This window comes from Quercus lobata, chromosome 4 (assembly GCF_001633185.2).
Source record: "Quercus lobata isolate SW786 chromosome 4, ValleyOak3.0 Primary Assembly, whole genome shotgun sequence".
Classification (NCBI taxonomy): domain Eukaryota; kingdom Viridiplantae; phylum Streptophyta; class Magnoliopsida; order Fagales; family Fagaceae; genus Quercus; species Quercus lobata.
Window position 1 is genome coordinate 9100686 of NC_044907.1, and position 72089 is coordinate 9172774.

At 34.2% G+C, this 72089-nt stretch overlaps 3 protein-coding genes, 1 long non-coding RNA gene and 1 pseudogene across 43 annotated transcripts; 1 reads left to right on the forward strand and 4 right to left on the reverse strand.

Moving 5' to 3' along the window:
- LOC115984534 overlaps nt 1-6577 on the reverse strand; it is a 7749-nt pseudogene extending 1172 nt beyond the window's left edge.
- Nucleotides 6578-15024: 8447 nt separating this feature from the next.
- On the reverse strand, nt 15025-42849 carry LOC115986473 (putative disease resistance protein RGA4). 40 transcript variants are annotated; one of them, XM_031109512.1, is made up of 12 exons: nt 39127-42849; nt 38942-39031; nt 38694-38779; nt 38397-38508; nt 37377-37464; nt 36755-37079; nt 26990-27100; nt 25830-25917; nt 25602-25687; nt 24836-25008; nt 24230-24505; nt 23573-24140 (listed from the first exon to the last, which is right to left on the reverse strand). In XM_031109512.1, exons 1-2 carry the CDS (start codon nt 42782-42784, stop codon nt 38973-38975), a joined length of 3717 nt encoding a protein of 1238 aa, XP_030965372.1. In that variant the 5' UTR covers nt 42785-42849; the 3' UTR covers nt 23573-24140; nt 24230-24505; nt 24836-25008; nt 25602-25687; nt 25830-25917; nt 26990-27100; nt 36755-37079; nt 37377-37464; nt 38397-38508; nt 38694-38779; nt 38942-38972. The 40 variants fall into 40 exon arrangements, with proteins under 40 accessions (XP_030965398.1, XP_030965372.1, XP_030965375.1 ...); XM_031109515.1 differs by having other exon boundaries at nt 24230-25008; nt 38694-38771; nt 38966-39031; XM_031109507.1 differs by having other exon boundaries at nt 24230-25008; nt 38694-38771.
- On the forward strand, nt 16138-17816 carry LOC115986476. The gene is made up of 3 exons (XR_004090752.1): nt 16138-16484; nt 17104-17165; nt 17425-17816. It is a non-coding gene; the product is annotated as an uncharacterized LOC115986476 (long non-coding RNA).
- A 20263-nt stretch (nt 42850-63112) lies between the features above and the next one.
- On the reverse strand, nt 63113-66007 carry LOC115984536. The gene is made up of 6 exons (XM_031107576.1): nt 64348-66007; nt 64024-64157; nt 63822-63931; nt 63459-63738; nt 63305-63369; nt 63113-63188 (listed from the first exon to the last, which is right to left on the reverse strand). Exons 1-6 carry the CDS (start codon nt 66005-66007, stop codon nt 63113-63115), a joined length of 2325 nt encoding a protein of 774 aa, XP_030963436.1.
- Nucleotides 66008-66037: 30 nt separating this feature from the next.
- On the reverse strand, nt 66038-67523 carry LOC115984538. The gene is made up of 2 exons (XM_031107577.1): nt 67331-67523; nt 66038-67233 (listed from the first exon to the last, which is right to left on the reverse strand). The coding sequence occupies exons 1-2, from the start codon at nt 67521-67523 to the stop codon at nt 66038-66040; spliced, it is 1389 nt and encodes a 462-aa protein (XP_030963437.1).
- Between the last annotated feature and the right edge of the window lie 4566 nt (nt 67524-72089).

The window sequence follows — 72089 nt, forward strand, 5'->3', positions numbered from 1 at the left end:
TTAGTGACAAAAGCGAACTTGGATATCTCACACCCATGTAGCCTTATAATTCCAAATGTTTAAGATTAAGGGTTGTTCCAAAGCTTCCCAACATCCACTTCATCGACATCTCCTTTTATCCACTCTAATGCTAAGCCTTCAAGGTGTTGCTTATCTTTCAAACTTGTAGCCTTACATTCTAATTCAGTATCTTTATCATGTCTCAGACTTTTAATCCTAAGATTTTCTCTCAGATGGTTTAATCCATGAAGTTCCACGCCTAGAGTCCGTACTCAACACATACTTAGCTAGTGACTGGAGATTAGTCAATTGCCCAAGTCCTAGTGGCATATGAGTCAAACTCCAGCACCCATCAATGTTAAGATGCCTATGATTGACTAATTTAGTAAAAATTTTCAGCAATTCTATTAGTCCTCTACAACAAGAGAGATTTAATGTCTCCAAATTGTGCAACCTTGTAATGAAATTAGGAAGCATTTTTATGTAATTGTTCCCTGAAGATCAAGATATCTTAAAAGCTTCAACTTTCCAATAGAGTGTGGCACACTGCTAATGCCAGTGCCATTCAAATCTAACAGGTGCAAGAACTTAAAACTTGAAACAAATGTATCACAAGTTGATCGGTTCCATACTTGTGATTGGTTCCATACCACTTGACATGGATGCCAAGCTTGACTTGGCAAAAGAAATGTTCTCATCCTATTTGCTTTAAACAAGAAGGTTGGAATTTTCAATGATGAGCCTAAATTAAAACCAAATGAGACGTGATGAGTTTTTTCACCAATTTTTTCCCCATCTATATATATCTAAAAGCTGAAGTGTAGCAATTATTGTTGCTACATTTCTGTTGAGCCACATCATCGGCCACGTCACTAATTTTTTTTTTTTGGTTTACAAACTCTATTAGTTTTCCATTACAAAATTAATTTTTTCGTGGCCAATATGATGCACTACACTCCACCATAAACTCTATTGTCTATATTCAAAGTTCCTTTCAACATTAAATTTTAGTTTTAATGTGAATAGCATGGGATACGAGGTGGTCTTTTGCACTACCACCGTAAGTTAACTAAATTTTATTTAAAAAGAAAAAAAGAAAAGGAAATTCTACTATGAAACATATCATTTCTTCTTAAAAGAGAAAATGACTATTATCACTATCCATCTATTAATATTTTTTTTTTTTTCATTTTCAAAGAGTTAGTCAGACTTTAATTTTGGTTTTCCATTTATTTGTAATTTTTAAAACTTTTATAAAACATTTATTTGTATGTTATAACAGTTGATTCCGTTGTGTATATGAAAAGACAGTGATCATTTCGTCTCCTCCAATCATTTCCTTAGTTATTTAATATTATACCAAAACTTTTTCTTTGCTATATGGAGTATAAAACAAACAATACCATTCTGCTGTGGTGACATTGCAAGTGATGCCTTCAACTGCGAGAGAGCACAATGTTTAGTGGCTTCAAAGGTGACAATGCCAACCTAGAGAAGGATGCCCCAAGTGCTAAAGAGAGCATTGCAATAGTAGGATGCCAACGTCAAGGGAGATGAGATTTCTTTTTATATTAACATATTCATTCATTACGTAGATTTCATGCTTGATGAGAGCTATATATTGAGTAGGATCTCCATTTCCACTGGCAATGGTTTCCACCAAAAGGTAATATCTCTAATTTGTATAATACCTCTATTATATTTTTGTTAGTAGTAATCAAATTGGGACCATGTTTGACATGAGCAGTAATTTATGTCTTTTTTTCCCCTTTTATTCTATATTCTATATTTTATTTGTTACCATAAGTTGAACAAACTCTATTAGTTTTCCATTGCAAAATTAATTTTTGTGGCCAATATGATGCACTACACTCCACCATAAACTCTATTGTCTATATTCAAAGTTCCTTTCAACATTAAATTTTAGTTTTAATGTCAATAGCATGGGATACAAGATGGTCTTTTGCACTACCACCATAAGTTAACTAAATTTTATTTAAAAAGAAAAAAAGAAAAGGAAATTCTACTATGAAACGTATCATTTCTTCTTAAAAGAGAAAATGATTATTATCACTATCCATCTATTAATATTTTTTTTTTCATTTTCAAAGAGTCAGTCAGACTTTAATTTTGGTTTTCCATTTATTCGTAATTTTTAAAACTTTTATAAAACATTTATTTGTATGTTATAACAGTTGACTCCGTTGTATATATGAAAAGACAGTGATCATTTCGTCTCCTCCAATCATTTCCTTAGTCATTTAATATTATACCAAAACGTTTTCTTTGCTATATGGAGTATAAAACAAACAATACCATTCTGGTGTGGTGACATTGTAGGTGATGCCTTCAATTGCGAAAGAGCACAATGTTTAGTGGCTTCAAAGGTGACAATGCCAACCTAGAGAAGGATGCCCCAAGTGCTGAAGAGAGCCTTGCAATAGTAGGATGCCAACGTCAAGGGAGATGAGATTTCTTTTTATATTAACATATTCATTCATTACGTAGATTTCATGCTTGATGAGAGCTATATATTGAGTAGGATCTCCATTTCGATTGGCAATGGTTTCCACCAAAAGGTAATATCTCTAATTTGTATAATACCTCTATTATATTTTGTTAGTAGTAATCAAATTGGGACCATGTTTGACATGAGCAGTAATTTATGTCTTTTTTCCCCCTTTTATTCTATATTTTATTTGTTACCATAAGTTCAACAGTTTTTTTTGTTTCTTTGTTTCTTTTTTGAATTTTGTATTGCAATAAGTAATTAGAAATATAAGTTAAACAAAAAAAATTATTTTTCAGCATATGTTTTTTCATATTTTAGGGCACTTTTTAATATGACAAATCCAAATAATAAAACAAAGTAAAACTCAATTGTCTTCCTTCTTTCTTTACAATTTCTTTTGTAATGCTTGATGCTTCTAAATTTTTCAAGTTGGATTTGATATGCCATATATGATGTGCATGATATGTTAATTGGCTTGAAATAATCCAAGATACACACTACCTGGCTATAGCTAATAATTCGCATATTCGATGGTTTGATGTTCAATCAAACTACCCTCAGTGAGTATGTCACTTCCACAAGTAGTCTTACTTTTACTTATAAAAGAAAAAACAAAATAGTTTAGTCTTACATTTTTTTTATAGTGTTTTACATTTATCTTTCCAAATGCTAATGTGGACACTTATCTCTAATAACATGGTTGGTGATGAGCTATGATTAACATACCAATAATGTGATGGCAATGGGGCTTCAATGTGATTGAAGTTGGATGTATGTAGGTTCTAAGAATGGCATAGTAAAGATTTGGGATTTGAGGTAAATATATATTTTTTTCCCGACATATATAAGGTAGATTTGTTATTATTTAATTATTATATTATGCCGTTATTATTTAATATTATTTAGAGTTACTCTTATATATATATATATATATATATATAAAAGCTGAAGCATGACATTTGTTATTGCTACACTCTTATTGAGCCACCTCATCCGTCACATTATTATTCTTTTTCTTATTATTTTTTACCTTTAATTTTTTTGACAATATTAAATATATAAATATATTGGTTTTACAAATTCATCTTAGGTGGTTTTAACTTTACATATTCATCTACTTTAATTATGATGTTATAACTAAATAATAAATCAATAAAAAATCAAAAAAAAAATTCTATACATATTCATCTTGAGCGGTTTTAACTTTACATATAATTTTGCATTTACATGTTCATTTATTTTAATTTAGATGTTTATAACTGAAAAATAAAATCAATGAAGAATAAAAAAACAAAACAAAACAAAACAAAACAAAAAATCTATAAAATGGTATTCACAAGTCTTGCTTAATATTTGATGGTAGAAAAGATATAACCTGACAACTACCCCATAGGAGGAATCCAAATCAAGCGTGTTATAGATCTCCTGCTAGAGGTTTATACTCAATGGTGTTTGTTATTGACCTAATTTGGAGAAAAATCATATTATAATATGTCCTATTTTATGTTGTTTTTAGGTTTTAGTTTATTTGGAAAATGATAATCAGGACAATATGATGAAAAATAGTTTGTGCAGTTGAAGAAGATGGGTTTTGTGTAGTTTCCTTTCACTATTTGTAAATATTTTGTTTAACAAATTAGTAGCAAATTGTGTCTTTTTTATAGGATGTTCCTAAATATTTGAGTAACTATTTTAAGCGTTTACGAATATCTGATATTACTCTTCATCTTCCATATCTCATTAGTATATTTTTGAAGATTTTTAAGAAAACATATTCAAATATTGGATTAGATTATGACAATATTTACACAATACTTCTTCTTCTTCTTTTCAAAAATTTTCCTTAATTTTTTCCCATTTGGAATTGTACTCTTGGTTTATTGATTTATTTTTATTTTATTTTTTATGTTATTTTTATATTATTAAGGTAAAAGAGTTAAAAAATCATCATGTATAAAGCTACAACTAGCACTTTTGCTTAGAATCAACCATCTATTTCTATTGCGTAACTTATTAAAAAAATTTAATTTGATTGTGCATTGGATATTGAGAAGGAGTTTGATATGTTTCACATTTGATATGTTTTACATATTGAGAAGGAGTTTGATTATGATGTGATTTTTATTTTTCTCTTTCTTTTTATTTTAAACTATAGTTTTGTTGAGTTTTATTAATTTTTTTAGATATATTTTTTGGTGTATAGGGTAGAGAAAATTGGGTTTGAGAAAGTTTGTTTAAAACTAAAAGAATAATTTCTAAATTTTATATACTTTTTAATGATACACAAAATGTTATAAATAAGTTTTATTAAAAATTGAATATTTTCACTAACTTACCTTTTGAATTCTTGAGAAAAATTATATTGCTTTCATTTGATACAACAATATTTATATATATATATTACTTGTGTGATTTTTCCTATAGTATAGTTATAAAATACATTATTCTTTATTAAATTAGTCCTAATTGTAAAAATTAACTAAATAATAGCACCCTAAAAAAACTATCTCGCGCAACGCGCGGGACCGCGACTAGTTTATATCAAAAGTGATGTTCTCTATTCCAACTACTAATATTGCCAAATCATGCATGAGATTATGTATTTTGAATTTAGGTACATCATCCCACCAATTTTCTTCAACTTCTTGAAAGAATGATCTCCAAAGTAATTCCATAAAATACTCATGACCAACATCTTCTAAACATTGATTTTGACTTGACAGTTTAACGAAACCTTGTGCCCTCCATAGCTTAATCAACATCTCCTTTTCAATCTGGTAATCCTTTTGAAATAAACTACAATAAGCAAAGCATTGTTTCAAATGTGATGGGATATTGATCATAACTCAACTTAAGTGTTGGTAGGATACTTGTTTCCTTTTTATTTACATTTGAAAAATCCTTATTCTTGAAGGACAACCATTCTTGTTTTGAGTTTTTGAAGTACAATAGGCTTCCTATAGTCTTTATGGCGAGTGGAATTCCTTTGCACTTTCTAACAATTTCCATTCCAGTTTCCTTAATTCTTAAATTTTCTGGTTCTTGTCCTTTTTCAAATGCCTTTTGCTTAAATAAAGACCACGACTCCTCTTCATTTAAACCCCTTAAAAAGTATGTTTCAATAGTTTATGAAATCTTTGCAACCTTCTCCTCACGTGTAGTCACCAATATTCTACTACCTCTTTCACCACTTAGTAGAAGTCTTTTTAAACTATCCCATTTTTGTGAATCATCATTCCACACATCGTCTAATACAAGTAAATATCTCTTTCCATCAATTTCTTTTTGAAGATCATTTATCAATGTGTTCATTTCAAGGTTTTCTGGTTTCTTTCCTTTTGCAGATTCTAGGATTTTCTCAACAATTATTTTTACATCAAAATCATTAGAGACGAACAACCACAATTTTTTATCAAAATGTTTTTGCATTTTTTCTTCATTGAATACCAATTGAGCTAATGTGGTCTTCCCTAGACCTCCGATTCCAACTATCGGAAGAATTGACGCATACTCTTCAATATTGAAATCTAATAAATAGTCCACGATCACCTTCTTATCGTTCTCTTTCCCAATAACATCTTCAACACGTACAAAATAATGAGTCTCCCTTACCCTATTGACTTGTGTCTCCCTAGGACGTTCCTCTAAGTGGAACCTCCTATCAGCTGCAATGACATCTAACCTCTCCCTAATTGCCTTAATCTTATGACCCATTTTAAAACCATATGCAAGCTGATTTGATTTGGAAAAGGAGATGCGTACCTCTTTTGGCATCTTGTTCTGGGTCATTACTTCTTGTCGTAAAACATCAGTGGAAAAGCCATCCAGCAAGTCATCCGCTTCATATAGTACATCTTTCATCTTTCCCAACCAATTCTTGATGGTATGATTCTGCCACTGTTGCTCCTCTGCATCCAGAAGCACAGCTTCAATTGTTGAAACCGTGTTCCCAAGCTTTTCAAGCTCAGCTTTGACACCCCATAGCAATCCAATCTCTTTGAGTGCTAGGTTTTCCAATTGCCCAATGATTCCCTCAGCAACTTTGATGAGAGCTCCTTCCGCCATTGCACACTAGCAGGTGAATGAATGCTAAATGGTCACTCTTTAGACAAGTAAAGATAGATAACTAGATGAGAAAGATCGTTTGCGGGGAAGACAGCTTACGAAGAACGATCAATACATACAAGACCCTGTTTAGATTGCTTGGATGTTATGTTGCGATAAAGATAAAATAATATATTTTGGTGTAAGCCCATTTGGCCATGTATGACTTTTTGTAATAATCACAAGCATCTCATGGGTGGTCGGTACTTGCTCTTATCAAATTCAATCCATCATGTACCAGTTCAGATTATTTTGATGTTAAGACTCTGTAAATAGTTTATCATCTGCGAGTTCATACCTGGTGACTTTGACTAGGTACACTGCTCACATATTCTATGACAAATTGTATGTGCTGCTCTACTTAAACAATATGCTACTTGCAGACCTCAAACAATATGCTACATTATAGGCATTGGTTGATCGTTTGCATTTCACAAAAACAATTAGAGCTAAGTATTGTCTTGATTTCAAGGTGACCATTATGACCGGTGGCTCGATAACAGTGCACCTAATCTTCATGCCCCCTAAATTAGTGAAGTATATATGTTCAGCAAAACAATTTGCCAATCCAATGATTTGGAAATATTACATACTGTACAGGTCCCCAAAATTTTTTCAATTCAATTTTGCAAGTGACCTCTTCCTATTAAAATATTCTTTATAATGAAAAGACTAGGTTATGATATAGGCAACTTGTTTAAGTACTACTATTCCTATATACGACCTCCACCAGTAGTATAAAGTATAAACTCGTTCAAAGTTCTGCAGGATCTCTATTGTCAAGGTTCTGCAGTTGGCAGTGAGTTCTGATCGGATAAAGAATTAGATTTGCTTTGTTTCAATGATCCTTTCTCCAATATTTAAAGAACTAAAATTAGCAGGCAAAAAAATAGAAAAAGAGATAGAGCTGCTCGACTGTTCTTATCGGTGGGTGAAAGAATAAATAAATAATACATTTCTGATGGCAGATGCAAATAATTTACATAATTATATCAAGGGCCTTAAAAAAAAATGTGAAAGTCAATAAGAAAGAAGGGGAGGAAAAAAGAATCAATTAGAGGACATGATTAGGAAAGAAAATGCTTCAACATTCAGCACCAGAATTTTACTTTGGAATTGATGATAAATTGTGTTTTATGGGAAAAACTTTGGTCCAGTTCATTTAGGTGTTATAGCTAATTAAGTTTGATTGTGCGTTTGTGTTTCATTGATAAATTAATGATATTCTTTCAAAAGTTCAAGCTATTCGAAAATGGTGAATTTAATTACTTTATTATAATTTCAAATCTCTCCTCACTTTTGACTTAACCATTATTTCAACACTCTCCCTTAATGTGGTACCCAAGAAGTAAGATTTTCAACATTTTAAATTCTCCTAAAATTTTAAATAATTAGAAAATAATAAATTTAAGCACTTAACTTATCAGTTGATTGGCATACTTATTTAACTGATTTTTAACCAAATTTTTTCCAGAAAAAGATGTAAACATATCAAATGCAACAATTTACCATTTGAAACTGATTTCAACTTTTGAGAACAAATATTGTAACATGCACCAACTTGAACTTGAATTTGAGCCCGAAGACGACTTTTTTTTTTTTTTTTTTTATTCCCTGTCTTTTGAAATGAAAGGTGCTTCCAGAGAATAAAATATTTGAGACATAGTTTTGGTTGGCATTGCTTCCTCGAAGTATTACTTGGTTCAGGAACTTCTTCTAGGAGATTTCTACAATTTCTTAACAAGATTAATTTTTAATTAGAACATATGTTTACCTAGAAAAATAGGAATTTCATTCCAATAGAATTCTTTTTGTCTATGATGGTCAGAAAGCAATTTTAATCCAACACATTAGGTTTCCAACCATACTTTCTTGATCGAGGGAGTTGAATTTATCTATCACAGAAACTCTAGGAGTTATTCTTTGAATAAGTTTCCGTTGCATATGTTGTAAGTTATTGATCAAACATGCTCTTTTTGTCATTACTTTATTAATTTATAAAAATTATAAAAATTGTGATTTTTGTATTAAAAAAAAAAAAAAAAAACTAATTAAGAGGCCCCTCGGTCATCAATAAATTCAACTAGAAATTGATAGTTGATACCATACTATGCTGAACACCATATCTATTTTTGTCATTTAAGTTTTTAGAATAACATCAATAAATCAAGTTTAGATTAAAAAAAAAAAAGACAAAACTTAGGTATAGTACCTTAAGTGTTGTTCCTTAGATTACTGTTTTAAAATTCAGTCATGTAGCTATTTAACAAAAAAAAAATACACTTTTATCCCATGAAAAAAAAATCCACATGGTAGAATCTTAAAAGGGGAACCTAAGAAACAACACCTGAATACTGTACTTAAGTTTTGCTAAAAAAAAAAAAAAAATACTCCAATTGGATTCATTATTTTATTTATTTTTAGCAAGAATTGGATCCATAATTGGTCATGTTTGGAAAATGAAATAACTATTTAGTCCAGAAATGCTCAATAATTTTTTCTTGAAAATGACAAAATGCATATTTTGTTCATTTAGGGGGAAAAAGACAAAAAGTTCATCACCAAACAGAAACACTAGGAGATTCTAAGACTAGGAGTATAAACTGATCTACTTTATACTTTACCAGTTACAACTTATTGTATGTGTGAATTTTATCTATTTTAAACTTTTATTATTTCACAATAAAAGAAAAAATTATAAGTGGCAAGATGAAGCATAAAATGGAACATTAAAAGCAAGACAAAATGTTTATTACTTTTGGTAACTATTACACAATTAATAAAACCTAAAATGCAGCACTAATTTTTAGTACATAATTCCATAAATGGTTTATTGATTTCAAGATGCATTTGGAAACATTTACAACCCGTATTATAGTCAATGTCAATTAATCCTACAGTGATTGCTCCTTCACTCCACTTAGTCATGATATATGCAACTTGTTATACATATATATATATATATATATATATCTAGGTCTTGGGCTCTGTTCAACGGCCCAATTCAAGAAATGGGCTGAATCTATTGAGGCATTATGCATATTTTGACAAATAAAATACTGAAATTGATCTGCATTCGGTGTTTCTACTTAGCATCATTTTCAAGTGCAACTGTGTCGTGAAGGCCCATTTATAAAATCTAGCTAATTACTCAAGCTGCCATAAGGCCCATGATAATACTAAAACCACTCCAGATAGCCATTCATCCTAGGGCCTCAGAACTTAAAGCCCATAATTGCAAAGGGCAAAAGCTACAATTGAATGCTCATGGTCAAGTTTACAATTGAACGTGCTTAAAAATGGAAAACCAACCAGAGAAAAAGAAAAATCAGGATTGCAGTTAGTAATATTATATTGTAGTCATAATAATGTTTTTTGCTAGCTTTTGGATCAAAATCAGGTGGAATAACCATCAAGTTGTTTAAGATATTAATATGTGAAATTTTTTTAACTTCTAACATCTTATTCTAATGGCTCAAGATGTGATTAAAGAGAGTATGTTATGACTATACTTTTAACATTATTTTTTCAAACATCTATCATCTATGAAAGACATCAATCATATTGGCATTCTTGATCATGCTCAAATTATAAGCAATCAGAACAATAGTTTGTGTACATTCACGTCCAATGCCTCTTGTGCTATTCTCTCAAAACCAGCATCAAATGCACTTTCAGCTGCATTTAAAAGTTAAAATCCATTGGTGTTTAGAAATTTCTCTTGTCATGGAAGTTGTTTGATTCTGTCCACAAGACAAATAAGTCTTGTGCCTCACCACCCATGGAGTCCACTCAGCTGCAAATTTCAAATTTCCAAAATATATTAACAACTTAGATGATTATCAAGATGAAAGGATCATCTAAAGTACGGTCATGGACCAGAAGTTAGAATCTTAAGCAATGTATCAGTAAAAGACCAGCATAGGCAAGTTCAGGTGCAGCTATTATTTCTTCAATTCTTGCACCACCTTTCCATATGCAATATTATATTTGATGGAGGATGAAAAGAACAAGGGTTCTTGGCTGACAAGACCAAATTTTCCAAACTCCATTTAATCTGAAAATTTTTGAGATTAATATTATTCATAAGAACTTTGCCCACCTGAAGATCATTGTATCACTTTGAAGAACTGATAACTGCTGACTTCCCACGCTTTTTCTTTGTCCAACAAAAGCTCAAGTTTTGCCATCTGGAATATAGAAATAGAATCAATTAAATATATTTGTTCATTTAATAAAGTTAAATGATTGAAATAAACATAATTAACTTCTGTATCTAAATTTATGTGGTCTAATATCTTTCCTATTGCGTCATAAGCATTGATGTTTGATCCAGCAGAAAATGAATTTGTGTAGGAAGCCGCAAGGCCTAGAGACCAAAACTAAACCATCCATGTGGTAAGAAAAAAAGAAAAAAAAAAAAAAAAGGTATAATAATTGCACATATACATTCATATGTTGTGGTTGCACACATCTTCATTAAGGAACTTAAGCTACTAAAGTATCTAATACTTTGCTATTGCTGCATATATAACTTTGGAACCAAATCTGTTTGGAGAAAAGGCATAATCAGATACAATAAAAATCAGGAATACTTGAAACAAAAAATAATAATGAAGTTGTTCGATTATAATTGACAAATTTATAGAGGACTGAGTTTAAAATGATATGAATGAACATGTGGAAGTATTAGGAATTTTAGATCCTTATGGTCTTAGTTGCTATGTCTAGGATTTGAGCAGTCACATGGATTCATGTAATGTATAAACCTTGCCCATTAATGCCTAGCATTTTACTGATAAGTGAGAGAAAGAGATGTACAAAATGTTTTGTTGACTAAAATAAAATGAACTCATCATTACAACTAAGTATTCACTGTAGTTTATTGTTCCACTGATAAAGAATTTAAGACTTTTTAATTTCAAATTTTTTTCTTATTTTTTTCCTCCTACATTTTTTCTGTAACCAAATGGAACTTAAATTTAAATAATCAATCACTAAAATTGTTAATGCTAACTTGAAATGTCAAAATTATGTGTTAATCCAATCTAAATGATTACCCAAATACCTCATTAGGGGACACCTCTTCCAACTTTGCCTTTTTTCTTAGTATTCTCAAAGAGGCTCAAAAGTCAAGCCAAATACATCACCTCCTTAGAACATTGAAAAGAAAGAATAGCACTGACATTTTTTTTTTTTACAGAACAAACAAGATTGCTATATATCCTTTTATGAAGGATCTAGGTTAATGATTGACATACATACCTAAAGAAATCAAAGTGGCAGTAAATTCTGAATCTGGTTCTCATTAATTCAGTTCCACTGTCAAATAAAAGGGTGTAGGTTTATGCCACATCTTTCTTGTTTGACTCTACCATCTTAGCAACAACTTGAGTTAGTAAAAAATACTCAATCTCTTTAAAGAAGTGAGGTTATCATAATCAAGCATATTGCAGAATCCCCCCTGATTTCCCCAACCATCTCCTGAATTGCTACTTGTCTATACATTTCCCTCTGATAATCAAAGAAACAAGCGAATAAACTTGAAAACAGCTCAAAACTTTCCAATAAACACACTGAATTTATATCCATGAACACAACCACTCGTAGTAAGAACCCAACTAGACCACAGAAATGTCCATATAGATCAATACGATCTAAATTTGATAGTTATAATTTCCTAACATGGTAAAGCAAGATTTGTATTGAATACTTAGGAGAATGAGGTTGGAATTATAGTGCAGGAATCTTGTGGTCTATTACAAATAAAACTTACTTATTCTTTTATTTAATATGTGATGATGCAACCTTTTGTAGAATAAAAAAAAAAAAAGTAAAATAAGATATGAAACATGCAGGTAACAGTGCTAATATTTTGAAAAACACCACAAGAATTAACAAGAGATATTTGCCACCACCATTGTCATTAACTGCTTTACAAACTAATATGGAACTTGTTTCAGATTGGATAAGCCAACAAAAGATAAACAAAAATCCGAGATAGGCAATAAGTATAGATTACCCCCAATAAGAGAAAGATCATTTTGTAATCCAAATAATAAGTAGTCAGGTATTAATTCAGCCAGCATACTTTCCATATCATGCGTGAAGAAACCAAATTCAGGATGAATAATTATCCTATGAAAGTAAAGAAATGTAATTTCAATGTATTGCAGAGTTTCAAGGTAACAAATTGAGAAATTCAGCATATGAAATCAGACAAGTCTAAAATACTCAAAACGTCAGAAACGCTTATAAAGAATAATAAAAAGAAAGCATAAAATTGAGATTTCATTCTTGTGTTTTATCCTTGATAAATAACACTAGAATATATGTGTTTATGAAGGATCTCGGTTAATGATTGACATATGTACTAAATGAAGTCAAAGATGCAACAAATTCTGAAACTTGTTCTCACAAATACAGTTCCACTATCAAATATAAGAGAACATACTTATGCCAACTTTTTCCTGTTTGCCTCTGCCATTGTAGCCATAAGTGGGATAGCCACTGACACTCATTCTTTTTAAGAAGGAAGGCTATCATATGCAAGCACGTTGTAGAATCCCCCTTGATTTACTATTCTAAGCTGCGTTTTGATGCAAACTATTCTATCAAATAAGAGTTACTGACAGTAAATTTCATATACTTAAATATGCATAATCATTAATTAAACCATTAAGTTATTAAAAATGAAATAAGATGAAAAGAAAAACCCTTCAAGTCTCTATCTCTACCTCTTTTTCTCTCATTGGATTCGCTAGCTATTGCAAAACAAAAATCATGGATGGTAATGGAAGACAAAGCGACCAAAGGGATTTTGGAGCCCCAGACAACATTTAAATTGAAGATTTTATATATTTAATTTTTTTAAATTCTTGTAATTTGTTTAGATTTAAAAATTTTTAGTTTTTGTTGTTGAATTTCTTATTCATTTGTGAGTTGTTCATCTAAATTTTTTTGTAACTTTTTCTAAAAAATTTCTTTTTCGTTTGTGAGATTTCACCTAATTTATATATATAAATATAAATATATATATATATATATATATATATATTTATCATATTGTGTTCAATGCTAGCAACAAATTACCTAGAGAATCCTTTTGATACTTGATTAATTTTCACAAAACTTAATTTTTGTTGTTGTTAACAACTAGTGTGAGAAATGTTAGGGACTCAACTAAATGTCACAACATTCTTAAATTAGCATAGCGAGATTTATGGTGGCCCATGAATGAGTTGACATTTAATTTAGGAATATTGTAAAATTATTGTGAAATTTTGTTGTGTTCACATCATTACTTTTTTTTTAATCTATTAGCTAATATTTTAGGCTTAAATTATACTCATATTGGTATAGAAATTTTCCTATTGATTCAAATTTGGGGGCCTTAGGGAGGTTGGGTGACTACCTAATTGGCCTAGTGGTAGGACCAACCCCAATGGAAGAAACATAATTCATATTGGAAATATTAGGGACAAAGTTATGTTAGGTGTGTTACAAGCTTTACTATATTGAACTTATTAATTGATATGCCAAAAATTATATAAAAAAAAAAAAAATCAAACATTTATTTATTGGGTGGTTGATGAAGCCTATTAATTATATTCATTATTATATCAATTTGTAAGTTCTATTTATTTAATTTAATTTTTTTAGAAACATTTTCATCCTATGACATCCACTGATAAAATAAAATTACTCATTCCTTTAGCATTCTCCATTAGGAGTTAGGACAACTATGTGCAAATTACCTATTTAGGTTGATCTAACCATATGTTTTCGGTGTTTCCCAGCTAGCATCATTTTCAAGATGTAGTGAAGTGCAATTGGGATGTGAAGGCCCATTTATAAAAAGCCTAGTTCATTACTTGAGCTGCCATAAGGCCCATGACAATACCAATACCGCACCATGTAACTATTTGTCCTAACTCTTAAGGCCTCTGAACATAGAGCCCATAATATATAAAGTCCATCCATTAATATTGTAAAAGGCAAAAGCTACACACTTTTGCTGAAAGTATTGTAGATAAAACTAAAATGTATCTGAAATAATACAATGAAACCCATGATTAGTATCAAAAAGTGCAATGAGACCTATGCATAGTACCAAAAATAAATTGAAAAAAAAAAAAAAAAAAAAAAAAAAAAAAAACTGGCTTTTTAAGCCAATGTCAAATACATACTAAGATTCTCTCTCTCTCTCTCTCTGTGAAGTAGTGAAGTGCAATATCATTGGCAATAGATGATATTTTGGAAGGCCAAGTTATCAACCAGTTAAGGCAAAGATTGTTAGAGAAGTTGCAATTGTAATTGAAGACGATCAAAGCCTAAAGCTTACAAATAAAAATGAGTTATCAAGGTCCATTGTCAATACTAGCTGATATGAACATGAAACTATGATTTAAATCCAACGCAATCTACCATATAAGAATTGATTAAAAAAATTAAGATGAAAGTGTTCTACATTCTGCTTTCAACGCAAACTGAAGATAAGACATAAACATTAGCAATTCAATATGAAACAACTCAAACCTGCACTAGAGGTAAAAAAAGAAAAGAAAAAAGGGCCCTGTTTAATATTAGGAGGAGCTGCTTACACTGTTTCTTATTATAGGTAGGTGAAAGAATAAAACAAATAGGTTTTGGGCTCTGTTTTAGATGAATTTGAGAAATAGGTTGAATAAAACGGCCCAATTTCCTCTTTTTTGGTTTTTTGTTTTTGTTTTTTCTTAAAAGATAATAATTTGTTAATTATGTCAAGAGATGAGAGATTTAAATCCTAAATATTTCAGATGAAAACACTAAAAAGTATCAATTAAACTAAGATCAAGAAACTCCAAATTAATGATAGATCAAATAATTCGAATTAACATTAAAATTTCCTTCTTAAATTTTATTTTTATTTTTGTTTATAATATTAAGAAACTCTAAATCAACTAAAGATCAAGCAAGGAGAATTAGCTTCTTTAATTTAACATGTGTTTTTTGGGGATTTAATTTAATATGTGCCTTTTTAGGGATTTAATGGTTCAAAGAAAAAGTTGATTTTGGCAACTAGAAGTTGATTTGTACTACACTCTCATATGTTGAAAATGCAGCCATTAAGCTAAACCACGTAATCTTTTTGTATTTTTGTGTTCTCTATTTTACGCTTCCACTTCTACATTTATTCTAGCTTATTCAACATTGTATATCAACGCTAATATTTAAAATAAATAATTAGAAGTTTTTATTAAAAATGCTAGGAAGTACCAGTTAACTTCATGAGCTCACAACTAATTGCAATAACAATAAAATGGTTGAAGATTAAATGTAAGAATTAAGACAAGCAGTTAGGATGTGGTGGGCTGGTGATTTTTGATTTGTCCAACTTATTGGTTTGGTGTCAATCTTGGAATGGCTCTCATTTAGTTGGTAGCTCTCATTTAGTTGACCAACCATAGCATAGAGCCAACTCCAATCCTTCTATGTGTGCAAGTTAAGACTCCTACTTGTACTAAAAGTATATGGGAAAAATGCTCATACACCCCTTAAACTTTGAAGTAGTGGCCAAGACACCCCTTAAACTTTTTTATTGGCCAATTTACTCCATAAACTTTACACACCTGCCAAATTAATACCCCAGTTAGTCTACTGTTAAAAAACTTACGGAATAGTCACAGGAGACACACGTGACTTTTAAAAAACAAACTCAGTCCTGTTAATTTGAAACCAGATGGATTGAAGAAAACAAAAGAGAGTTAGGTCTGACCGGAGAAAAGAGAGAAAGAGGCAGCCACCGCAGAACGTCACCCATCATCTCTTCGCCCGTGTCCCGACGGCGCTTGGTGGTTCTGCAGCTCTGTTTGACAGCCACCACTTGGTTTTTTTCTTTTTCTTTTTCTAATGCAAGTATTGTTATTTAAATCCACAAAGAGCTCTCTATTTTACTGATCTACTTGTGCGAATTTCTATAAGAATTTCTTGATTTGGTTTAATTTTTGGGGTTGGGTTTTAGTGAGCTGGTTTGTTTCATAGAAGTTAATGGAATTTATAAATGAAATAAACATTAAATTTGGGGTTGAAATTACAGTATACATATTAGGTGAATGAATTATATTCTTTATGTTGTTTTGCAATAGATGTTTTATGTGGCCAGTGCTTTAGTGAACGTGTACTGCAATACTGCTTTTGAGTGTGCTATACAACTGTTTGATGAAATGCCTGAGAGAGATATGACTACTGCTCTAATATATCAGCTCTTTGATTCTGTTCTCTAGCGGAAGATTACATTTTGAAGTTACTTTTAATAGTTCAAAAAAAAAAAAATTTGTAGAAGAAAATTTGTAAAGGTAGTGATTATTTTACACAGTTTGTTTGATTGTATTTGGTGGAAAAATGGCTTCTTGGAGGTTGTTTTATTGTATTCTACATTTATACTATTCAAAATACTGTTTAGTCTCTGGTCTTCTCATGTCTTGTATAGTAATGTCTCTTTTCAGTTGGTGGAATAAGAGAGAAGGACAACACAATTTAGAGTGCAGTTTAGCAAGCTTGCCAAGAGGTGATATTTTAGCACTTGGTGTGTATATTGTTAGATGTGTTATCTAGTTGCTAATTATTTGACTCTTTATTGGTCATTTGTAATGAATTATATTCTCCTTATTGTTTTCTCTAAATAAGTAGTCTGATGAAAATCACTAGCTTTAAGGGAACAATTTCGCTTATGGATAGGGAGTTTAGTGTATTTTTTTCTCCCATTTCTATATTGTTTTTCTTTTCCAGTCTTTCTATTAATCTTCTTATTAATTTTTTTGTTGCAGCCATGGATGAAAGTCCACTTTCACTGCCTACAAATGCACCTTCTATGCCAAATGTACCACCCCTTAAATCCCAATATGATTCTACTGAGGCTGAAGGCCAATTTGATTTGTTAATTTTCCAATTTGTGTGGAGGATGATGAGGATGATGAAGATTTTAAGTGACTCTGTTGAATCTGATGACGATATAAATGAAGATTTTGGATTGGGGGATGATAGAATTAGTAGAGAGATTTGGGGCAAGTAACTTTAGGGAGTTTGGAATGGTGAAGGAGATGATCATACTTGAATAGCAAAGATTTGGCTTTTTTTAATTATTTTTTTCTATGGGGATGTAAAAAATTGAATGTTTTTTTAATTGTATTTTTTCATATAAAGAAATTGAAGAGGACAATATCATTTTTGTATTTCTAATAAGATTTTTCCTTATTTTTTCTCCTCTGATGTTTCAATATGAGTAGAATGCTTTTTTTTTTGGTGATGACAACCTTTATATAAAAAGCAAAGTACAAGCAACTGAAGCAAGAATCTTTTTCCAAATCTTACTAGACCAAAATCAAATTGAACATTACATACTTGTGAACATTTTTATATATTACTTTAAATTTAATCTAAATATATAGATATATTAGATTACAAATCCTTTTTTTTTCTAGCACTCCTACATCAATAGTCACTTCATGTAAAGATGACGTCTAACATTAAAACTCAATACTAAATAAAAGGCTACCGCAATCCCCTGATGATCCAAGAAACCACCAAAAAACACTAAGCCACTTAAAAATCCTCTTATTCATTGCTGCTTCATTCTTAAGTCTTCGGTTGGTGTCCAGTAGTCCATTAATAACACTTTTGCTCCTTGGGGTGAATTCAATATCGTGCCATTCAAAGTAGTTACATACATTACAATCCTACACAAGGAGAAAAAAATAATTATTAGACTATGCACAAGTTATAAACCAAACACAATTAATTGAAACCAAAACTAACAAATGAAAACCTCGCACCTAGAGCTTGCACCAAAGGATTCAAAAAAAGAAAACAAAAATATGTAATACTCTGGATTAGAATGCATATGAAATAAAATCTCACCAATAACATGCTGCCTTAGTGATTCAAAAGATTTACAATAAACAAATGTGTCAAGCAGAACATTTGTGCAGCACTAGGTTCTCCTTTTTGTTATACTGCTTGTAGCAAGCAAAACATCTATGACTGTAAACAAATGTGTCAAAAATCCGTAAATCTTATGGAGCCAAGTCAATAAATTACATAAGCAACAGAAAAAATAAACCTCACTGCAATAACCTTCACTTGTTAACATCAATTTGTACAGTTTGCCAATTTAAACAAGACACGAGAAGATTGAAGACTGAACAATATTTTGAATAGAATCAATGCTGGGGAGTGGTGCAATGCAAGAAAAAAAGAATCAAAGAGTTGATATATTAGAGCAGTAGTCATATCTCTCTCATGCATTTCATCAAACAACTATATAGCAAACTCAAAAGCAATGATGCAATACACATTCACTAGATCACTGGCCGCATAAAACATCAATTGCAAAACAATATAAAGAATATAATTCATTCACCAGATATGTATACGGTAATTTCAACCCCAAATTTAATGTTTGTTTCATTTGTAAATTCCATTAACTTCTATGAAACAAACAAGTTCACAAAAACCCAACCCCAAAAATTAAACCAAACCAAAAAATTCTTATAGAAATTCGCACAAGCATATCAATAAAACAGAGAGCTCTCTGTGGATTTAAATAACAATACTTGCATTAAAAAAATAAAAAAACCAACCAAGTGGTGGCTGTCAAACAGAGCGGCAGAACCACCAAGCGCCGTCGGGACTCGGGCGAAGAGATGATGGGTGACGTTCTGCGGTGGCTGCCTCTTTCTCTTTTCTCTCCGGCCAGACCTAACTCTCCTTTGTTTTCTTCAATCCATCTGGTTTCAAATTAACAGGACTGAGTTTGTTTTTTAAAAGTCACGTGTGTCTCACGTGACTATTCCGTTAGTTTTTTAACAGTAAACTAACTGCAGTACTGATTTGGCAGATGTGCAAAGTTTATGGAGTAAATTAGCTAATAAAAAAGTTAAAGGGGTGTCTTGGCCACTACTTCAAAGTTTAAGGGGTGTATGAGCATTTTTCCCAAAGTATATTGATTAGTCTAGGGTTTAGTCTACTATATATAGTCATGTTATGGTTTATTGTAACACAAGATTTGTATTACACTCTCATAGGTTAAAAATGTAACCCTTAAAGATATATTTCAAATGCATGCAATTTTATTTCTGAAAGTGAAGGAGCAAAGTAATTTGGTGAAGCATCACTCGTGCTGATCATTATCACCAATTGCATGCTTAGTATTCCTTTAAGAACACTCTACCTATCCATTTTGCCTCTGTTCTTTTTTGAGGGTACTCGTATGATTTTTCTCTTAATTGTAGTAAATTTAGTAAAGCAAAACTTGCCTTTCTTTTGAGTAACAAATTCCTCATTATATTTATGGCAAAATTTAGGTGTAATATATTAAGTTTTTCAATCAAATTCAAATACATGGTTTCATTAACCAATAAAATATAAACAATTGTATCTTTTCTAAGAATAATTAAATTTAATAGAAATATATATATTTGAATTTAATTCAATAACATAATATACCCCTATATCTGAGGTTTAGTGACAGTAAATTCAGTGAAGCAAAACTTGGCTTTCTTCTTATTGAAAATGTCGTTGTTGTATTTATACTTCTAAAATATATTTTAGTCCATATAAAGAGCTTGAAGTTTGATTTTAGTTCCTAAACTTAAAATTTTTTTATTTTTTATTGTCCTTAAATTATAGAAAACATTATTTTTGGTTCTTCTATCGAATTTCGTTAACTTTAATCCTACATGTCTAATTGAGTAGCATTATCTTTAGCATTAGAGAGTTTGACACGTTTTTCCTACGTGATCCCATCATTACAATACATTAAAAAAAAAAAAAGACACAGGAGGTGAACTAGTAGCACTAAACCATATACTTGTGACATATGGTATGAAAGCTTAAGGAGAAAAAATGTAACGTTTTCAACAATTTATAAACAAAAAAAAAATAATAAAAATAACTATCTAAAGTTTAGGAACAAAAGAAAAATGACATGAAAACTTTAGGGATGAAAACAACATTTTTTTTCCTATTTATGTATACAAAAGTAAAAAGAAGTTGACAAATATATTCCTTATTTATTATAGCATTTAGCCAAACCAATTTTTTGAGAAAATAATTTGATTCCCTATAATTTTGAGAATATATATATATATATATATTTTTTTTTTTTGAGGAGGAGCTTTCAATTAAAAGATATACTTTTAATTAACTTTTACTACATTCCAATAAAGTTGGACTCACCTGATTCGTTTTTTGCGAGTGCAATGGAATATTCATTAACAAAAGCCTTCAATTAATTATTTGTTATTTTTTGGGCTACTTAGAAAATGGTCTATGATTTCATACTACTCATCAATTTAGAAATGGTTTATGATTTCCAGACCTTGCAAAAATGTGAATTTTGTGCACATAGACAACCATGTGCAAATTACCCATTCAAGTTGATCTACTTTCGGTGTTTCCTACTTATCATCATTTTCAAGATGCTTGCATTCATTATTTCAATTACTAAACTAAAACTCAATTGCTTATTGAAGAGGTGGTGCAACTGTGACGTGAAGGCCCATTTATAAAGCCCGAGTCAATTTCTCAAGCTGCAATAAGGTCCATGATAACACAAAAACCACTTCTTGTAGCCATTCAACCTGGATCCTCTGAACTTAAAGCCCATCATTTTAAAGTGCAAAAGTTACAACATCAGATATTTATATTTTGTATTCGTATTCGTATTCATGTTTCTTTCCCTCTTGTTACTTATTAGAGCCATTGTTTACATTGTCTGGTCTCTAATAGACTAATTTTAAATTGTGCATATATTATTCTCTACTCTCCTCACGATTTGATAAAACAATAACACATTTACTAATAATAGAATTTAATAAAATACATAAAACAAATTAAACGAAATCTGAATGATTTAAATTAAAGAAATAAGCAACTTATTATGAATGCTCATGGTCTAGCTTACAATTGAACATGCTTTAAAATGGAAAATCAACCAGAGAAAAAGAAAAATCAAGATTGCAGGAATTAATATTATATGGTAGTATTAATAATGTTTTTTGCTAGCTTGTGGATTAAAAACTACTTTAGTGCCATGCTGGTGGAATAACAGGTTGCAGCTGCAGCAACTATCCAATCATCTCTAATCATTAAGTTGCCTATGTGAGAAATTTGGTGTTCAGCTATTAATATGTGAGAAATTTTCAATTTGCCTATGTTGTGTACTAAAATTTGAGGTGAATTTATAAATTATAAAAGACCACCTGTTAGAAACCTTAGCTTCTACAATATATATACACACACACATTCTTTTCAAGATAACAAACTATAGATTTTAATTGATTTTTCCATTTTCAGTAAGGAAAGACACTATTGTAAAGGGGACTCCAGAATTGCACATTCAAAATTTGCTTATGATGCCCAAAATACCGCAGTCTATTGTTTATTTTATTTGCAACCTAAAAAACAAAAAGCAAAAAGAGTAGGAGGAATCACTCTTTTTGAGTTATTTATCAATCATACTCTTTTTGTCATTGCTTTAATTTATAAATTTTTTAAAAAAAATATGATTTTTGAGAGGCCCCTTTGACAGTAATAAATTCAATTAGTAATTGATGGTTGATACTATACTCTGCTGAACACCAAATCTATTTTTGTCCTTTAATTTATTAGAATAACACCCATAAATCAAGTTGAGGTAAAAATACTAAAATTGGATTCATTATTTTATTTTATTTTATTTTTTAGGAGTGAGAACTGGATCCATTATTGGTCATATTTCAAATATGAAATAACCATTCATTCCAGAAATATTTAATAATTTTCCTTGAAAATGACAAAATGCTTAAATTGTTTATTTAGAGGGAAAAAGACAAAAATTTCGTCTCCAACTCTATTAGAAACACTAGGAGATGCTAGGACTAGGAGTATAAACTAATTTACTTTATACTACACCAATTACAACTTACAATGAAAGAAAAAAAAAAATATTTATATGTAGCAAACTGTGGTTAGTGGTGTATAAAGTGAAACATAAAAATGAGACACAAATTTTTTATTGCTTTTGGAAACTATTGTTCAATTAATAAAACATAAAAGTTTTCAATTGAACTAAGATCAAGAAACTCTAAATTAACGACATATCAAATAATTCAAAATAACGTTAGAATTTTCTTTGTTAATTTTTTTTTTTTGTTTTTTTTGTTTTTGTTTTTGTTTTTGTTTTTGTTTTTTGTCTGTAATATCAAGAAACTCTAAATCAACTAAAGATCAAACAATGAGAATTTTCTTCTTTAATTTGATGTATTTATTTTGGGGGTTTAATTTCATATTTGCCTTTTTGGGGATTTAATGGTTTAGAGAAAAAGTTGATTTTGGCAACTAGAAGTTGGAATCAAGCCAACTGGAAATAAAGCTTCCTAAATGAAGTAAACAATGATACATAGCGTAAATCACAACTCTTATTGATGACCAAAATTTAGTGTTGGGAATTTTGTCAGATCTCCTCTATGCTACTAGCTCTTAGGATCAAAACTACATAACTGTGGATTTGATACTCTCTTGAACATGACTAAAAGTCTAAAATATTGTTTGCTAAAAATGCCTGGACCAAAATGACAATCATGAGACAATTTGCACATTAGGTACAATAATCACTTATCTTAAAAATAAAAAAAGTATTTAATTAATAATCGCATTACCATTATTTGCCACTACTGTAGAGAAACACTATTTTGTAGCATAATCAAAGTCTCAAGCTTCCCTTTCTATATTATATAACACTATTTTTAACCACCGTGATTAAAATTGAGTGATTGATTGCATTTGTAGCATTATATAGCAATGTCTTGGACGTTCAAATTCCAATGGTTTGTAGGAGAATGCGAAGTAACATGAAAAATAAATGAAAAACGAAGGAAAACGAGAGCAACCAACAATTTTTTACGTGGAAAACTCTATGCGAAAAGGAACACAGAGAGAAAAACCACGGGCTCAAGCCAGTCTTCTTATGCACTATTTTCTTAAGGTATGTCTTAATACAAGTTTTCCTTCCTCTTATATAAAGGGAAGGCGAAGAGTGTATACCACACCAGGTAAAATTCTATTGGCCAAGGCCATTGTTACATGCGAACGAAACATTTTGCTCCCTCAATGTTCTCTCTCCTCTGCCTGCATGGTACTACAATGCTATGTAGACGAGGCACACCTACTGTTACCCCTGAAAGGCTGAGACATTGTTTCAGGTTTAGCTCTGCACTTGGTTGTGGGAGGGTGCCACTGCAGAGTGTACTAGGATTATTTCTTTCGTTGAACACATGCAAGACTCTGAGATCTAATCTCCAGTTGTTCCTCATTAGCTTTTAGATTAATAACTAGGTATATAGTTTCCCTCTCTTACAGAATTGAAGTGCAAGAACATTGATAGTAGATGAATTTCCATTAAGCTAGTAACAGATTTGTCTGCATCCAATTGCACCACTAGGTGATAGCAATTAACTTCATATCCGCTTGACATGTGACCTAAATGTTTGTGAAATGCCTGGACCTGAAATTCAACCATGAGACAAGTTGCATGTTCCATAGGATCAATCATTTAAAAAGTACTTGATAGAGTTGTTTCTAATTAATTTCTACCTTATTATTATTTGCAACTCCGCAGCAGAAAATGCTGGCCCTTCTCAGTTTGTCAAGGTGGCAAATTCACAATCAAAATCTCCAGCTCTCCTTTCTCTCTGATAATTTAATTTTGATCACCTTCAGATAATGGACAGGCCATGACAGTCGTAGCCTGGTTCACCATCACTTGGTTTAGTGCATCTTGAATTATTCGTTCAGGTTCAGCTTTGAGTGTATTTGTAGCCTTATTTAAAGCAGTATCTTGGACAACTGGTGGCTACCCGTTTCGTCTACCTGGTGGATAATTGGAATTGTCATAGTATTACCATGATATGATAGTCTTGCATTTTATTTGACAAAAACTAAATGAAGCAGTATGGTCCAATGAGTCTGTAAGAGTCACAAGCAAATGCTAAACTCCAAAAAAAGAAAAAAAAAATTATAATCCTAAATTTATCAATTGTAGCGAGGAAAAAGATTGAAGTAATAATACTTCTACTTTTGCTTTATACATTGAAAGCTATTTAATGTTATTTTACTCTAAAGTAGCTCAATTGACTTAATAACTTGGATCATTAAGAACTATCAAATGATGAGTTTAGCAAAATATTTTACTGTACTAACCTGTCGGAAGCTACTAACAAACCTTTGCGTGCTTGTAACTTTGATGCAGCTTTGCTTTCCACCTCATTTGCATTTCCTTCTCTCATATGCAGTGTTGGCATGGATGCATCATTGAACAAAAATGATTTTTGACTAACAAGACCAATCTACCAGCTCATCCACTTCAATTTAACCTTACAATTTTCAATTCCATCAGGTGACCTGATTTAGGATTAAAAGATCTTTGAAATATTGCAGTCACTATGCATTCCCCATTTCCACTGTTTCCAACAATTGTGACTTATTGAAGGAAGAGAGTGACAACAATACAATTATGACTTGATGAATCTTTTTTTTTTTTTTTTCCAATTATGACTTGATCATTTTAAAAAGAAAAATCCAGCAAAGCTTTGGTGCTAAAGCTGTATAGAAGTAAAAAGGCAGTAAAACACAATTTGAAAATAAAATTTAACTTTGCCAAAATGAATGGCAAAGCTGAGGCCTTGGAAAACCAGAATATCCAGCCTAGTTGGATATCTAAAGCTTACATGATGAAGCTCATCCTGTTCTCTGTACTTTGAATCTATCATTGCTAATAAGGAAGCATCAAAAGCTTTGTCTTTTGCTACTTGGGTCTATGTTTTCAGACAAAGTCAAACAGTAATGCTGAAAGTATTAACATTGTCTTTTGAACTTTTAGTCAATTGGCTGACAAGACCAAATTTCCCTTACTCCATTTAATCTGAAACTTTTTGAGATTCATATTATCCATAAGAGCTGTGCCCACCTGAAGATCATTGTATCAATTTGGAGAACTGGTAACTGTTGGCTTCCCACCTTTGATTTGTCCAGCCAAAGCTCAATTTTTGCCAGCTGGGATATGGAATTAGAATCAATTAAATATATTTTCTGATTCAATAAAGTTAATTGACAGAAATAAACATAATTAACTTCTATATCTACATTTATGTCATCTAATATCTTTCCTATTGCGTCATAAGCATCAATGTCTGACCTCCTCTTTAATGCTTTCATACATCTTAAAGTTTGTAGTTTCATCTCGAAGAAAATGCACTTGTGTAGGAAGCCGCCAGGCTAGAGACCTGAAACATCCACGTGGTAATAAAAAGAGAAGAAAAAAAAAAAGGGCATAATACCAGCACACATACATTCATATGTTGTGCATGCACACATCTTCATTAAGGAACTTAAGCCAATAATGTATCTAATACTTCTTTTTCAATTTTTTTCTATTTCTGCATGTATAACTGTGGAACCAACCCAGTTGGAAGAATAGGCATAATCAGATATAATAAAAATCAGCAACCCTTGAAACAAAAAACAACAGTGAAGTTGTTCAATTATAATTGGAAATTTATAGAGGACTGAGTTTAAAATGATATGAATGAACCTGTAGAAGTATTAGGAGTTTTAGATCCTAATGGTCTTAGTTTCTATGTCTTGGATTTGAACAGTCACATGGATTCATATAATGTATAAACCTGTAAAATGATGTTTTGTTGACTAAAAGAAAATGAACTCATCATTACAAGTGAGTATTCACTGTAGTTTCTTGTTCCCCATGATAAAGAATTTAAGACTTTTTTATTTCAATTTTTTTCTCTTCTTTTTCCTCATACTTTTTTCTGTAACCAAATGGTGCATAAATTCAAATAATCCATCACTATTTTTTTTTTATTATCTAACTTGAAATGTCAAAATAGTGCATTAATCCAATCTAAATGAGGCTCATTGGGGTGTCCAGAGAAAAGGGGATGATTATCCAAATACTTAAGGGGCACCTCTTCTGGCTTTGCCTCATTCCTTGGTATCCTCAATGAGGGTCAAAACTAGATTCAGTTTAAACTCCCTCATTGGACTCTATTGCAGAATAAGATTTTTTTAGCAGGGAGAGGGTCCAGAGAAAAGGGGATAATCTCGATGCACAATAGAAGTAGAAGAACATGGGGAAATTGATTCTAGAAGCCAAATTTAAAATCAAGACAAAAAGGATTTAGAACGATATAGGAGCAATTGAGTCATTTTCAGCAATAACATGATAGCAACATTGAAAAGAAAGAATAACATTGACATTTCATTTTTTTTTTTCCCAAACACACAAGATTACAATATATATTTTTATGAAGGATCTAGGTTAATGATAGACATACAAACCTAAAGAAGTCAAAGTGGCAGAAAATTCTGAATCTAGTTCAAGCATATTGCAGAATCCCCACTGATTTCCCCATCCACCTCCTGAATTGCTGCTTGTCTCTACATTTCCCACTGATAATCAAAGAACCAAGTTAATAAACTCGAAAACAGCTCAAAACTTTCCAATAAATACACTAATTTAATCCATGAACACAACCACTCGTACTTAGAACCCAAATAGACCACAATAATGTCCAAATAGGTCAATAAGATCTAAATTTGATAGTTATAAAATCCTAACATAGTAAAGCAAAATTTGTATTGAATACTTAGGAGAATGAGGTTGGAATTATAGTGCAGGAATCTTGCGGTCTATAATAGATAAAACTTACTTATTCCTTTATTAACTTGTGATGATGCAACCACTTGTAGAATTTAAAATAGTGCAACAGTGGCTAGATATGTCAGAGCTTCAATGGCTAATATTTTAAAAAACACCACAGCAATTAACAAGAGATAATTGCCACCACCATTGTCATAACTGCTGTACAAACTAACATTGAACTTGTTTCAGATTGGAAAAGGCAACAAAAGATAAACAAAAACCAGGATTTAAACCTAAAAAAAATCCAAGATAGGAAATAAGTATAGATTACTGTCAATAAGAGAAAGATCATGCAACAAAAATCATTTTGTAATCCAAATAATAATTATTAAAGTATTAATTTAGCCAGCATATTTTCCCACATCACACATGAGAAATCAAATTCAGGATGAATAATTTTCATATGAAAGTAATGTAATTTCAATGTATTGCAAATTTGCAAGGTAACAAATTGAGAAATATGGCATATGAAATCGGACAAGTGAAAAATACTCAAAATATCAAATAATTGATAATAAAAAAGAAAGCATAGCATTGACATTTCCTTGTTGTGTTTTATCCTTTGACAAACAGGGGCATAAAATGAATACCATTCCTCAAATATATCATGTCTTTATTAAATTTAAGCTGTGTTTTGATGCAAACTATTCTATGAAATAGAAGTTACTGACAGCAAATCTCATAAGCTTAAATATGCAGAATCATCAATTAAACCATTAAGTTCTTAAAATCCTAGAGCTCACCTCTCATAAAAGATGTGAAAAGAACCACTACCAAAGACCACTTTTTCATATTTGATCTTCATTTCATATTTTACAATGAAATGAGAACTGCTTTTAGTATGTAAGAAGATAGCCCCGGATACCCAGATAAATTGACATACAGTTTAATGTCAAGCAGGTTCTTGTTTGGAGAAGGAAGAAACATAGAAAACAGGAGAAAAATGGACTTCTGGAGAGTGATTTATTAACTGGTTTCAAAGTTCTTGGAAAGGTCGAGAAACCTAATATATGATTAATGACTTACCCTTTATTTTGGTCACTAGAAGACTTCTAAGAGCCAAAGTAACCAAAATTGATTACAAGCCAGAGATTGTTAGAGAAGTTGCAATTATAAATGAAGATGATCAAAGCCTAAAGCACACATTTGAAAATGAGGCATCTAGTTCTGTTGGCAATACATGTATCTATTTGGATAAGAGTGGTAATAAACAGACACTGGATCCCAACTTTGATCATAAACTATTAAGCTTTATGAAGAATCTGCCACAGTGAAATCTTTTTCTTTATTTTTTTCCCCTTCGAACAAAGAATGATAATGTAAAGGTAAATAAAAGACTATTATTTGTTTACCTTTGTAATATTTGAATTCAAGGAGAAAGCCAATAAGCAACCACTTTTCCTTTATGCAAGTGTTGCTACCATGAATATCAACTTATGATCTAAATCCAACGCAAGCCAAGCAAGACAAAAAAAAAGAAAGGAAAGAAACATTAGTGATTCAGTATGAAACAACTCACACCTGCATAAGCCAGAAAAAAACATAAAACATATTTTTTTATTCAATTGTAGAAAAAAAAAAAAAAAAAAAAAAAACATGGTGGAGCTTATAACCGAAGCATTAAAAATACCTGCATAAGCTAATTCTTCTGCCAGATATACTTCTCCCCACAAATATACCTGACAAGATGAAAAGAAAAACACCCAAAATACATCACCAAATCAACTTGGTTTGAGATACAAAAAGAAACAGAGGAAAGAATTCCATATTCTTTCTCTTAATACGTGAAGAAAGCATGCATGTGAGGAATGAAAATTCTATTGGCAAAGATAAATAAAACAAGAAACCACCTCTAGGTAATTATAATTATTCACCACCGAGCTATTGACTTGTTGAACCACTGCAACGCCCAAAAATTTTGGTAAAGCCCTGAGTTTTAAGTTCATATTCCTCATTCATTTCAGTTTGTTCTGCATAATGAAATTAAATAGCCAGGAAAAAATTAGCTATACAATTAAAGATGGTGAAGAAGAAGAATTTTGATTTGCATAATGAAATTCAATACCTGGATCTTCTTCTTTTGGTGGAGCTAGATCTCCTCTCAAGTTTTCAATGCGAGCAAGCCAATCCTGGCTCTTGCAACTTTCTACTAAGATGGGACAACTCTGAATAGCCAGTTTCTTCAAAGACGTTAGGGCAGGCAATGATGTCAAATTGGGGCATCCCCAAATACGGAGAGATTGCAGAGATATGATTTCGCAGATCCACTCCGGCAATGTTGTCAAACTCAGACAATTCAAAATCTCGAGCTTTCGCAGAGAGGTGGCCTGTTGAAGCCCCACCGGAAGAGAGGCCAATTTTGGATGATCAAATAATCTTAGATACTGAAGCTTCCTCAGGCCTTGCCATTCCAATTCCATCCCATCCCCATTATAATTATATAACCTAAATTCCTCAAGTGCAGTCAGATGTTGTATAGATTGAAGGACATGACCATCACTACAGTAAGCATTATGAAGAATCTGCCATAATGAAAATCTTTTTTTTTTTTTTAATTTTTTTTTTCCCTCCAAACAAACAATGATTACGTCAAAGTGAATAAAATACTAGTATTTTTTTACTTCTGTAACATTCGAATTGAAGAAAAAAGCCAGTAAGCAACCACTTGGGACAAGTTCCTTCATCCAAGAATTGCTACCATAAATATCAACTTATGGTCTAAATCCAACACAATCTACCATATAAAAATTAATAATAAAAAAAAAAAGGTAAGATGAAAGATGGTATATATTGTGTTTTCAATGCAAGCTTAGTAAGCCAAAAATGATAGGAAAGAAACATTAGCAATTCAGTATGAAAGAGCTCATATCTCCACAAGCCGAAAAAAAACATAAACCATATTTTTTATTCAATTGTAGAAATAAAAACATGGTGGAGTTTGTAATTGAACGATAAAAAATACCTGTGCAAGCTAATACTGCAGTGCTATTGCCAGATATACTTCTCGCCACAAATATTATCTCATTATCACCAAGTGCTGATCCTTATCTGACAAGATGAGAAGTAAAACACCCACAATACATAACCAAATCAACTTGGTTTGAGATAAAAAAGAAACAGGGAAAGAATTCCATATTCTTTCTCCTAATACGTGAAAAAAAGCAAGCATGTGAGGAATGAAAATTATATTGGCAGAGAAAAAGAAAACAAGAAACCACTGCTAGATAATTATTTACCACTGAGTTATTGACTAGTTGAACCACTGCAACGCCCAAAAATTTTGGTAAAGCTCCAAGTTTGTTCTGCATAATGAAATTCAATAATCAGGAAAAAATTAGCTCTACAATTAAAGAGGGTGAAGAAGAAGAATTTTGTTTTGCATAATGAAATTCAATACCTGAATCTTCTTCTAGATTCAAGTTTTCGATGCGAGCAATCCAATCCTGGCTCTTGCAACTTTCTACTAAGATGGGACACGTCCGAATACCCAGTGTCTTCAAAGACGTTAGGGCAGGCAATGATGTCAAATTGGGGCAATCCCAAATATCGAGTGATTGAAGAGACGTTAGGGCAGGCAATGATGTCAAATTGGGGCAAATCCAAATCTTTAGTGTCTTCAAAGACGTTAGGGCAGGCAATGATGTCAAATTGCGGCAATACCAAATATGGAGTGATTGCAGAGATATGATTTCGCAGATCCACTCCGGCAATATCGTCAAACTCGGACAAAACCGAATCGCGAGATATCGCAGAGAGGTGGCCTGTTGAAGCCCCACCGGAAGAGATGCCAATTTTGGATGATCATTTAATTCTAAATCCTGAAGCTTCCTCAGCCCTTGCCATTCCAATTCCATCTCATCCCCATTATAATTATATAAACTTAGTCGCCCAAGTGCAGTGAAATGTTGAAGGAAATGATCATCACTGCATTCTATCATACCAATACCCAAAGATTTTAATTTGGAGAGAGGGGTGAATGAGGCGGCAAGTATTGAAGAAAAAGAACGAGCAGAAGAGGTTGGCTTTGCTACTGCTGCTGCTGTTGGGTTTTCCTGAGATACCGTACTTATCATTCCCATCGATATTGTTCGCTCCAATAGCCTCAAATTAGAGTTATCCAGTCTTAATATTTCAAGATAAGGAAATAAAGGCATGGAAGATAGTTTAGGGCAACCAGAAATGTGTAGTTGGGAAAGACGAGAAAATGAATGATTCTTTGTTGTTATCGTCGATATTTCACCGTAATTATCGGCGGCATCTTCGTCCTCCTCGCTGAAGTCGCTCCTCCTCTTCCACCATCCCTTTAGATTAGGGCAATCCGAAATATGGAGGGATTCTAGGGGTGGAAGTTTAAAACTCTCTGATACCAGGGATACGTACTCAAGAGAAGGAACAAAGGACAACCAGAGACTTTTGAGAGAAGGAAATTGATGCAATGGTAGTACATCTTGGCTATTCTTCATTGAAACTAACTTAAGGCTTACAAGATTTTTGAGTAAATAAAGCCAGCTTGGATATTTCACTCCCCTGTAGCCTTTTAATTCCAAACTTTTAAGATTTTGGTTTGGTTCCAAAGCTTCGACTGACATCTCATCGTACCCAACATCCACTTCCCACGTCCACGTCCACTCCAACGTCAAGCCTTTAAGGTGTTGTTTCTCTTTCAAATTTACAGCCTTGTATTCTAATTCAGCATCTTTCTTGTGTCTCAGATTTTCAATCGTTAGATTTTCTCTTAGCTGGTTTAATCCGTGAAGTTCCTTCAACTCACCACCACACCTAGAGTCCGTACTCAACACATACCGAGCTAGTGAGTGGAGATTAGTCAATTGCCCAAATCCACGAGGCATATGAGTGAAACTATTGCACTCATCAATGTTAAGATGCCTAAGATTGATTAATTTACTAATATTTTTTGGCAATTCTGTAAGTTCCTTACAATAAGAAAGATCCAGTGTCTCCAAATTTTGCAACCTTGTAATAGAATTAGGAAGCATCTTAATGTGTCTGTTGTATGAGAGATCGAGATACCTTAAATGCTTCAACTTTCCGATAGAATGTGGCACATTTCTAATGCCAATTTCATGCAAATCTAACAAGCGCAAGAACTTGAAACTTGAAACAAATGCATCACAAGTTAACTGGTTCCATACCATTTGATTTGAATACCAATTTTGACATGGCAAAAGAAATGTTCTCATCCTATTTGCTTTAAACAACAAAGTTGGAATTTGTGTTGATGAGCCTAAATTAAAACCAAATGACATGTGATGAGTTTTTTCATCAATATTTTTCCCATTTATTTCAAAAGTTGTGCTCTCTAGTCCCGCTACTAATATTGCTAGATCATGCATGAGGTCATGTATTTTGAAAATAGGTCCTTCATCCCAAAAATTTTCTTCATCTTTCTGAAAGAATGATCTCCAAAGTAATTCCATAAAATACTCATGACCAACATCTTCTAAGCATTGGTTTTGACCTAATGGCTTAATGAAACCTTGTGCCATCCATAGCTTAACCAATCTCTCTTCTTCAATCTCGTAATCCTTTGGAAATAAACTACAATAAGCAAAACATTGTTTCAAACGTGGTGGGAGATGATCATAACTCAACCTAAGTATTGGTTGGATATTAGTTTCATTTACCTTTGAAAACTCATTATTTTTGAAGGACAACCATTCCTCTTCAGATTTTTTAGAGTACAATAGGCTTCCTATTGTCTTTATGGCAAGTGGAACTCCTTTGCACTTACTAACGATTTCCATTCCAATTTCCTTATATTTTGAATTTTTTGGTTCTTGTCCTTTTTTAAATGCCTTTTGCTTAAATAAAGACCAAGAGTCCTCATCATTTAAACCTGTTAAACGGTGTGTTTCAATAGTTTTTGAACTCTCTGCAACCTTTTCCTCACGTGTAGTCACCAATATTCTACTGCCTCTTGCACCAGCCAGTAAAATTTCTTTTAACTTATCCCATGATATGATAGTCTTGCATTTTATTTGACAAAAACTAAATGAAGCAGTATGGTCCAATGAGTCTGTAAGAGTCACAAGCAAATGCTAAACTCCAAAAAAAGAAAAAAAAAATTATAATCCTAAATTTATCAATTGTAGCGAGGAAAAAGATTGAAGTAATAATACTTCTACTTTTGCTTTATACATTGAAAGCTATTTAATGTTATTTTACTCTAAAGTAGCTCAATTGACTTAATAACTTGGATCATTAAGAACTATCAAATGATGAGTTTAGCAAAATATTTTACTGTACTAACCTGTCGAAAGCAACTAACAAACCTTTGCGCGCTTGTAACTTTGATGCAGCTTTGCTTTCCACCTCATTTGCATTTCCTTCTCTCATATGCAGTGTTGGCATGGATGCATCATTGAACAAAAATGATTTTTGACTGACAAGACCAATCTACCAGCTCATCCACTTCAATTTAACCTTACAATTTTCAATTCCATCAGGTAACCTGATTTAGGATTAAAAGATCTTTGAAATATTGCAGTCACTATGCATTCCCCACTTCCACTGTTTCCAACAATTGTGACTTATTGAAGGAAGAGAGTGACAACAATACAATTATGACTTGATGAATCTTTTTTTTCAATTATGATTTGATCATTTTAAAAAAAAATCCAGCAAAGCTTTGGTGCTAAAGCTGTATAGAAGTAAAAAATTAGTAAAACACAATTTGAAAATAAGATTTTAACTTCGCCAAAATGAATGGCAAAGCTGAGGCCTTGGAAAACCTGAATATCCACCGTAGTTGGATATCTAAAGCTTACATGATGAAGCTCATCCTGTACCCTGTACTTTGAATCTATCATTGCTAATAAGGAAGCATCAAAAGCTTTGTCTTTTGCTACTTGGGTCTATGTTTTCAGACAAGGTCAAACAGTAATGCTGAAAGTATTAACATTGTCTTTTGAACTTTTAGTCAATTGGCTGACAAGACCAAATTTCCCTTACTCCATTTAATCTGAAACTTTTTGAGATTCATATTATCCATAAGAGCTTTGCCCACCTGAAGATCATTGTATCAATTTGGAGAACTGATAACTATTGGCTTCCCACTTTTGATTTGTCCAGCCAAAGCTCAAGTTTTGCCAGCTGGAATATAGAATTAGAATCAATTAACTATATTTTCTGATTCAATGAAGTTAATTGACTGAAATAAACATAATTAACTTCTGTATCTACATTTATGTCATCTAATATCTTTCCTATTGCGTCATAAGCATCAATGTCTGACCTCCTCTTTAATGGTTTCATACATCTTAAAGTTTGTAGTTTCATCTCGAAGAAAATGCACTTGTGTAGGAAGCCGCTAGGCTAGAGACCTGAAACATCCATGTGGTAATAAAAAGAGAGAGAGAGAGAAAAAAAAAAAAAAAAGGCATAATACCAGCACACATACATTCATATGTTGTACATGCACACATCTTCATCAAGGAACTTAAGCCAATAATGTATCTAATACTTCTTTTTTCAATTTTTTTTTCTATTTCTGCGTGTATAACTGTGGAACCAACCCAGTTGGAAGAATAGGCATAATCAGATATAATAAAAATCAGCAATACTTGAAACAAAAAACAACAGTGAAGTTGTTCAATTATATTTGGAAATTTATAGAGGACTGAGTTTAAAATGATATGAATGAACCTGTAGAAGTATTAGGAGTTTTAGATCCTAATGGTCTTAGTTTCTATGTCTTGGATTTGAACAGTCACATGGATTCATATAATGTATAAACCTGTACAATGATGTTTTGTTGACTAAAAGAAAATGAACTCATCATTACAAGTGAGTATTCACTGTAGTTTCTTGTTCCCCATGATAAAGAATTTAAGACTTTTTTATTTCAATTTTTTTCTCTTCTTTTTCCTCATACTTTTTTCTGTAACCAAATGGTGCATAAATTCAAATAATCCATCACTATTTTTTTTTTTTTAATCTAACTTGAAATGTCAAAATAGTGCATTAATCCAATCTAAATGAGGCTCATTGGGGTGTCCAGTGAAAAGGGGATGATTATCCAAATACCTCATTAGGGGCACCTCTTCTGGCTTTGCCTCATTCCTTGGTATCCTCAATGAGGGTCAAAACTAGATTCAGTTTTGAACTCCCTCATTGGACTCTGTTGCAGAATAAGATTTTTTTAGCAGGGAGAGGGTCGAGAGAAAAGGGGATGATCTCGATGCACAATAGAAGTAGAAGAACATGGGGAAATTGATTCTAGAAGCCAAAATTTAAAATCAAGACAAAAAGGATTTAGGACGATATAGGAGCACTTGAGTCATTTTCAGCAATAACATGATAGCAACATTGAAAAGAAAGAATAACATTGACATTTCAATTTTTTTTTTTTTCCTAACACACAAGATTACAATATATATTTTTATGAAGGATCTTGGTTAATGATAGACATACATACCTAAAGAAGTCAGTGGCAGAAAATTCTGAATCTGGTTCAAGCATATTGCAGAATCCCCCACTGATTTCCCCATCCACCTCCTGAATTGCTGCTGGTCTCTACATTTCCCACTGATAATCAAAGAACCAAGTAAATAAACTCAAAAACAGCTCAAAACTTTCCAATAAATACACTGAATTTAATCCATGAACACAACCACTCGTACTTAGAACCCAAATAGACCACAATAATGTCCAAATAGGTCAATAAGATCTAAATTTGATACTTATAAAATCCTAACATAGTAAAGCAAAATTTGTATTGAATACTTATGAGAATGAGGTTGGAATTATAGTGCAGGAATCTTGCAGTCTAAAATAGATAAAACTTACTTATTCCTTTATTAACTTGTGATGAAGCAACCACTTGTAGAATTTAAAAATAGTGCAACAGTGGCTAGATATGTCAGAGCATCAATGGCTAATATTTTAAAAAACACCACAGCAATTAACAAGAGATAACTGCCACCACCATTGTCATAACTGATGTACAAATTAACATTGAACTTGTTTCAGATTGGAAAAGGCAACAAAAGATAAACAAAAACCAGGATTTAAACCTAAAAAAAATCCAAGATAGGAAATAAGTATAGATTACTGTCAATAAGAGAAAGATCATGCAGCAGAGATCATTTTGTAATCCAAATAATAATTATTAAAGTATTAATTTAGCCAGCATATTTTTCCACATCACACATGAGAAATCAAATTCAGGATGAATAATTTTCATATGAAAGTAAAGAAATGTAATTTCAATGTATTGCAAAGTTGCAGGGTAACAAATTGAGAAATATGGCATATGAAATCGGACAAGTGAAAAATACTCAAAATATCAAATCACTGATAATAAAAAAGAAAGCATAGCATTGACATTTCCTCATTGTGTTTTATCCTTTGACAAATAAGTTAATGACTAACATACGTACCAAAAGAAGTCAAAGATGCAACAAATCCTGAATCTTATTCTCATAAATACAGTTCCACAGTCAAATATAAGAACAGATTTATGCCAAAATTTTCCTGTTTGCCTCTACCATTGTAGCCATAATTGGGATAGCCAGTGATACTCATTCTTTTTGATGATGTGTGAAATCAATAGGCTGAATGCTATTAAGAAGGAAGGCTGTCATATCCAAGCACATTGTAGAATCCCAATAATTTCCACACCCCTCCCATGAATTGATGCTTTTTCTACATTTCACAGGTGACTATCCACTGCATTTAGGTTGTGGCTATCATCTACATATCTGCCTGAACATGTGACCAAAATGTTTGCTAAATGCCATATAAAAGGGAATCAAGGGAGAAGTTGCATGCTATTAGTATCAGTCATCTAAAGAGAAGAAAAAGTTGATAAAGTTAGATAGTTAGTTCCCCTTAACATTTATTTGCCACTCTACTGTAGAAAAAAATTGAGCACTTCTAAACTATTGGGTTGGCAAGCTCACAACTCTAGGGGATGGTATTGTTCGGTCGTGTCACCTAACATGAGAAAGTTTAGAACTCAAAATAACTTGTAAACTAACAAAATGAATTGTGGCACTCAACCTTTTTATGGAGTTATGATGGATCCTTCTACATTCAATTTCAGTCTCAGGGATATAAGCTGTCTCAGGTCATTCTGGAGCATTTTCACCTGGCATCATTCAATAAGTATGGATTTCAGAATCTAAGCTCCTCTTTTCAAATAAGAATTCTGCAGGATGCTTATAAAGTTTGACTAAAAAAAAAAAAAAACAGAAGTTAGGATTGTATAATCATTGTCTTCCCAAAGTTTCTCACTAACCAGGGGCATAAAATGAATACCATTCCTCAAAAATATCATGTCTTCATTAAATTTAAGCTGTGTTTTGATGCAAACTATTCTATGAAATAGAAGTTACTGACAGTAAATCTCATAAGCTCAAATATGCAGAATCATCAATTAAACCATTAAGTTTTTAAAATCCTAGAGCTCACCTCTCACAAAAGATGTGAAAAGAACCACTACCAAAGATCACTTTTTCATATTTGATCTTCATTTCATATTTTACAATGAAATTAAAACTGCTTTTAGTATGTAAGAAGATAGACCCGGATACCCAGATAAATTGGCATACAGTTTAATGTCAAGCAGGTTCTTGTTTGGAGAAGGAAGAAACATAGAAAACAGGAGAAAAATGGACTTCTGGAGAGTGATTTATTAACTGGTTTCAAAGTTCTTGGAAAGGTCAAGAAACCTAATATATGATTAATGACTTACCCTTTATTTTGGTTACTAAAAGACTTCTAAGAACCAAAGTAACCAAAATCGATTACAAGCCAGAGATTGTTAGAGAAGTTGCAATTATAAATGAAGATGATCAAAGCCTACAGCACACATTTGAAAATGAGGCATCTAGTTCTGTTGGCAATACTTGTATCTATATGGATAAGAGTAGTAATAAAAGACACTGGATCCCAACTTTGATCATAAACTATTAAGCGTTATGAAGAATCTGCCATAGTGAAAATTTTTTTCTTTATTTTTTTCCCCTTCGAACAAAGAATGATAATGTAAAAGTAAATAAAAGACTATTATTTGCTTACCTTTGTAGCATTTGAATTCAAGGAGAAAGCCAATAAGCAACCACTTTTCCTTTATCCAAGTGTTGCTACCACGAATATCAACTTATGAATTATGATCTAAATCCAACGCAAGCTAAGCAAGACAAAAAAAAGATAGGAAAGAAACATTAGTGATTCAATACCTGCACAAGCCAGAAAAAAAAAAATAATAATAAAAAAAAATAAAAAAAAACAAAAAAAAAACATAAAACATATTTTTTTTACTCAATTGTGGAAAAAAAAACATGGTGGAGCTTATAACCGAAGCATAAAAAATACCTGCATTAGCTAATTCTTCTGCCAGATATACTTCTCCCCACAAATATTATCTCCTTATCAGCAATTGATGATCCTCACCTGACAAGCTGAGAAGAAAACACCCAAAATACATCACCAAATCAACTTGGTTTGAGATACAAAAAGAAACAGAGGAAAGAATTCCATATTCTTTCTCCTAATATGTGAAGAAAGCATGCATGTGAGGAATGAAAATTCTATTGGCAAAGATAAATAAAACAAGAAACCACCTCTAGATAATTATAATTATTCACCACTGAGCTATTGACTTGTTGAACCACTGCAACGCCCAAAAATTTTGGTAAAGCCCCAACTTTGTTCTGCATAATGAAATTAAATAGCCAGGAAAAAATTAGCTATACAATTAAAGATGGTTAAGAAGAATAATTTTGTTTTGCATAATGAAATTCAATACCTGGATCTTCTTCTTTTGGTGGAGCTAGATCTCCTTCCAAGTTTTCGATGCGAGCAACCCAATCCTGGCTCTTGCAACTTTCTACTAAGATGGGACACCTCCGAATGTCCAGTGTCTTCAAAGACGTTAGGGCAGGCAATGAAGTGAAATTGGGGGAACCATAAAGTGAAATTGGGGCAGGCAATGAAGTGAAATTGGGGCAATCAGAAATATGGAGTGATTGAAGAGACGTTAGGGCAGGCAATGAAGTGAAATTGGGGCAACCATAAATATGGAGTGATTGAAGAGACGTTAGGGCAGGCAATGAAGTGAAATTGGGGCAACCATAAATATGGAGTGATTGAAGAGACGTTAGGGCAGGCAACGAAGTGAAAGTGAAATTGGGGCAATCAGAAATATGGAGTGATTGAAGAGACGTTAGGGCAGGCAATGAAGTGAAATTGGGGCAACCATAAATATGGAGTGATTGAAGAGACGTTAGGGCAGGCAATGAAGTGAAATTGGGGCAATCAGAAATACCGAGTGATTGAAGAGACGTTAGGGCAGGCAATGAAGTGAAATTGGGGCAATCATAAATACCGAGTGATTGAAGAGATATGATTTCACAGATCCACTCCGGCAATGTCATCAAACTCGGACAATTAAAAATGTAGAGATTTCGCAGAGAGGTGGCCTGTTGAAGCCATTCCAATTCCATCCCATCCCCATTATATTTAGATAACCTAAATTCCTCAAGTGCAGTCAGATGTTGTATAGATTGAAGGACATGACCATCACTGCCTTCTATCATACCAATATCCAAAGATTTTAATTTGGAGAGAGGGGTGAATGAGGCGGCAAGTGTTGAAGAAGAACGAACAGAAGAGGTTGACTCTGCTACTGCTGCTGTTGTTGGGTTTTGCTGAGATGTCTTATTTATCATTCCCATCGATATTGTTCGCTCCAATGGCCTCAAATTAGAGTCATGCAGATATAGTTTTTCAAGATAAGGAAATAAAGGCATGGAAGATAGTTTAGGGCAACCAGAAATGTGTAGAGTGGAAAGGTGAGAAAATGAAGGAAGAGAATGATTCTTTGCTGTTATCGTCGATATTTCACCGTAATTATCGGCGTCATCTTCGTCCTCCTCGATGGAGTCGCTCCTCCTCCACCATCCCTTTAGATTAGGACAAATCCTAATTTCGAGGGATTCTAGGGGTGGAAGTTTAAAACTCTCCGATACTAGAGATACGTACTCAAGAGAAGGAATATCCACCAAATAGAGAGTTTTGAGAGAAGGAAATTGATGCAATAGTAGCACATCTTGGCTATTCTTCAATGAAACTAACTTAAGGCTTACAAGATTTTTAAGTGAAGAAAGCCAGCTTGGATATTTTACTCCCCTGTAGCTTTTTAATTCCAAACTTTTAAGATTTTGGTTTGGGTCCAAAGCTTCGACTGACATCTCATCGTACTCAACATCCACTTCTCTTTCTATCCACTCTAACACCAAGCCTTTAAGGTGTTGTTTTTCTTTCAAACATGACTTATATTCTAATTCAGCATCTTTCTTGTGTCTCAGATTTTTAATCCTTAGATTTTCTCTCAGCTGGTTTAATCCGTGAAGTTCCTTCAACCCACTACCACTCTTAGAGTCCGTACTCAACACATACTCAGCTAGTGATTGGAGATTAGTCAATTGCCCAAGTCCACGTGGCATATGAGTCAATCTAGAGCAATTTTCAATGATAAGATGCCTAAGATTGACTAATCTAGAAATATTTCTTGGCAATTCTATAAGTTCATAACAGTTATAGAGATTTAGTATCTCCAAATTTTGCAACCTTGTAATTGAATTAGGAAGCATCTTTATGTCATTCCATGAAAGATCAAGGTGCCTTAAATGCTTCAACTTTCCAATAGAATGTGGAACACTCCTAATTCCAGTGCAATTCAAATCTAACAAGCGCAAGAACTTAAAACTTGAAACAAATGCATCACAAGTTGACTTGTTCCATACAATTTGACTTGAATACCTCTCTTGACATGGCAAAAGAAATGTTCTCATCCTATTTGCTTTAAGCAACAAAGTGGGAATTTGTGTTGATGAGCCTAAATTTAAACCAAATGACACGTGATGGGTTTTTTCATCCAATTTTTCCTCATTTATACCAAAAGTGATGCTCTCTAGCCCCACTACTGATATTGCCAGATCATGCATGAGGTCATGTATTTTGAATATAGATCCTGTGTCTTCTTGAAAGAATGACCTCCAAAGTAATTCCATAAAATACTCATGACCAACATCTTCTAAGCATTGGTTTTGACCTGATAGCCTAATGAACCCTTGTGCCATCCATAGCTTAATTAATTTCTCTTTTTCAAACTCGTAATCCTTTGGAAATAAACTACAATAAGCAAAACATTGTTTCAAGTGTGATGGAAGATGATCATAACTCAATTTAAGTGTTGGTAGGATATCATTTTCTTTTTGATCTAGTTTTGAAAATTCTTTATTAATGAAGGACAACCACTCATCTTCTGAGTTTTTAAAGCACAATAGGCTTCCAATGGTCTTTATGGCGAGTGGAATTCCTCTGCACTTTCCAACTATTTCCTTTCCAATTTCTTTAATTCTTATATTTTCTGGTTCTTGTCCCTTTTCAAATGCCTTTTGCTTAAATAAAGACCAAGACTCCTCTTCATTTAAACCCCTTAAAAAGTGTGGTTCTATAGTTTTTGAAATCTTAGCAACCTTCTCCTCACGTGTAGTCACCAATATTCTACTACCTCTAGCACCACCGAGTAAAAATCCTTTTAACTTATCCCATTTTTCCGAATCATCATCCCACACATCATCTAATACAAGTAAGTATCTCTTTCCATCAATTTCTTTTCGCAGATCACTTATCAATGTGTTCATTTCAAGTCTTTCAGGTTTCTTTTCTTTTGCACATTCTAAGATTTTCTCAACAATTATTTTTACATCAAAATCGTCAGAGACGCACACCCACAATTTTTTCTCAAAATGATTTTTAATTTCTTCAGCATTGAATACAAATTGAGCTAATGTGGTCTTACCCAGTCCTCCAATTCCAACTATAGGAAGGACCGAAACATTCTCTTCAATTTTGGGATCCATTAAACGATCTATAATGACTTTCTTATCAGCCTCTCTTCCAATAACATATTCAGCACGTACAAAATGATGAGTTTCTCTCAACCTATTACTGACTTGTGTCTTTCTAGGACGTTCCTCTAGGTGGAACTTCCTATCTGCTGCAATGGCATCTAGTCTCTCCCTAATTGCCTTAATCTTATGACCCATTTTAAGACCATATGCAAGTTGGTTCGATTTGGAAAAGAAGATGCGTACCTCTTTCGCCTTCTTATTCCTAGTCATCACTTCCCGCCGTAAAACTTCAGTGGAAAAGTCATCCAGCAAGTCGTCCGCTTCAAAAAGTGCATCTTTCAGCCTTCCCAGCCAATTCTTGATGGTATGATTCTGCGCCTGTTGCTCCTCTGCATCCAGAATGACAGCTTTGATGGTTGAAACAGTGTCCACGAGCTTTTGAAGCTCCTCTTTGACACCCCAGAGCAGTCCAAGCTCTTTGAGAGCTAGTTTGCCCAGTTGGCCAATGATTCCTTCAGCTACGTTGAAGAGAGCTCCTTCAGCCATTTCTCAATGAAGGTGAATGAAATGAATCCTTGAAATAGTTACAGGTTGGTAAGATGAGAGCAAAGGTTTGTAAGGAGGATGGCTTAGGAAGGGTGATCAATATATAAATACAAGAATCCGCTCAGAGTGAGTGCAGATTTGTTCTGATATGAAGTATGAACAAACAATGTACGGTTAGATGCCTAAATGCCATGTATGACTCTTGTCAAAAAACAAAAGCATCACTTGGGATGTCGGAGCACATATTCCCAAAGAATTTATATATATATATATATATATATATGTGTGTGTGTGTGTGTGTTTTAGTGCTACAACAATTATTATTAAATTTAATTTTTTTTGCCATTCAGTTACAATGTTTTGAAGTACTTGCAAAACTATTCGCATAACATATTTTCATGACCACCTAATACAATCCATATAATAATTATAACTTTGCAGATTGAGTTTTTTTTTTTTTTTTTTTTTTTTTAAACAAAATATAAATTTATTAAACAAAACTAGATAAAGCAATACAGGCCATATACGCCTCAAGAGACTCACAGAGACACAGACTAAAACTAATCTCCTAAATGATAAAATAAATAATCACAATAACCATATTTAATACCAAATACGAAATAACTTGCTGTATTAAGTAACTCTCAAACTTGACTATGGAACTCTGAAAAAACATGATACCTAATATCTTTTTTACTCAAACTACCTAATGGTATTCGTATTCAATAAGTTTAAGAGACTAGAAATTTCACAAATGCGAAAGTATCAAGTCGTTATTAGTAGATAAAAATATGATATCTGCTGTGAGCCCAAATGAGAATGATTAAAACTTTGACAACGTATTTGCTGTGAAAAATATCGTAAAAATTATTATGTCTTTAGCATTATTCTTCTTTTTTCACATTATGTAATTGAAATTTGAAAACAGTCAAAAACAAAGGAAATTGCAAATTCGCATAATAGTGTAATCTAATAATAGAGGATCTGTCTTTTATAAGCCACTTCAAAAGGCAAAAGCAATCGAAATCTATAGAGAATCAATACCAAATAGACCCACTAAAATTATAAAAGAGAAGCAGGAACCGATACCCACTAAGCTCATAAGAAGCAAGGTGTTTATGCTTCGTTCCTTCCACTTGCATAAAAGCATTCGAAACACATAAGATACATTCGTGATTACTTTCGTGAAGGGTGGGAAAGCATAAAAGATGGGAACCTCTTGATGATAAAGGACAAAATTGGGCAGGCTGTAAATAATTTATTATATTTTAAATGTATTTAGTTTGGAAAAATGTGTAACTTGTAAGACTTGTTCTTCGTATAGATTACTTTTGTAAATTGAAATTGTATTGAATATTTTCATAGAAGCTAAATAACCACTGCCTTGTCTTTCAAACAAACTGTTTAAAAAACAGAAATCTGTATGATCTCTCTTTTAATGGCTGGTTTAAAATCTGATTAAATAAATTTTAGTGTGTGTTTTGTAGGGGGTAAAAGTGATAGGATAGAAAATTGTGGACAGAAAATGAAAGATTGATTGTTTTTTTTCTTGTTTGGTAAAGTACAAAATATAAGGAAAAAAAAATGAGGGACAATTATTTTCTATCGGACTCATCATTCCTAATCTTCTCAAAATTGGAGGAAAACAAGAGAAAAATATCTTACATAACTTCTTTGACAATATCTTATCCCTTTAATTCAATAGAACAATTCTGTACAAGGACATAAATATAATTAAATTTTAATCCATGATGTTTTTGTTGGGGATTTTCAATCTCAAGAGTAATAATAAAAGAACAAAATGACCACAAGTAAATAGAAATTATGATTGACTTGGAGGCACTATTAAATGTCATCATTAGACTATATTTGTCTCCATACGCAAGTTGCTAAAGGGCTACTACAAATTTGTCTTCAGGACACAACCAAGTTTATTGGGTTCTATAGATAACAATTCTGGAGAATAATCACAGAATTTATTGTGTTTCTTAGAAACTATTTTAGGAGAGAATAGAATTAGTTATCAACTGAATATCAACCTCCTTTTATACCCATAGGGTTATAACCCTTCAAAAGGTACCAATGGAGAGTTACAACGTTTTATAAAACTGTTCACAAGGCTTGAAATATTTTCAAATGTTTAGAACAACCATTAGAATATTCTGTAGAATTCAGTTTTCATGTGTCTCGATCGATTGATAGGAATTGAATATCAATTGAAAGTTCTTTTCGACCGATCGAATAGGAATCGAACATAGATCGAGTCAAATAGAACATCCAGGATTATTTTCCTCATCACTTCAATCAATCAAGCGAAAGTTTCGACCGATCGAAAAACCTGAATTTCAAATTTTCACTTTATTCTTTTTACAAATGAATACTCTCCAAACTTTTATCATTATTACAACATATCCTTATATATACCTATATATACAACAATTATATTAGCCATTCACTTTTCTAAGCCCCTACAAAACATTTATAATTTTTTATCCTCACATTTTTTTTTCCAGTTTTCTATCTTCCTTGTCAAACAAAGCTCCCTTGATTCCTTGCAACCAAAAGAAATCTACATGGACCTAGTCTTGTATTCTCTTTCCACCTTATTTCTTTCTAGGCTAAATTACAAATTATACCATCTACTTTGACTTTTTTTCAATTTACTCATTTAGTCTAGTTCCATTCATTTTTTTTGTTAATTTTAATATTTTCCATTTTGCAAAATGTCGTTTAGGTGGACCAAATTGGACAGAAGGACTGCATTAAAAATAAATGGAAGTTAAAGTATTGAAATATAAAAAAAAATGAAATTTAAAAAACTAAATTGAAAAAATGTTAAAAGGTGTAATTTATAATTTAACTTTTTAAATTTTTTTTTCCCATATTACATCAAAAGTAGCGTCAACTTTACGCCAAGACTGGACCAAATAGAAACTCGTACTACCAAATACGAAATAACTTCTTGTATTAAGTAACTCTCAATCTTGACTATGAAACTCTGAAAATACATGGTACCTAATATCTTTTTTACTTTGGTTACACCTAAGTAGGGAAGCCACACTGGTCGCCCCCCTCTACCCATTTTTCGTTTACCAAAAAAAAAATAAAAAAAAAATATCTTTTTTACTTAAAGTACCTAATGGTATTCGTATTCAATAAGTTTAAGAGTTAGCCTACCTAATGGTATTCGTTATTAGTAGATAAAAATATAATATTGTTGTGAAAAATATTGTGAAAATTATTGTCTTTAGCATTATTCTTCTTTTTTGACATTATGTAATTGAAATTTGAAAATGGTCAAAAGCAAAGGAAAGTGCAAATCTATATATATATATGCTAGCAGGTGCCCTTAGCTTAGGGTAATGATTAACAATTCATTTTAAGAAAGCTTTGTGTAGGGCCACAGTTTTGGAACCCAAACTTTTATCTTGTGAAGTCTTGATCCAAAAAGGCCTAACACAATGAATTTTGTAGAGTACGGGTTAAAGAACTGGGTTCAGATAAGTTAGACAGAGGGTTACATGGGATAAAGGTACACATGGACAAGAACAAAAGCCATTACGTTGAAAGATCTCCCGGTCCGAGGAGATTCAAAACTTAATTTATGTATACAGCCCAGTACATTAGGGTTTCTTTGCATGCAATAGTATTCTGCCTTTTTTTTTTTTCTTTTCGCCCCTCTTCCTTATGGGGGTTTCTATACATTATATAGGCTTTTCCTTATCATATGGGCTTTACACTTGTTGATCATCCAAGCCTCCACTTGAGCACCCATCCCATCAGACACTTCTTTCAGTCCTTTGTGAGTTGTGGTAGCCAAGGTAACACTATTCAGGGGTCTTCTCTACATTAATGCGGTCAGAAAAGTAGTTGTAGTGCATTCAATGTGGTGGTGGTAGCTTTTGCTTAGATATTTTGTGTTTCCTTCCTTTTCACGTATTTAGGGGATGGGTTTCAGTGGCTTGGACATACATCCATTCCAAATTTTCAGTGTCCGAGTAGAAATTCCTCCTCGGACATTTTTCTTTGTTTCCAGTGATAGGCTTAACATGAATCGCCTAAGCCATGTTGTCTCCTCGGACAGGTTGGAGTCCTCGGACGGGCCCAAGGCCCACCTCGTTACTTTGGGCCATAGTCCCCACACTTTGATACCACTCTAATGGGAAATAGAAAAAGCTATGAAAATATTAATTAATTTTTTTTCTTTTCTCATAAAAACTTTTTATAAATGGATTTAACTTCTTCTCGAAAAAGAAAAAAAAAGATTAATCATTGCCCTAAGCTAAGAGCACCCATTATTAAGAAATACTTCATTGAATTTTCTTTATTATGATTACAATATGCTTATTAAGACGTGATACAAGGTTCAAGTAAGCTCAAAAATTATAGTCTTAGATGACTATTCAAGCCTCTAAGACTTGCAAAGTTTGATTCTTTTTGAATCTAAGTATGTGCTAAAGTGTCTGTTTCTAGGATACTGGGAGATAATTTTACTAATTTCTTTGAGTTTTCTTCCCGACAGAACTTTCTCAGTGATTTTGTTGTAATTTTTCTCTATCCCCTTCTTCGCAATCCTTCCCCCCTTTTATAGTGTTATTCTGGAGTCCTGGGGAACTATTGATTCCCCTGTTTTGCCCCATGGGTACCAGAGCCTGTTTTGTGCCCATCGCCTAGGAGGTTCAATTTTCCCTATTCCTCATTCTTTTCTTCCTTTTAGTGTTGTTTCCTTGAAAGTCCATGGCTGACTATCTATTTCTGAGTGCACTGATGTCACGTTCCTCATGGTTCAGCTTTTGGTCGTCCTTCTTCTTTATCTTTTTTCTCAAATGGGCGGAATCCCACTCTGCGGTTCGAAAGTCCTTTGCTACTACTCCCATTTTATAGCCCTTCATTTTGGTTCCCCGAGGTACGGTTCACTTGCGTTGTGAGAGGTCACTCCAGGTTTTCTTCTTTTTCTTACTGGATCTCTGGTACCTGAGATGGACGTATCCATCCTTTATTTCTTGTGTTCTTTTGGCTTTTACTTTGAGCTGTTTTAATCCTCTCTTGACTGTGCTACATGCCTCGGGGATCCCGAGCCTTTGGCAACCTCTGAGGATCCCGACTCAACTTTCTTTTTACATTGGTATTTTTCCAATCTTCTAATCTGGGCTTCTTTTCTTTTTCTTCTTTCTTTTCTCATAAGCTTCCGAGCTTGTCTTTCTTCTTTATGTTTTTGGGCTTCAATCCTTTTGGGCTTACCATCTCTTTTCATTTTCCATGGCCCCTTGTGCTTATTTCTTTGGGTTTGGGTGTTGTGATTTTTTGAACCTCAACATTTAGCCCCCCGAGCTCGTGGGTTGCCTAAAGCCCACGGGTGAGTAATTTAGGGTTTCTTAGATTCCGTAGGATTTCCTTTTAATTATCCCTGGGTTCCCTTCTTCCTTCTTCAGGATCTGGGCCTTTCTTGCTACTTTTTAGATATCCTAGTCTTTTCTACGTGTCGTGTTTCTTTATTTTGTAATTTCCCTTTTGCATGGGACGTGGCAGTTGAGTATTTGGAGTAAAACTTCCTTTACCCACCTTTTTCATTCCCCGTAACTTCCATTAATAACTGCTAATTAATCTCTTCTTCAAAATTAAATATTTTGGCAACTGGCGCATCTTTCTATACACTGGCTTCTCTAACTGCTCTTTGTGCCTTTATTGCAGGCGCTTCATATTATCTCTTTGCTTCCCTGAGTCTTTCATTCTTAGGTCTCTTTTCTCTCTTTCAATCAGTCTACAACTCCCGTTTCCCTTTTCCATTCTTCCAATCCTCCTTACTTCTCATCATTCCCATTACTTTAATGGCTTCTTCTTCTTCTCGAAAAAGAAGAGAGCGTACTCCCAACCCTTCTGAGGGTGAAGGCTTTTTAGGTTCTGCTCAAAGCAAGTCTCATGAGGTCACTGAGCGCCCAGCTTTGCCCTTATGGGACCCCTAGTACTCTCCCAGTCTATCTTTCCCTCAGGTGTCTCATGGTGAGGCCCCTTCATCCCCTCATGCTTGGGTATTTTCTGGTCAGGCGGGTTTGCTGGTTCCGCTTAGGTTCCAGACCCTAGAGAAATTTTTGATCTTCAGATCAGGCAAGGACTTCGAGAGGAGGTGCCTATCTTCTTTGATTTTGTTCCTGGGAATATCCAAGGTTGGCCCATCTGGGTGGATAAGGAACTATCTGATGAGGAGTTCATGGGTCGCCTGGAGCACGCTGGGATCCTGAAAGCGGTGGCGATTTCCAGGAATCTTGAGGGTTTTAGAGACACTAAGGGTCTCAGGCATCTTGTACGCCATTGGTGTCCTTCTCTTCATACCTTTTTCTTTTTTGTTGGTGAGTTGACAATTACCCTGGAGGATGTGGTCAACAACTTCCTTCTCCCGATGTTTGGGGATGAGAATCCTTTTGACATTAGTCTTTCTGAAGAGGATCTCGAGGTAGAAAACAAGTTGTTTAGCCATTTTGGAGGTCGCACTGCTTCTTCTAGAGGTAAGCCGGCCAAGATGGGGAGATGGGTTATGACCCTTTCTCGTGAGAAAGATAAGGAAGTCAGGCAAGATGGTTTACTAGCGTTCTGGCTTAGTAAATTCCTATTTAGTGAGTTTCTAGGGTACGGGGTTAAGTCTACTTTCTTTCCATTAGAAATTAAGTTGGCTCGAGGTGCTTAGTACCCTTTAGCCCTTTTGTTTTTGGGCCATGTCTATTCCCAATTAGATCAGCTTCACAGAGATGATGCCGAAGGTGACTTTTGTTATGTGATCACTTCATCTCTTCATTGTGCCATCCTCCAGATATTTATGTGGGATCGTTCTTCAACCACTTTAGCTAAGTGCAGGAATTTGAAGTTTGTGAAAGACAAATTCCAAGGATCCCCTAATATAATTAAGGGTCTTTGTGGTAATTCAACTGATACTTTTCCCATCATTTTTCGCTTGATTAGTCTGAAAAGTGGCGGTCTCAACCTGGTTGAGTTGTTTGATGAGGCAGGAAATTTACATTGGAGATCTCCTCGAGAGTTTGGTCCTGGCTTTTCTTACGATTTTGTGTTGTCTTCTTTTCTAACTTCTATAGGAAATACTTTTGATTTGCGCCGCGGTGATGAGGGTAGTTTAGCATACTTGACCTGTATCAGTCCCTCTTGGCTTCTTGTGCCTTCTTCGAGCAACCCAAGGTATACTCATTACTCGGCACATTGGGTACTTTGGCACTTCGGTTTCAATCAGGATATTCCCCCAGTTTTTAAAGATATAGTACCATTTCTTCCCTCTTTGGATCCCTTTTTGAGATTGTAGGCCTTCTCCTAATGGTCGTGGAGGAGCCTTCAGTTTGTAGTGCCCAATTCCCTGAGAGGAGTTTTTGCCTCCAATGGTTATACTGGCTATTAGAGGAGAGTACAAAAATCTTTTGTTGATTATGTTGGTTTTGGCACAATTAGGGAAACCCCCAATCCTAGTATTTCCTTTGCTCCAACATCTAATAAATGCTTATCCCTGCCTACTGCTGGAATTTTTTCTATTGTTGTGAGTCGTAAGACAGGGTTTGTGGAATGGCATGCTTCCAAGGGAGGCTAGGTAACATATGCGCAGGATTTTTCAGCAACTTGGTTGGGCTGTGGTCTTATTATTGGTACTTCTTCTGAGGTACCCATTAAGAGAGGTGCAATAGAGACAATAGGCGTTGCCACTCTTGCAGGTAAAGGTAAGGAGAAAGGGATTAGGCCAGAAAAATTGAAAGCAGTTGATGTTGAAGAAAGTACAAAGGGCATGGAGGCTAGTCCTAAGGCAAAAAAGAGAAAGACTGGGAAATCCCAGAAACAATTGGTGACACCAGAGGAAAAGGAAGTTGGGCAACCTTTGGCTACAAGGACCCGGAAGAAGACTAAGGTAGAGTCTTCTTTTTCCCAGGTTCTTGTGACTTCTTCAGTCCATGGCCCTTTGGGATCCTCTGATTTTGTATCTCAGCCCCCCTTAGGACCCTCTGGGCGTACTCGTAGTAAACAAAAGACTATCAAAGAATCTGTAGAGAGAGAAAGAAGGGCAAGACCTCTTTCTTTCTTCTCTGTTTCATATTTGTCACTATTGTTGCAGTCACTTCCTCCTTTTAGCTAATGAGTGGTTGTTTTCTTTGCAGTCCAAACGCAAATCGGACTTCAAGAAAGGTAGAAGTCAGTCATTCGGTGATGATGTGGTATGGCCTTTCCTTATTCACACCTTTCCGTTTGCTCTTATTCCTTTCTCTGGTACTGTGTGTTTGTGACACCCTGTTGTCTTCACTTATTATTGTTTGTCTTCCCTTTTTTTTTCTTAGGTGGAGGTATCTCCTCCCATGGCTGGTAAGGTTCTGGAGAAAGAGATGGCTGCAGCCCTTTTTGTTGTGTTTCCTGGTATGGAGGAGGAGCCCCTTAGTGGTGGCATGGCTGAAGAGACTAGGCAGCCAATGCAGGGTGTCTAAGCTACCCAAGATCCCGAAGCTTCCCAACTACCTGCATCCCAAAGTCCTCAGCTTGAGCAGACTCCTAGTCCCATAAAAATTGTGTTTCCTTAGACGGTGTTAAGTAAAGAAACTTTGAGAGGCACGCCTCTGTCTAAACAAACGGGTAAGCCATATTTTTCTTTATAACAGTGTTTAACTCTATTTCTCTTTTGTCCCCTTTTTCCTTCCTTCCTTTTTTTTTGAGTTCCTTCTTTCCTTTCTCTTTTTAGGTCAAGCTAGTGTGAGTTCTATTCCTAGCGTTGCCTTTTTTTTGGAATCAGAAGATTTTGAAGGTGGGTGTAGATCATTCTTACTGTGTTTCCTTTTCTTTCTTTTTATATCTTTTCCCCGCTTTCTTCTTCTATGGCGAAGCCCCCTACATCTTTACCTTCTTTTAGTCGTTTTGCTACAGATTCCTCATCCTTTCTTTAACTTGCTCTGTGTCCTTTCCCAGAATCTTCCAAGAAGCTAGAGGAGCAAGAGGAGGTGGTTCCGCCTCAGGAGGCCGACACTAGTTTGCGCTTTCTCCTTCTCTCTTTCTTTTTGCCGTTTCTTTTTTTTTTTTGAACTAAGTCTTTTTTTCCCCTTTTTGTGAGTATTGATACAGGTGTTAGGGATTCTGAGTTTGTGGTTCCTGAGGGAGTTGTGGGATCCATTCAGGTTGCTGATCTTCAAACAAACCAAACGGTTGAAGGTTCTCCAACTCCTGCAGGTGGGGATATAGTGATGGGGGACGTTTCGGGAGTGGTTGCTTTAGATTTTGATTCAAGGCTTTTCATCTTCTTGGCTCGTTTTGATCTTATAGAGTTCAACAGCCTTCCTGCTAGCCACTTCCATTCCTTTGGGTCTTCTTATAGCAGCTTCTTGCGTTTCTCCGTGCCTGTGAAGGGTTTGCCGTTGCTAGAAAGTTTGCTCAAGAGTTATGGAGACTTTACTAGCGGTTTTAGGGGAGGTGTTTTTTTGGGTAACATCCTAATGGAGTTGCTGTGTGCTGTGCTGATTTCTTTGAGAGATTCTTTTGTAGACTCCTTATCTGAAGAGAAGCATTTGGAGTGGAAGGGAGTGGTTCAGGACCTTTTAGAGGCCAAGTTCAACCTATCCTTCTTGTTGGATCATTTGCACCTACTAGCCCGCGTGCTATTCTAGAGGCAGGCTTCCAAGAGTATAGATGCTGAGATTGCTGCTGCTGAGGAAGCTCTAGCTTGTGCTCACAAGACTTTGCAAGATTTGAAGGTCAAAAGGCAAAGAGTTCGTTCTTCCTCAGCTGTGCCTGCTATTTCTCCAGATGGTTCCTTGTTGGCCGACCTCATTTCCTAGCTTTTCCCCTCTCCCTTTTTAGATGTGTATAAACAATTTGGATTTGTATAAGTTTCTATTTTTTCTTTTGCTTGAACACTACTTTTTTTTTTTTTTTTTGCATAGATTTGTGTTTGTGTTTCAAGGCTACTTCTTTGCGTTTTAAAATTGCTTCTCAGTGTTTGTGTTTCAAGATTGCTTCTAATTTTCCTTAATGGCATGTGGACTTGCTTGTTTCCCTTTGATACATTACTTTTCTTTCCCCTCTTTTCTCTTTTTCTTATTGAGTCCTAGGCCATGGTTCCTACAAGCCTTACTATAGGTCCTAGATCAGGTACCCGGTGGTTACTTTGTTGCACAAGTATTGAATTGGGTACATTGGTTATCCCCTCCTTTTTTTTTCCATGTATATATATTTTTTATATAGATATGGTCTCAGTTCATGAACTTGACAGGTCCCCTTTTTATCAAGTGCTAGGCTAGGTATCCTGGGCACTTACTTTTGCCCGTGATCCTAGACCATGCACTTGAAACTATCTGTGGGGTATTTGAAATCATTTGTGAGGTGGATCCTGAGTCATGTGTCAAAAGGTATTTATATATATATACATATATATATTTATTTATTTGTCTTGACCCAGGTATCCTTCCTTAATTCTGTCCAAACTTGGACTTTGCAATATTTAAGACTCAAAGGCTGAAGGAATAAAGAAAACTTCATTGAATTAAAATACGGTCATCATTTAAGGAACATAGGAAAAGTCATTAAAGATAGTACAGACCATAGAGTGTCATTCTATCATGGGTTCCTGAACAAAATCATTTAGACAAGAATTCATAACAAAAGCGCAGAAATAATAAAAGAAAAACACTTACCAAGTTATGGAGTTGGCAAAAGGATCCTGGCGTGTTGAGACCCCTTCTTTCTTATGCGTAGTACTGTTTCAGCCATTTCCCATTTATGGGTTCTGTCAGGACTGTCCCATCTTCTTTTGTAAGGTAGTAATACCCACTTTTATGAGCTGTCCTGATGATGTAGGGTCCTTCCCATTTTGGGGCGAATTTGGAGGGCCTCGGAAGGTTCCTCCGTACGTGTTCTGCCATCCTTAGTACCAGCTGCCCTTCAATGAAAGTTCTTGGGCGTACTGCTTGTGCATATGCTTTAGTCATTCTTTGCTGATACCTCTAGCTTCTCTTCTTGGCTAGCTCTCTTTCTTCTTCTACCTCTTCCAAATCTACCAATCTCCTTTTATTGTTTGCATCCTCGGTTTCTTCTTGGCTTTCTTCAAGGACCACTCTTGGTGTAGGAACAACTAATTCCACAGGGCTGATAGCTTCTGTTCCACAGACTAGGGAAAATGGCGAGAATCCTGTGGCTGTTTTTACAGAGCTCCTACATGCCCAAAGTACATCTGCCAAATGGTCACTCCATTTCCCTCTATACTCGTGCTTCATTTTTTTAAGGATCTTTAGCATCACCCTATTAGTGGCCTCAGCTTGGCCGTTTCCTTGTGGGTATTATGGGGTAGACCTTCCATGCTTGATGTAATATGCCTCAGTCAAAGCCTTCATGTCTTTGTTTATGAACAGGGTCCCATTGTCACTGATTAATCTCCTGGGGATTCCGAACCTTGTAATGATATGTTCTCGAATGAAGTTTGCTACAGCTGCTCCAATGGCTTCTTTCAAAGGAATGGCCTCTACCCATTTTGTAAAGTACTCTGTGGCTGCTAAAATCCATATGTAACCATTGGATGGAGGGTTTATAGTTCCTATGAGATCGAGCCCCCAAGTGTGAAAAGGCCATGGTGTCGTCTTATCTTGCAACACATTTGGGTGAATATGGATCGCATCTCTAAGTACTTGACAAGCGTGGCAGGTTTTGACTAACTCCTCGGAATCTCTTTTCATTGTTGGCCAGTAATATCCCAACAGTAATAACTGTTTATAGAGCTTTCTTTTTCCCGGGTGACTCCCACAATCATTGAAATGGACTTTCCTGACTACTTCTCTAGCTTCCCTTGGCCCTAGGCATCTTAAGGGATCCCCATTGTATCCCCTTTTGAATAGGATCCTGTTTTGCAAGAAGTACCTGTCTGCAAGTTTCTTGAGTTGGTGGGCTAGTGTCCTGTCAGCTGGTAGGATCCCTTGAGCCAAGTATTCTATGAGGGAAATTCTCCAATCTTCTACAATAAACACAGCATAGCTTTCTTCCTTATCTATCGCAAGCTGACACTCTTGACATTTTTCCTGTATAGTTGCTACCTCTTTGTTCATATTCGGCCAGTAGTATCCTATGCGTTGCATTCTCCTATATAGGCTGATCTTTTCTGTGATCCCACAGGCTTGGGTATGTAGTTCTTCTAGCCTCAACTTTCCTTCCTTCTCGTTGATACACCTGGATAGGATTCCTCTAGGCAGCCTTCTATACAATTCCCCTTCTATCAGAGTGTAATCCTTCAATTCTTTAATGTTCCCTTTGGGTCCTGCCTTTTTCATTTTTTCTTTAACTTCGCTCCACTAGTCCCACTGCTTGGACTCTCTGGGGTACATCTCTTGGAGGATCCTTATGATAAAATGTTCTTGTTTTCCTATCCTTACCAGCGTGTCCCTTCCTTTAAGTGGTATTTGGGATCCCAGGGTGGCGAGCGCATCAACAAACCTGTTTTCACTTCTTTGAGTGTACTCTATGCTAAAGGTCTAGAATTCCAGCTCCAGCCTTTGTGCCCAAGTCTTGTAGGCTGCTAAACTTTGTTCTCTTAGCGCAAAGTCACCTTTCACCTGGGAAACTACAAGACTGGAGTCTCCCAATACTCTCATATGCTTTACTTCTATACTGAGTGCTATAGTTAGCTCGTTCAAGTACACCTCATATTCAGCTGCATTATTAGAGCATGAGAACCCAAGCTTGAAAGACAAGGGTATGGTGTCCCCATTCTCACAGCTTAGTATGACTCCTACCCCATTTGATGTTGTTATAGCTAACCCATCGAATCTCATTATCCATTTATTTCTTGGGATCTCTGCCATTGCCACCTCACCTGGGATTTCTTCACTTAGTGGGCTTTCTTCCTTTCCTGGGAACTGAGCCAGCAGATCTGCTATGACTTGGCTTTTGACAGCCTTGGGGGTTTTGATGCCTATATCATATTGAGAGAGTAGGATCAGCCATTGTGCTGTCCCTCCCATGAGAAGGGGCTAGTGCAGGAGTGCCTTTATGGGGTGGGACTTAGTCACCAAAAGGATCTGGTGAGCTAAGAAATACCTTTTCAGCCTCTGGGACGCGTAGATAATTACTAGGCAGACTTTCTCTATTCTGAGGTACTAGGTCTCGGCATCTTTGAGTGTCCTGCTTACGTAATAAATAGGTTGCTCATTCCTATAGTCATCTTTCTGTGCTAGCAAGGCTCCTATTGCTTGGGAGTTTGATGCTAAGTACAGTAACAGAGGTCGCCCATGCACTGGTGCTTGGAGGGTGGGCAAATGATTCATGATCTGCTAAATCCTTTGGAAGGCCTCCTATTGTTCTATTCCCTAGGTGAACTCAGTTCCCTTTTTCAACAGTTTGGATAAACCTGTCGTAACTGAAGCTAACCTAGGCACAAATCTCCTGATATAAGAGACCCTTCCCAGGAAGCTTTTGAGCTCCCTTACCGTTGTCAGTCTTTTCATTGTAGCAATGGTTGTGGCTTTGGCTGGATCTACACTTATGCCTTTGTGATATACTAGAAACCCCAAGAACTTTCCAGCAGACACCCCGAAGGCACATTCCTTGGGGTTTATTCATAGTTTATATTTCCTTCATCTTTCGAAAACCTGTTCAAGTACCTGAAGGTGCCCTATCCTAGTTTTTGATTTGTCCACAATATCATTTACGTAATTTTCCATCTCCTCATACATCATGTCATGAAAGATAGCTATCATGGTTCGTTGGTACGTAGCCCCCGAATTTTTGAGGCCAAAAGGCATTACAGTGTAATAAAAATTTCCGATTGGAGTTCTGAATGCTGTTTTCTCTGCATCTTTGGCAGCCATGAGAATTTGGTTGTACCCACTGTACCCATCAATAAACGAGAACATAGAGCTTCCTGCAGCTGAATCTACAAGGAGGTCAATATTGGGCAAGGGGAACTCATCTTTTGGACATGTCTTATTCAGGTTGCAAAAGTCCACACAGCAACGGATCTGACCATTTTTCTTTTTCATAGGTACTATGTTAGAAAGCCATTTGGGGTGTTGGATGGGTTTGATAAAACCAGACGTTAGTAGCTTTTTGACTTCTTGAATTATCTGAGCTTCTACCTTGGTGTGAAAGACCATAGCCGGCTAAACTACTGGTCTTATTCCTGGGTCCATGTTAAGAGAATGAACTACCAATTCTGGGTATAAACTAGGCATTTCATCATAGGTCCATACGAATACATCTCTGTACTTCTGGAGTAAGGCCACCAATTGCTCCCTTTCTTGTGCCATCAATTGACTGCTAATAAAGACAGGCTTCTAGGATCCCAGCTCGGCTCCTAAATTTATTTCCTTTAGTTCTTTCTCAGGCTGAATCTGGGCTTCCTTGACTAGTTCCTCTAGGATTTCCTCTTAGGCCATCATGCAACCTGATGGTCTAGGACCTTTCTGCGTGATGCATTCAAGTTCCGTGCACCTTTACAAGCGATAAATCAACCTTCCCCCAGGTTCTCGCACCACCACACATTCTCAGGATCCTGAAGAGCTGAGCTCCCTCTTTTGCCTTTTTCTTTCTAGAAGGTTTCTCAGGTCACGGGTGCCCTTTCCTCCTTCTTCCTCTTCTTCTAGGATAGGCGCTCCCGGAGTACTTGCGTAGGCTTTCATCATTTGGCTCTAACTCATCGTAGAACATTGTTTCTGCAAAGTTCACTTCTCCCTGGCTGAAAGGGTTACGATTGGCAGGGATCCTCACGGGCCTCCTGTTCAATCTCCCTTTAATACACTGATGGTATGTAGACGGAATAAGGAGGGTGTTTATGGAGCCATAGGTGTGCCAACAGTACATGGTAGGATACCTCTACATTAATTACATGAAACCTTGTTAGGGCCACTATTGGTCCTACTCTCAAGGCCAGCTGCACATACCCTTCAGTTGATTTCACCAACCCTCCAAATCCTGTTATCTCTATGGGAGCCCCCAGGATCCTTCTGTCAACTAGGCCCACGGCTTCTAGGGTACTCAAGGCTATGAGGTTAAGTGATGCTCCTGTGTCCACCAATGCTCTTCTGACTTGGACACCATTTATGGTGGCCATTAGATAAAGGGGCTTATGGTGGTCTGGATGCTCAACCTCCATGTCCTCATCAGTGAAAGTTATTGCATTGGTTGTCTCTAGGAAAACTCGACTAGCATGTGACTCTACTGTGAAACATTCCATTCCCGAATCTACTGCTATGCTCATGAGAGACTTTGTGGCCACCATTCTTGCTTCTGGTCCAAATCCTAGTTGCTTGGGTGGAAGGATCCTTCAGATTCTCTCGTTTCTACCGGGTTCCCATAGATTACTACCACTACCATCTCTTTCCCTTTGTGGTTAGGTAAGGGATTCCTCTACACTTTTGGCTCCTTCTGAGTGACCTCCAGGGTTCCTTCTCTCAGCTTTTTGTGGAAGAGTCTACGGAGGGTCCAACAATCCTTGGTGGAATGCTTGACATAATTATGGATCCTGCAAAGCAAAGGGTTCTTCCTTTCTTCTTCAGTTGTCGGCCTGAACACAATAAATGGCCTAACAACTCCATCTCCGATCAATTTGTCTAGGACATGGTTTAACTCCTCAGCTGTACATGGGATCACCGGTGTTTCCTCGAACACCTTCCCGTCAGGCCTTTTCCTTTTCTCTCCCATTGATGCTGTCATGGCTTGGGATACTAGCATCCTTTTTGTCCTCATAGTTTGTGCTATCCTTCTAGTTCTCTGTAATAAGTCAGCAAACTGTGCGATGCATAGATTTTCGAGGTTAAGTCTGTAATCGAAAAGCATGTTGGATATATAGGTTTCTACGAGTTCTTTTTCTTCGTGGTCCCCATAGCAATCTAGGGACACATCTTCAAACCTTTTAATGAACTGGATGAGATCCTCCTTAGGCCTCTGCCTTACCATTTGGAGGTTTTGGAAAGTGATCTTGTCCTTGTTGGGGTAATACTTAGCACAAAATCTCTCCATCATTTCATCCCAGGTTTTAATGGACCTAAGTCTCAGCATGGTGTACCAAGTGTATGCTCTATCCACTAAGGATTTAGCAAATTCTCTTAAACATAGTTCTCTGTCTCCTGCGTAGGGGCCCATAATGTGAATGAACTTACTCATGTATTTCACAGCGCTTCCATTTCTTTCGTCAAAAGGATGAAACTTTGGGGGTTCATACCCTTTGGGGTATGGCTTACCAAGAAGTTCTGGAGGAACGGGGGGTCCCGAGAGAATTTCTTGGGGATCCTCGAAAGTTTTTCCCTTTCTTGCTCCAGGAGGGCACTGACATCTGCCAGTGTTAAGTACTGGGGGTTGGTTCTCCCTTCCACTGTTGACCCTCCTTTTGGTTAAGTTCTGTCTTAGTTACCAACAGGGGGAACATTGTCTCTGATTTCCTGTGTCTTGCCTTTTTTGAGAAGGCGAACTTCTTGCTCTAGATCCTTCAACATCGCTGTCATCCGAGCCATGGGGTCTGGTTCCTGCCTTGCATGCCTTTGTCCTGACACGACCTCCTGCTCTACGAAGGGTACCTCGCCTCTTTGTCTGGAAGCTACCTCGTTTTCTCCCACGGGCTCAGAGGCTGCAGGTGGCATATTAGTACCTTTGCTGTTCCTTTGTCTTGAAGGCATGCTCTGTGAAGGGATTACTTCTTCCATCTTCTTTACCCAGTCCCCAGTGAAGTCGCCAAAATGTGAGAGTTTTTTTTTTTTTTTTTTTTTTTAGCACTCAGGCCTAAGGATCCTGGGCCAAATAGTTATAGCTTGGTGGACTAGGCTTTGATTCACCTCAGCTAAAGGGCTGTTTAAGAATCAAGTGGTGCACAGGGCATACTTCCTACAATACACATAAACTAGAAAATGACGATATTTGTATTGAACAACAATCAAAACAACAAAATTAAATGCAAAGCAAACTGTAAATGTACAAAGTAATGGCTAGGGATCCTCAAATTAATAAGAAATACTTCATTGAATTTTCTTTATTATGATTACAGTGTGCTCACTAAAATGTGATACAAGGTTCAAGTAAGCTCAAAAATTACAGTCTTAGATGGCTATTTAAGCCTCTAAGACTTGTAAAGTTTGATCCTTTTTGAATCCGAGTATGTGTTATAAGGGCTGTTTCTGGGATACCGGGAGATAATTTTACTAATTTCTCCGAGTTTTCTTCTTGACAAAACTTTCTCAATAATTCTGTTGTAATTTTTCTCTATCCACTTCTTCACAATCCTTTCCCCCTTTTATAGTGTTATTCTAAAGTCTCGAGGAACTATTGATTCCTCTGTTTTGCCTCTTGGGTACCAAAGCCTGTTTTGTGGCCATCGCCCAGGAGGTTCAGTTTTCCCTGTTCCTCATTCTTTTCTTCCTTTTAGTGTTGTTTCCTCGAAAGTCCATAGTTGACTATCTATTTCGGAGTGCATTGATATCACGTTCCTCACGGTTCAGCTTTTGGCTGTCCTTCTTCTTTATCTTTTTTCTCAAATGGGCGGAATCCCACTCTGCTGGTTCGAAAGTCCTTTGCTACTACTCCCTTTTTATAGCCCTTCATTCTGGTTCCCCGAGGTACCGTCCACTTGTGCTGTGAGAGGTCACTCTAGGTTTTCTTCTTTTTCTTGCTGGATATCTGGTACCTAAGAAGGACAAATCCATCCTCTGTTTCTTGTGTTCTTTTGGCTATTCCTTCGAGCTGTCTTAATCCTCTCTTGACTGTGTTATACGTCTCGGGGATCTCGAGCCTTTGGCAGCCTCTAAGCAGGGCCGGCTCTATGGTGAAGCAAAAAATGCAACCGCCTAAGGCCCCAAGTAAAAAAAAGGCCCCTAAATTTTAACCAATAGGATTATTTATAATCAATAAATAAAATAATTTTTTTATTAGATGAAAAACAAATAAAAAAATAGAGAAAAATGCAACGTCGTTCACAATATTTTTCACAACACTTTTATAACTAATGCTAAGTAGCAAGTTATTACAGCCTATTGTTGATGGCAAAAAAATAATTATAGTGATATTTTCAAATAAAAAACAAAAAACAGTTTAAAATCTAGGATTTGTTGTAAAAAATATTGTGAATGTTGCACTTCTAAAAAAAAAAAAGAATAATAATAAGAGTTTAATTAGCAAACTTTTACTAGTTTTTATCTAAATCTACCACTAACACCACTGTTTTACTTACCACTATCAATCTACTACATCAACAAGTATGAAAAATTGTCAAATTTTTTTTGTCTTAAAAATTAAAAAAAAAAATAAAATTTCTATGTAGTTCATGTTAATTAATAGTAATTTTGCATCTAAATAAGATGATCAATTTTCGCCTTAGGCCCCCAAATGCATCAAGCCGCCCCTGCCTCTAAGGATCCCGACTCAGCTTTCTTTTTACGCTGGTATTTTTCCAATCTTATGATCTGGGCTTCTTTTCTTTTTCTTCTTTCTTTTCTCATACGCTTCCGGGCTTGTCTTTTTTCTTTATGTTTTTGGGCTTAAAGCCTTTTGGACTTACCATCTCTTTTCATTTTCCATGGCCCCTTGTGCTTATTTCTTTGCGCTTGGGTGCTGTGATTTTTTGGACCTCAACAAAGGGCAAGTGAAATCCACTGGCTTTCAAATCGATACTTGCTAGCTCTTTTTACTACTCCTCTTACCAAAATATTTCTCATACAAGCTCTTGGCTTGCTTGCCATTTGTTTGATAACGAAATCCATTCTCTTTTGATCCATTCCTTCATCTTGAATTTTTCTTTTTCTCTCAAGCTTCTTAACAAATAATCAAAATAGGTTGAAGCTCGCGGTAGATTGTAGCCTTCAAGTAGCCCACTCCAGAATTTTTGTTTGCTGACTAAAGCCATCCAAAAATGTATGTAACAAAAATAATGAAGCACTACGTAGAAATATATGATAGTCCCTTCTCGTTCATCCTAAAAAGGCCACAAAAAAACAAGTAGTAATATATGATGGAAAGAAAGATTACCATAATCGTGAAGTTTTCTCTGTATGGTCCTTGTGTTATCAAACCACATTATGACTTGCGTTCTTGCGTTCCACTCATAATGAAAAAGAGCATTAGAAAGAACATACAATCAATCAAAATCGTCTAATCTACCAAGTGTTTAAAATAAATGCTGGTGTAAGTGTAACTGTTAGATAGGCATATATTGTTCCATCGTACACATTTCAAGTGCATGCAATTTGCTTTCTGAAAGTGAAGGACCAAAGTAGAATTTTATAGTTTTTATCTGTGTTCTTGCTTTGCCATTACCATCTCCAGTGTCACTCATTATCACCAATGGCTTAAGACCACTCCACCTATCCATTTTGTCCCTTATATTTTTTGTGAGGTTTTTTTTTTTTCCTTTTTCTTTTCGACAAAACAATTTTGCCACTCGCATGAAATTTCTCTTGGTTGAAGTAAAATACAGTCCAGCAAAATACAAAAGTAAAAAGCAGTTGACAAATACATTTCTTATTTCTAATTCTTTAGGCCATTTCACCTTGAAAATCAGTGTCTTTTTTTAAGATTATGAGCAGGGGCGGAACTACATAGAAGCCCGCCAAACTTTTCAAGAATTAAATTTTCAACACATATATGTTTCCGTCCTCCCCAAAACTCTTAATACTATTTTTGATCCCTCATTTTTAAAATTTTAGTTTTGCCCCAAATTATGAGAATGAATAAGTTTATATTATACTAGCCTCTGAGCATGCGCTCACGCGCATGCTCAGAGGCTTTTCTACTTTTTGGGTAAGGGTTAATTTAGAGCATTTATTATTATTTGGAATTATTACATTTTTCAATCACAAAAAAAAACCTAGGGGTGTGATGAGTGTCATGTGTGGAGAAATAATTTTCCAATCACAAAAAAATCTAGGGGTGTGATTGGAAAATTATTTCTCCACACATGACACTCATCACACCCATAGGTTTTTTTTTTGTGATTGAAAAATGTAATAATTCCAAATTATAATAAATGCTCTAAATTAACCCTTACCCAAAAAATAGAAAAGCCTTTGAGCACGCGCGTGAGCGCATGCTCAGAGGCTAGTATTCCGTAATTATTATCCATTTTTGCCCAAAAAAAAAAAAATTATGCAGTAATCAACGTATTATTGATTGGGAGATAATGCAATAATTTAGTATTAACCTTTAGGGGGAGGAAGAAAAAGATCCTCTAAATATTGCTTATAAATAGTGCATATATTGAAAATGCATAATAAAACTGTAACAATAAGACTACTTACAAAATACATGTGATGACCTTGCCAAAAGCAATTATGATAAAATTGTAAAATAATGCACTACATCTGAAACATGGAATAGGTGAACTTATTAATATTATGATGACTACGGTGGAGAAGTTGGTGGAGCAATGCTATTTGTTTCACATTCTAATTGCTTTCCAGCAGCATTTGCCATGAACCTATGATACAAAATGTGTTAGTTTGTGTTATTAATAGAGACTTTAAAACGTACATAATAATGATAAGCACTATAAATATCATGCATAAACTTGTAAAATGAAATATTTGAACTGACCTTGTGATGATATTGCATAGCTCCATGTATGTGAAATGGTCTACTTCAGCTTGGGACTTGAAGAACTATCATTTAATTACCAAAATTTAAAAAAAAAAAAAATTTAAAAACTATATAATTTTTTTTTTTAAGTAGATGTGGTAATGTTTTGTACCTGCTTTATTATCACATCGTCCTTAACTCTCATTTTCTGTTTGTCTTTACTGTTTTTGGTGTAGAAGATTGCATCGTCCTTGATTTTTTTTGTTCGTATCTTTTTTTGCTCTTTGATGTTGGAAACCACATTGTCCTTGATTTTCATTCTCTGTTTGTCTCTGTTGGCATGAGTGTTAGAGATCACATCGTCCTTCATTTTTCCTTTGTCTTTATTCTTATGGATGTTGGAAACTTCATTGCTCTTGACAGCGATTTGTTGTTTGTCTTTGTTCTTGGTCCTTCAAAATGAAGGAAAAAAACTGTTTGTATACTAAAATTATCAATTAGTTATTTTCCTATTTTAAAAAATAGCATAACAAACCTTTCCAATTCTTGTGACTCTAAAACTCGTTTCACTTCTCTCCAAAGCTCTTTCTTGTCAGCTCGAACAGTGAATCCCCAACCAGGTGAATAAATTTGCAATTTTCGAACCTAACCCATTCGCCACATGACATTTTTAATATTAATTTTGATAAAACAATAGAAAGGATGCCGATTAAAGATATCATTAGAAAGAAATATACCTTGTTATCAATGGCCTCCATGTTCGATATTGACTGATCATCCTTCCACTTTTCCCAATGAGCAGTAGGAAAAGCATGCACTCCATTATTTAGCATAGTGGACTCAATCCTCACATTTGAGTTAGGCATCCTTCCTGTTACCAATTAATTGTATACATAAAAAACTTCAAAAAATGAAATATTAAAATGAAGATAGCATAACCATTAAAATTTGTAAATTATTAAAGTAAATCTATATGTAAGACAGTTCTTTTCAATTGTTAATTAATACCTATGATGAAGGGAACAAAAAATCTTTATACACAATATTTCTTGTGTGAACACCTTCCTCCTCAGGTATTCTGCCTTTTTGCACCAATAGTTTTGTAGTGGATTGGGAGACTCCCCTTAACAATGCCACATATAATTGGCCATGACTAAAAACATGATCAGGAAGATAAATTCCAACAGTTGGAATTGTCTGACCTTGCGCTTTATTTATTGTAAGTGCAAAGCTTAAACGTACAGGAAATTGTCGTCTGATCATTACAAATGGCAGGTGTACATTTTCTGTTGTCTTCAAAGGGATTCTTGGCAAAAAAATGCGTGTACCTACATATTGTCCAGTCAAAATTCCAGCATCAATTACGTTGTTAAAACATCCACGGCATATCAATCTTGTACCATTACATAATCCGGCTTTTGGATCTATATTGCGCAACAACATAATTGGAGCATCTTTTTTTAGCCGTAATATATGTGGTGGTAAACCCCCTGGAGATATAGAATTTAGGAATTCTTGTTGATATAGATGTTGTGTATCTCCTTCAACCTCATCAAAAGAATGTAATGTAAACTCATCTCCTGGAAACTGAGAAATTATCTTTGCATTAAGTTGTTCAACATCATCATTTATAGGTGTTAGCAAAGTCCTATCAACCATATACCTTGCATCATTGACATGGTCTTGTAAATTTGGAAAAACTTGATCAATCAAGTTGTATATAGAATGCTGACCCTCCCATTGCATTGCCATTGAAGGGGGTAGTTTAATCAAATCATCAATTATATATGGTTCATTCCCATCACCAATGTGTTGTATGTACTCAGCAAACTCTTCATCATTGCTAGACCTCATATTCTGCTTCAAATGTAACACTTTGACATCTTTCCATAATGGGGACTTGACTATGCATGCATCAATCATTTTTGCCTTTGTACCCTTTGGAACAACCGGAAGTACTTGACGAAAATCTCCACCCAAAATTAGCACCTTCCCACCAAAAGGTAAATTTACTTCCATAATATCTCTAAATGTTCTATCTAAAGATTCAAGTGCACGTTGATTTACCATTGGGGCTTCATCCCAAATTATTATGGTGGCACGTCTAATAAGCTCAGCTAAGTCTGATTGTTTACTTATTGAGCAAGTAGATGAAGCATCTAGAGTTAAAGGAATCTTAAACCTGGAATGCGCTGTTCTTCCACCAGGGAGTAACGTTGCTGCTATGCCAGATGTAGCTGTGGCAATTGCAATGTGACCAGCTTTTCTCAAGGCTGCCAATATTGTGCGATACAAAAATGTTTTCCCAGTTCCCCCTGGCCCATCGACGAAGAATATCATACTTTCGTTACGATCAATAACTGTCATGATTGTGTCATATGCAAGTCTCTGGTCGTTATTCAACTTCTCAATTAAAGTGAATTCTTCATCTATATTAGGAATAGTTAGCTCATCTTGTATGAGTCTTGGTATAGTTAAATCATTGTCACATTTTCCAGTTAAAATCGGCAAATCATACTCTGTAATATGCTTTCCATGTTGCAAGAGTAATGCCTCTAAATCATTGAGAAGTTTATTTGTACGATGTGTCTCTGTTGTAACAGATGTTGATGGGTAATCTTCTATCATATATGGATAGAACTCATTCCACAATTCTCTTACTCCAATTGGTAAACAAAATACCAATATTGTTGCGAACAATCTTCTTAAAGCAGACGGCATTCGAATGTCTCTTGCCTCAAGTAGACATTGTCATATGCTGTTATCATTCTCTAGTAAACCCCTATGTTGAGCTGCTTGTTTAAAAGTTGGATAGGTTATCCCATTCACAGTCAATAAATCGTCAAATCCTGTTGGCCCCTTGACATGATTAAGAAGAACACACAAATTGAACTTCTCTCCATCAAATGGTGAAACAGTATATACCCTGCCCACTACTTTTTTATGAGATCTTCTTTGTGTCCATGTTTTGTTTTTATAATCCCAACAATAATGCTCAGGGAACTCTCTATATAGATAATTTCGTGCATCATGATCAATCATATTCATATAAAAAAATTCAGTGAGCATTGTCTTTTTACTTCGCTCCAAATCATTAGCAATTGGTTCATGTGGTCTAAAATGTACCTGTTGTCTATCTGGAAGATGAATTTGCAAACGAAAAATGGCAGGGTACATTCGATACATAGGGAAAGAAAATATCTTCCAACATGCCTCTGGAGCACATACCCATCTTGCATCAACGTACTGTTCGACCTCATCATAATTTGGGCCTGGTCTAACTTTCATAGAGACACGAGTATTGTCTACCATAATCCTGCAATGATCATTCAATGGCACGGGATTATTAGTATCATATCGTTTGTAAACAGGATATGAGTCATTGCCTTGGTAGGTTTCTGGCGAGAAAGGCTTTGGGTATCCTTTTTTACATCGCCCATTTTTCATACATGGTGATCTTGGATTTTGTACTCCGCAAGGACCATGTATCATATGTTTCAGTACAGCTTTATGTAACTGAGGTTGTTCCTCCTTACACGGTATTTCTGCTTTAACAACTCGATCGTAATCCTCTGGATTATGCAATTTATCATCTTCATCGAGAATTATAAGCATGTGGGCATGTGGTAAACCCCTTTTTTGGAACTCAAAGACTTGCACATATACAATAACTCTTCCGAGAACCCCTTTAACCACAATATCATCTTTCAATTCTTCAAATTTTGATTTGAAAACTCTTGCAAGCAAGTCTGGACGATCATGTGCGGTTTGTGCGGGTAAAAGCTCATTTTGGATTTCTTCCCATCCTGGATTACACGTCATTGTGATGAATAAATCTGGTTTCCCAAACTTTTGAACCAATGACATTGCATCTTGAAATCGTTGGATCATATCGCGTGGGCTTCCCACAAATGATGAAGGTAGAATGGTTCTATGTCCAACATTTCCTAAATATAAGGTGAAAAAGTTGGGTCATTAATAAATATTCCTACCAATTTGCCATTAATAAGATAATGTAAATTTCAAGTGTAAAATTTACATTACCAGTATCACTCTCTCCTTCATGGAAAGCATCTTGTAGGCCTTGGTACAGATCTGCCCTAATAGAATCTTGATTGTGCTCAAACCACCTAAGCTTGTGTGTTTCAATTTTTACATAATTATCAACAACATATTGTTGTGAAAGGCGTCCTCCATACCAAATCATTGATAGAGCATCGTCGCGAATCTTGGACATTAGTAAAAATAAATGTAGGTTCAGTTATTTTATAGTGTAAGCGGCATTTTGAAGTAAAAAAAAAATTGAAAATAATAAAACTGTTACCTGAAAGATGAATGCATAATACTCATGACATGACACTTTATTTCTATTAGTGTCGCGTGTATTGATATCCCATCCATATGTTCCAAATGGGAAAAGTATTGGGTATTACAATGGATCATAATATCCTGCTGTATCTTGAACATTGATCAAATTACCACCAAATGTTTGAATCAAAATTTCTCTACCACTTAAATGACCAGCTTCTTCTCCTCCTACAATAATAGCTGCCACTTGGGAAGCACTAGGAAGGCAATATTGAGGTTGGTTTAAAGGTTGTTCTTTAATCAGAAGTTTACATTGATGTAAATTTGGACTTTGAGATAGTTGACGAAATTTCTCCACAAATGGGTTATACATGTCTAAGATCCTTTGAATAAGTTGCACAATATCTTCATGAGCTTCTACAGATTGAGACATTCTGTGTTGTATGTCAAGACCAGTGTCGTAGATATATAATTGTAGATGTCGTACACTTAGAGGTGTATGTGGTAAAAGACTACCAATTCTATGATAGATGGCACCTTGGGCCCGAAATGTATATATTCCTCGACTATTCAAGGCCATGGTTTCATCTACGTGCACTCCCATTGAGGTAAATGCAAACATGTTGTTGTAAAACCGTATATATTGCCTGAAATGTCTGCCTCGTGGTGTTTGCTCACAAATGAGCTCCCTAAATTCAGGACAAATTGGTATGTTGGGTAAGGATATTTTTCCATCCTTGCAACACATAGAGGATGTCTCTCGATGGAACAAATGGGCATTACAAAAGCAACATGTCTTTGGTTGTGGTAGTTGGTACCTAATGGTCTGTATACCTTCTTTATAATCCTTTGCACAATTGTATCTGCCTCGCATACAATTTATTACATGTGCAGTACCATCAAACGTGTTGTCAACACCTAATTTTTATTTTGAGGAAAAAATTAGTGATAAAGAGTGTTATGATAGTTGTGAAAGAAAATATTAAAATATTAAAATATTAATAATGTTTCAAATATGCAGCTTATTAACAAATAATAAAATTGATAATGATAAACATGTAAATTGAAATTAAAATGGTGAGATTGAGTAACAAACCTTGTTCTCTGTAGCCATCCCCGTGATTTTGACAATTTATATTTTCAACTGCTTCTGTTCTTTCTACACCTGCAATGTAATTATAGAAAATGCTCAATTGGTGTTATTATATATAAAAATAATGATGAAATGTTTATAGAAGGATATAAACATGAAATTGAGGATAAAAATGGTGACATTGAGAAACGAACCTTGTTCTCTATAGGCATCCCCTTGGTTTTGCTCAACTATATTTTCAACTCCTTCAATTCTTTCTATAACTGCAATGTATTTATATAAAATGCTCAATTGGTGTAATTATATATAAAAAAATATGGTTAAAGCTTTATCAATATATTATATAAGACTTACCAGTAGTAACATTAGAATTTATATGACTTGATCCAGCCTTAAAGTCATTCGCCATTATAGTTGGATAGGATGGAGGGAGACCTAAATTTAATATTATAAACATTGACTTAATATCTTAGTATACATTGACATACAATTAACAAGCTAGAGATTACGGATTTTATCAAAATAACAAGATTCCAATCAATGAAGAATGTTTAAACAGCTTAAACTATAATCTCACCACTGACTTCTTGCATAGCCCTATGCTCAACTGGCATATTGCGTGCCAAGTTACGGATATGGGTAAGCCGACGACTTCGTCCATCCTCGTGATTAGGTGGTATTAGTGATGGGTTTGTTGATGTTGAATTAGAATGTACAACATCTTCTTCATTTAAATTTGTTGGGCCTCCCACTAAAATGTGATCACCACCTAAAGTTTGTTGCCTTTGTCTTGAGTAATTAGCACGACGTCTTGCCAATCGAATATTTCTGCTTTCATTGTCTTCTCGTTGTCTTCTCATGCGAGCATAATATCTCCATTGTTCTCGACGACGTTCTATGTCATCGGTATTCACCGCCGATGTATTTTGCGAACTCATTTGTACATAAAATTAAATTAAATTTATGGTGGTCGTTGTGCATACATACACAATAATCAATAGATTTTTCCTTGTCACAAACAGGGTGTTTTAAAACCTCATTAAAGTGAACTAATTTTGAACAAATTAATCACATGTAAGAATTGTAATAATATGTGTGATTGTAATAAATTTTTAGTAAAATAGGAGAAATAAGTTACACTTCTTAAAATTATTAAATTATTATTTTAGGTTATGATTTGTTAGATCAATATGATGAAAATATAATTTAGAAAATGTTTAATTTATTTCAAAAAATCATTTATTTATAGTTAAAATTAGATTAAATTTTTCGTACTCATTTCACACACTTTAAAAAAAAAATCATGCCATTTTGGTTAATTTGGATGAGAAAATAATGTGTCTGTTTGTAACTTTATGTGTCTATGTGTAAGTGTAAGAGAGAGAAGAAGTGGCTTAGTGAGTTTAGAAGTTGAGAGTTGTGGAGGTGATGATTTAAAGGATTTGAATGTACATTTAATTTCTTACTTTACCGGATATAAATATAATATCATACAAATATACAAAGAGAAAATGAAGTCTGAAAAGAAAAATATTGTTGTTTTATGTTAAAACTTTTTTAATCTCTTCTTTACTAAAGTTCCCTTAATTATCCGTAAAAAAAATACCCTTAATTACGTGGGACATACTGATAGATGGCTAACGTGTAAGAGTTAATTTAGAACATTTATTATAATTTTGGATTATTACATTTTCCAATCACAAAAAAAAAAAAAAAAAGTCTAGGGTGTGATGAAAAATTATTTCACTACACATAATACTCATCAATGGCCTACATGTTCAATATTGCTTGATCATGCACTCCATTATTTAAATAGTACCTTTTCCATGTACTATTTAAAAAAATCGCACTTTAAATTTAGACCAAAGCATTAAACTAAGTATATTCTCCTCTCTTAACTTAATCTTTAATTTACTTTTTGAAGTAAATAATACGTTATTTGGTAATGAAAAATATAATCATTTTTACTGTTTTCTCTTTTTCGAAAATTCAAAGTATTTACATCTTGTACTTTGTTTTTTTTTTTTTTTTTTATATATATATATATATATATACATCTATCCATGAACTATTTTAAAAATCCTACTTTTTAGCATCTCACGTTTTCCTTTTTTTTTTTTTTAATCTCTTCCATATTTTGGAAAAAAAAGACTCCTACAATAAAACTACTACTATAATTTCTCCTTCCATATCCTTATATTTAGGCACTAACATAATTGATTTTGAAAGAAAATAAAATGCTAAATTTTAGGGAAAAAATTTTAAATCTAATATTCCATTCTTGTAAAGTCTCTCACGTTCTCTCTCTCTATCTATGTACTATTTTAAAAATTTCCACTTTCTATCCCACGTTAAACATCTGAAGTTTTCCTTTTTTTTTTTTTTAATACCTTTTTGGTGTTGTTGATGTTGTTTTTTTTTTTTTTTTTTTCAAATTTTATATATGACAGTTATCATTTTTTGTCATGTACTATTGCTCAAAATCGCACTTTAAATTTAGACCAAAGCATTAAACTAAGTATATACTCCTCTCTTAATTTAATCTTTAATTTACTTTTTGAAATAAATAATACGTTTTTTTTAATGAAAAATGAAATCGTTTTTATTGTTTTCTCATTTTCGAAAATTCAAAGTATTTACATCTTGTACTTTGTCTTTTTTTTTAATATATATATACACACATCTATCCATTTACTATTTTAAAAATCCTACTTTTTAGCATCTCACGTTTTCCTTTTTTATTTTTTTAATCTCTTCCATATTTTGGAAAAAAAAGACTCCTATAATAAAACTACTACTATAATTTCTCCTTCCATATCCTTATATTTAGGCACTAACATAATTGATTTTGAAAGAAAATAAAATGCTAAATTTTAGGGAAAAGAATTTTAAATCTAATATTCCATTCTTGTAAAGTCTCTCACGTTCTCTCTCTCTCTCTCTATCTATGTACTATTTAAAAAATTTCCACTTTCTATCCAATGTTAAACATCTCAAGTTTTCATTCTTCTTTTTTTTTTCTTTTTCTTTTTTTCTTTTTTTCAAATTTTATGTATGACAGTTATCATTTTTTGTCTTTTCCTAAAATGTAGTTTTTTTAATCCTAAAATTTAGTCATTTACTACACATCCATAACATAAGTAAATAAAACTTAAATTGGAAATTTTATGTGAAGAGATACATGTTAATTGTATACAAAATAAATCTCACGTTTTCCTCTTTTTTTTTTAATGTCGTCCATATTTTGAAAAAGAAAGACTCCTACAATAAAACTACTACTATAATTTCTCCATCCATATCCTTATATTTAGGCACTAACATATCTGATTTTGAAAAAAAAATAAAATGCTAAATTTTAGGGAAAAAAAATTAAAAGTCTAATATTTCATTCTTGTAAAGTCT

What these genes read in the sequence shown, in the direction of transcription:
- LOC115986473 (XM_031109538.1), bottom strand. Translation starts at nt 42,784, where the DNA reads ATGGCTGAAGGAGCTCTCTTCAACGTAGCTGAAGGAATCATTGGCCAA. An exon ending in ACCAAAAGAAGAAGATCCAG is followed by an intron (nt 30,656 to 39,126) that starts GTATTGAATTTC and finishes TTCATTATGCAG; the next exon opens with AACAAACTTGGAGCTTTACC.
- LOC115984536 (XM_031107576.1), bottom strand. Translation starts at nt 66,007, where the DNA reads ATGCCGTCTGCTTTAAGAAGATTGTTCGCAACAATATTGGTATTTTGT. An exon ending in GAGTCACAAGAATTGGAAAG is followed by an intron (nt 63,739 to 63,821) that starts GTTTGTTATGCT and finishes TTCATTTTGAAG; the next exon opens with GACCAAGAACAAAGACAAAC. An exon ending in CTATGCAATATCATCACAAG is followed by an intron (nt 63,189 to 63,304) that starts GTCAGTTCAAAT and finishes TTTGTATCATAG; the next exon opens with GTTCATGGCAAATGCTGCTG.
- LOC115984538 (XM_031107577.1), bottom strand. Translation starts at nt 67,523, where the DNA reads ATGTCCAAGATTCGCGACGATGCTCTATCAATGATTTGGTATGGAGGA. An exon ending in TGAAGGAGAGAGTGATACTG is followed by an intron (nt 67,234 to 67,330) that starts GTAATGTAAATT and finishes CCTTATATTTAG; the next exon opens with GAAATGTTGGACATAGAACC.